We start from the raw sequence: 72,089 nt of genomic DNA, 5'->3' as shown, positions 1-72,089 counted from the left end.
GGTCTCATGACATCATCACCCTTCACAGATTGCTGGCTGTGACATAGGCAGATGAGATAATTAAACTGTTCATAATACATATTTCCTTCTATAAAATAAAAAATTTAAAAAAAATAAAAGGCACACATTTTTACAAACTGACATTTGTCATTTATAAACAACAAACAACTCTAATAAATAACAGCTTACAACCAGCACTGTAACAGCATTTATAAAAATAGAAAATGTATCAAATATACATATGAAATAGAAATAACAATATAACAAACTTCATCAACAAATGTATAAACCTTATCAAGCATCAAAGTCCAGAATTGCATTTTGTTGTATTTGACTTTTCCATACTGATATTCTAGCTTGTGAATGGTCCTGGAGTGTTGTATTGTGTAGCAGAGGGGTGACTTCAGTTGGCTCAGCATCTCCTGCAGCAATGACATACATGCATGATTGATGGGGTACAACTATTAACTCATTGTAAATACAATAACAATAGTAATGCAGTAACAGTGTGCCGAAAACAAATATAGAGTGATGGTAAAAATAAAAAAAAGTAGATGGGACAACGTTACATTCCAAAAATTGAATAAAGTTAGATAATCTGGTGTGCTGTCCACATATGGCCTTGAATATGCTGCTATGCAAATAATATGCGTAAATCATCTGTTGGATTATTGTCACTTAATCCCTGAGTTCAGTTTGCGGTGATTATCAGGGAGTGAAATGTTAATGAGTTGTATAAATATAGACAGCATTATTGGGATCTATGAAGATTATAGTAAATGTGAGTTGCACTGAATTATACTATATTTGGCTTTTGGATGCACGGTGATTACGTAGTCACACTGAAAAGATAAAAGAGATTCATCCTTACAGGTTGTTGGAAATATTCTCCTGAGAAGATGCACATCTGTCCTCCAAGCCTTGGCATCTGCTGTGAGGCAGCTGCAAAGGTGCCTAAAGGTGGCAGGGTGCCACAAGCTGTGACCAAGGTGTCAGCACATCAAGCAGACTCCTTGGGTGACACGGACCGGAACTAATGCATATCTCTTGTGACACCCCGAGGAGTGTGCTGTCTGCAAGGTCACGACGAACACTACTGAGTCATGGTGAAGCTGCACTTGGTAATGCTGATGGCTACATACTTGTATGCATACAAGGTTACATTGGAGTATATCACATGTTTACAGTTTCACAATTCAACATGTCCAAAAAAGGAGTAGGAAGAAGGCGAGCTTATTTAATTCTACAGCAATTCCACTCAGCAATTACTAATACATTTGTTCACTTCTTGTATTCAACAAGTACCATTTGCCTATTTTTTGTAACAGATATGAAAATGATAGAGATGTGTAACAGCAAGGTTTCCAGTTTGTAGAATAGACATTAATAACTATCTAAATAAATACATAAAAATAAGTAAGGAGTTATGGTTGATGGAAACATTATTCGGTATCATAAAGAATGAGGAATAAATAGTAAGTATAGTAAATTTGACTTAAGTATTACATATTGAATATATTTGGCACAAACATGTATAATAAACAGATGACAATGTAATAGATGTAACAGATGACAGAATCATGTCTTCAGTGAAGGTAAAACTAACCTTAAATGTTTATTCATCCCTTTCATTCATCATTTATATGTCCTGAAAACAATGGATATTGCAGCCACCACACTTGGCAGAAGTTACCTCCTGCTCTCTATGTGAGGTGGTTGGCATACAAGTCCGTCCCTTCAGACGCCGTTTAACTGAGGGCAGAGCTGTTTGTTTCAGACATTGGCACTTTGCAGGGTTTTCAAGTGGGCACCCCACTTAACCGGTGTTTCGTCAACTAGCCCACGACACCTCAGTAGGGATTGCTGTCGGGACTTTGCTGGCCGTCCACTTCCGTCCTGTCTTGACGTGATGTTTGCCTGCCGCACATCATGATCATCACTGTCTCGCAACATCATGGCTAATCAGACTTTGGCTGTCTTAAACGCCTCCTCGACTGACGTGATTGGTAACTGCAACTTGTTCCCGGAGCTGTGGAGGCCGATAGAGAAAAAGCCACCACCTGAGGAAGTTGTTGATTTTCCTTTCCAAAGTTTCTACTGTTGTCAAAGGAACCTCATACACAAGCAGTGGCCACAGGAGCCTTGGAAGGATGCCATGTTGGTAGCCCCAAGCCTTATACTTGCCGGGCAGGCCACTCCTCTCCAGAGCTTTCAGCCATTTGTCTGCTTGGTTGAGCATATCCGTAATGCTTGCTTTGTCGTTCAGGTCAGCGGTGTACCACTTTCCTTAGCTCTTTTCCGGCTTCTCTGTGATGATGTGGGATGATGTCTTCCCCAATCTTGAACCAAAACGGTTTTGAATGTGGCCCCACTTTAGGACCGGGCTTCTGGATTTTGATGGCTTGAACTCCATTCTAGCCACCTTAGGGAGCTCTACCAGATTTTCCAAAATCCAGCTGCCTGGACTGACCTAGCTGTTAAGTCATTCAAAAAAAGGCCCTAACTGGGACCTGTTGGATGACACTTGAGATTACAGCTCCCTGTCTTGGCTACTCCACCGACTTGACCAGGAGGTTCATTGCAGCGGCAAACAGAATCACAGAGATTGTAGACCCAGTCACAATTCCGCCTCCACCAGTTTGGAGTGAAGTTGCCAGATGTGAAGAGTGTCTTGAAGTGCCCAAGTAGTTCTGGAGAAGCAGCTGTACCTTCTGGGGGACGTGGTTGGCTTTGAGTGTGTAGTTTGACCAACTTGTGTGGTACTGTGCTGTAAGCATTCATTATGTCAAGCCACCGGACTGCTATATCTCCCTGGTTCTGCTTTGTATCCTTGATGACCTTCGAGATGACGCTGTTGTGCTCGATGCAACAAGGGACTCTTGGTACTCCGCCTTTTTGGACAGAAGTGTCAATGTACTTGTTGTTTATCAAAAACTGGGTCAGCCTCTTCACTAGGATTCCCTCCACATTCAATAGTGAGATTGTGTGGAAGTATTTCATGCTGTGTGAGTCCTCCTGCTTTGGGATGAAGCACCCCTCAGCAATCAAGAAACTGTCTGGCAGATGGTCCTTCGTTCACACTGCCTCCAGCAACCTCTAAAGTCGTCTACTCAGCCTCTCACAGTTCTTGTAAACTCTGTATGGGATCCCGTTTGGCCCCAGTGTAGACCTTCACTTGGCCTTTCGCATTAAGTCATTGAGTTCCTGCCATTTGAGCTTTCCATCATTGAAGGAGATGTTTGGCTCCTTTAGACAGAGCAGCTTTCCTTCAAGATCGAGTTCTTCCTCTCGTCTTGGGTCACTGTGCACTTTCCGGAGGTGCTATTCTACCTCCTCTTTTGAGATTTTTGACAGGCACTCGAAGGGGTTCTTCGTAAATTTTACCCCCTCCTTCTGTCTCTTCACTGACATTCCGCTCGATGCAAGGCCTTTATGCGCTCCCTCAAGTTGTCATTAATCCAAGTTTCTGAGATTGAAATTACTTTGAAGGGTTCCTTGAATTTAGTCAAATATTGTCTGATGTTATAGTTGGTGTGCATGCTTCTGTTGTTTATGTGGATAATTGACAATTTATTGCCAATATTAAGGTTATTGTTGTATTGTTCCTCCGTGTAGTAACAGCAGTCATTTTTGAGATGAGAAAAGAAGTATGTGTCCAGATCTATGTCTTTTTCCAATTCCATGTGTTTGTGGTCTGTAAAGAAAAATGTATCCAATTGTAGATCTTTTTGTCCTGCAAGCTGTATTGTCGTACTTTGAGTGTCATTAAATGTCGATAAATGAGTTCCTAAATCCAGCGCTTCTTGTTGATCAGTCCCTTGTGGTATGTGGATGATGCTGCCAAATGATAATGAACGCGATCCTTCCCTCTGCAGCATTTTTGTTTTTAAGTTGTTTTCCTTTTCCATGTTGTTGTGTTGATGTGATCTTTAGTATTTTTCCAGATCCTTGATGTCCTTGACAACAAGCACTCTGGCCTCTGGTCCTCCATTTAACTTGATGAAGATTTTGCAGTTGGCACAAGTACCTTGGATCTTTCTCTGCTTCTTCAGATCAAGTGCTTTCTTGGCAATTGAAGTGTTGCGTTTTGTTAGATGCACATTCATGTAGACATTTGTTCCTCTAAGCTTTATACCCTGTTTCAGCAGTACAGTTTTGAATTTCCTGTTGGTGAACTTGACAATGATGACGGGTGTGGTGTTGTTTCTGCCATACAGTGGGATGCAAGCATTGATAGCTTGGATGTCTACATCCACTTCCTTTGAATGTACAAAAGTAGCAACTTGTTGCTCTGTTGTAGCGACATCCCCTTCATCTGGTTCATCCTTATTCCCGACTGCCCTGGCATATGACCTTGGTTTAATCCGAAGCGGCGTCACAATCACATCATTCATTCGTGTTCTTCAGATGCGCAATGATTTTCATTTTTTCTTCATTATCTTGTTTGACAGCAGCGCACAAGGCAGCATTGCTTTCCTGCAATACCTTGTTCTCCTCTCTCAGGCTTTTAACTTTCTCCCCCCGGTTTTGAACCTCCTCTTTTATGGATCCAATATATCGTTCCAGCCTTTGTAGTATTTGTACCGTATTCTTTTAATTGTTTTCCATGATTTTCAGTTGTAGCGATTCCATCGCTTTGTCTTGTAGCCCTGACATATACATCAACATTCCCTCATGGAGTGTTTCAGCATGCGAGGGCAGTCGGTGCTTCACGGTCGGTGTAAGTGTCGCTCCTTCTTTCCTCCTAGGTGACTCCATGTTTATAAGCGACTCTGGGGTAATTTTATGTCTAATATTATAATTATCAGAAAAGATGACCTGAACTTGAACCAGGTGCTGGAGGAGTCGGATCAGAATAAAGAAAATCAGTCCTCTGCACTTGTAGCAGCAGCGGCAGCAGCCAAGAACTCCAACCCAGGCAGCAGGCCAAGAGGGAAAGGGCCATTCATGAGAAACTATACAGTTCTATGAGCGTAAATGACAACATTTAAAGGAGTTGTCTGTCAAAGAAATGGAGAGAGACATGAAGCAGCAGCAATATGCCAGTGTTCTGTGTAATAATGTGCCTGCTAACTTCATGCCTTAGTAAATTAAAATGATTACAATAAAATAACAATTCCGCCAACATTTATTAAGCAAATAACCATCTCTTTTATTCATCATTTTCAAAATGATGATCATTTTCAGAACTCTTAACTTATTAATGGAACATGTGAAAATAATGGGATCATGGTGAGGTGAACACTAGAGCTGAGGGAGAGGCTGACACAGTGACACGCTTGCAAAGAGCCACAGTGAGCTTTGAGGACATGCAAATGAGCCATACACTGCTCGTCGGGCTAAATTAGGCCAACATCTGGACAGACAAGGGGAGTTCAATTGCCCACTCAGCTGTGGCTCATACCTTGAGGGTTTGGTTAAGGAGAAGTGGCATCATGGCACAGTTCACTGAGCTTTTAGGATTTAACGTGCCTTTTTGGTGAGGCTTTTGCCATACACAGTTAAACATAGAATGCTCTTTGTTCATTACACAAATGGTGAGCCACTTTAACTAATGGATTAGTCCGCTGCCATGGGCAAAAATTGCACACAGGGAGAATTTACCCACACAAAGCCAATTTAATGGTTTTTAAGCTCTTTGATTCAAGCGAACACATTTAAATATGATCACAATACCATCTCGCTTCATCATGTTTGGTAAAATCACCAGATAATGGAAGGTGCATAGTTAAAATATCACTCTGAGTAGGACCAAACAGCACACATTTTTCCACATCCATGCTGGTCTTTGTTTAGTCAAGTATAATGAGGTGTCAGGGCCCTGCACAGCTCTGTCGCTCTGTGGTGCAGTGCAGGACAGCAGCACAATGGCCAAAGACAGCCATTTCCTATTCAGCCTGGATCACAAAAAGAATCAGCATGAGATGGAGCAAGAGGGCACACACATCCTCTCACTCTCATCAATCACAAAGTCTACATAGAAAATGTACATTCACATGATGGAGAGGACGTGGATTTGAAATCAAAACATTCTCTTGAGGAGATTCCCTCCAAATATATCCACACACAGCATCTTTCTCTCATGTCAATACAATATCACTCCTGTCTGTGTGACCTCTGACCCCTTCCTCCTTCATTTCTCCTCCAAAACATGAGCAAATGTTTAATATTCCCATCACCTAGGCACAAGTTGTTCCTTCTGGATGTGCAACATGAAAGGCTTTGGAGACACATCCAAATGCATTAGTCAGGATATCATAGTGTGTGTTTCATGCCATACAAATGAAGCAGATTGGGAGAGTAATCATGGCTTTATTTTAATCATGATGCACCATTTGTGTGTGCTTTTGTCGCCTTTGTTTTACCTGATCCCTCTTGCTGGAGGCAACATTTCACTCAATCCCCAACATGCAATTATGGGTAATTACTTGTTGGAAAACTGTGATTTTATTATAAACCACCTGGGGGTGTAAAACGGTGGTAATTACATTGTTTACAGGGCATAATAATTAGATAGGTTGATTTTTAGTAGTTCTAAAGTATTTCAGAAAGTAAGTATTAAGTATGTATATTATGGGTTTTTCAAATCAACCTTATTTATTCAGGGAAGGCCATTTGAGAGTACGCACTCTTTTCCATCACAAAAATGCCTTCTCAAAAAAATCAGACCTGACAAAAGGCTCAGCGTTATACTGTATTTATCTCCCGCCGTATTCCTGCGCACTGTCGCCTGTGCATTCTTGTGTATGTGACGAAGACACTTGCATCTTCTTCCGCTGTGGAAGACATACGTAAACAAGGTGGCCGTGGCGCTCCGTTGTGGAAGTAGATGTGAGCGTCTTCGTCACATACAAATGAACGCACAGTTGACAGCACGCAGGAAGTGGTTTGTGAGGTCAGATTTTTTTTCAATGATGCAAATGTATTCATCTTTTCAACGCATATTGTTTTGAGAAGCCAGACTCTTTACTTAATTGTCCTCAGCAACAAAGCTGAACTACGTTCTTCATCACAGAATTCTGACCAGAACTGGACTTAGGAGACCAAGTGAGGGGTAAGTCGCTGTTATTGGACTACAATGCTGATGGGGATGTCATACAACTTCATGTCAAAAAATCCAAACTATCCCTTTAATTTTTTCACATGATAGTATATTGGACTAAATATGTTAGTTTGAAGTGATGGCTTGTAATACATTAAAATGAAATGTGGCAAGAAATACTCCATATATCCATCTAAAACAACACAGAAAATGCACAAACACAACATGCACCTGCACTGTGGAGCTGCACACAAAGGATTGAGGCGTGCTCTTGTTGTTCACAGTGTGACACTATCAGGACGTGGGTGAGGAGCAGCACTGGGCTAAATAATAGCTCACACATACACACACACACAAACACACACACATACAGTCCCCAGTGGACCACATCTAGTAGAATAACATGGACATGGTCCAACTCAAGTGGTCACATGCACTGTCACTTCATCTGGCATATGCATAAGCGGACCAATGCTTTGTGCTTCATGCTCCCCAAGCTGATTAAAATGCGTGATGAGGTCAGCTGTAGCAGACTGAGAGCAAATAGGGCACAATTCAACTTTTTTTTAAAAACATAAATGAACACTACGTTTTCCAGTCAGTTGTTGTATGTATGAGATTTGAATACACATACTGTTGCATGAACTTGATGGCTCAAAGCAGCACATCAGCAACCGTAAAAAAAAAAAGAGACCAGCTCAAAGTGCACATCTCCATCAGTGATCCATACTGTACACAGTACATGTATGCAACTGTTGTCCTTTAGGTCCCTGCAGCTATGACAGCAGTGTTCTCAGTAGAATAGAAGAAGATAGACAAAAGGGATGCTGCAGCAACCGCAGGCAGCACTCTGCTCATTTTTTTCTCTGCCACTCCTCTTTAGGGAGCCACGGCTACAGGCGGGAGTATTTGCCTTTAGTGGGTTGAGGGAGCACATACAGGACCCAAGGGCAGTGAGCAATAACTGGGAGTGTGGGGGTCTACTTGCCATCAGCTTTAGGATTCTTGAATTCATTCATTTATTTTCCACCACTTATCCTGTTTAGGGTCAGGGGAAAGAGCCTATCCCAGCTGACTACGGGTTAGAGGCAGGCCTGGACTGATCACCTCTCAATCACAGAGCACACAAAGACGAACAATCACTCACTCACATTCACACATGTGGGCAATTTAGAGTCTGTGGGTGAAAAACAAAGTTTTATTTTATGTTTAAATGTTATTTATTGATTTAATTAACAGTAATAATTAGTGGTGTCACGAGACACCCAACTCACGAGATGAGGCGATGCACAAGATCCAAAATGGCGAGACAAGATTTTAACATTAATTTTAAAAAAACTACAATGAAAAAATATGACGGGATAAGCAAACTTTTTAATTTAACCATGTAACAAAACAATACAGGTATGTTTTATTATTTATTTATAATTTTATTATTATTTAAAATTGAGGCTAATAATATTATTGTCAGCATTTTTTACACCAAAGAAACCACTAATGTTATGATCATATATAATAATAATAATAATAATATATATTTTTGTCTGAGTTTATTTAAACAAACATTTATTTGAAACAAACATTTACAAAAATGCTAAATAAAAAAAACACTAGTTGAAAATGAGAGAGCAGAAGCAAAGCTTATGAAAAGGCCCCCCTATAGAAGAATATTATTATTAACTACACTTAAATACAAATACCGATTACTTGAGGAATTAAATATAATGATGATACAAAGTTAAAGATACTTGAATTCACTGACATAAAAATGTGATTACATAGACGAAGACAAAAATAAAACTAAATTTAAATTACATTGGAATAGTTTGATAATTTGAAATATAAAAATCGACATGAGAGTTGTACCAACTCTATACAGCTTCAGTAAATAACATTATTTGGTGCAGGATGTTGTTTACATAAAAATGCAATTTCATAACACCTCTTTTTTTCACATTTCAAATACAGTAGACGCCCCTACAACGTAAATAATCCGTTCTGTTCCGAGAACGTTTACGTTATAGGGTTTTTACGTTATACGAAACATGCCACATGATCACACGCCCATGATTACGGTAATTTTACATAAAGTTAACGCAAAGAAAAGTAAAAAAAATTAAGAAGAGATTTCAATGCGTGCGGACTAGTTTAAGGGCGACTACGAAGAGGAATGGAGGTGGAAGGGAGAAGCCTGTCTCTCACACAAAGTCACATACGCGCTGTATAAGTCAGCCAATGAGATGAGAGCATAGGTGGTGCCCCGATAATCAGCCAATGAGAGCGTGAAGCGTCAGAAGGTGTCACCAAGTGTACTCTGTTAGTTATGGAAAATTTTCTGAACTTGCACTGACCTGACGCTTTACGTTATATGGAATTTCCTACGTAATACAATGCAAAAACTTCACATAAATTCTCTCCGTTCAGTGGAATTTACGTAAAAGGAGGTTTACGTTATGCGAGGTACTACTGTATATACGATTTCACAATAGCGATGCATGATTAAGTGGCAATTAATGAAGACGGGCATATTTTTCCGCGAGGGAATTTTTAATTTTGGATTTGAAAAGTAGTTGTGTCTTGATATCTTTAAGTTCCGATGTTAGTTTATTCCATAATTTGATTCCTTTAATTGAGATGCTGTGTGATTTCAGTGTTGTTGAAATGTATTTAATAGAATTTGCTTGCCTAGTTGAATAATAACATTGTTTAATGTGGAAGTTTTGCAGAATGTTCCGTGGTATTTGAATAGTGAAGATTTTGTACATTACCAAAGATGTTTTCAGGTCAACGATATCTAAAGCTTTCAAGTTATTTAATAAAGGGGTTGTGTGACCATATTTACCTGCATACAAGTATTCTGATTGCTTTCTTTTGACTTGTAATTATTTTACGTAGTTTAGTCTGATATGTTACCCCATATTTCTGAATACTAATTTAAATACGGCAGAAATTAGCAGTTCGATACAATTTTGAGAGTGTTTTGTTTAAGTCGGTTCCTTGTGTGACATATTATGTCTAAAGTTTTTGAAAGTTTAGAGTGCACAAGTGCAATATGTTGTTTCCAGTTGAGATTATCGTCAGTAAGTATTCCTAAAAATGTACTCACACCTACTTTATCTATCTTAGTGTCACAAATGCGCACACCTCCTATCTTATCATTGTTTGATTTCCGCTGTGATGTTATTTGTCATATATGTGTGTTTATGTGTTGCCAAGCTTCTGTCATGCAGGTTATTCTGGTTGTTTTTGTAATGAGTGGAAGTAGGCCAATGGAGAATATCCGTCCATCCATTTTCTATGCCGCTTCTCCTCATTAGGGTCGTGGAGGCATGCTGGAGCCTATCCCAGCTGATGAGGACTTCAGATGGAAATTAGCTCTGAGCTAAATCTGGTGCAGACATCTTTTTAATGAAACTGCACACAAAAACAACTAAACTAAAACCTCGGGCGCCAGGCGGGGTACACCCTGGACTGGTCGCCAGCCAATTGCAGGGCACATATCAGATCCAAAAATTGTTGTGATTGTTAATGCCAATTGTACTTGAGCAAATCAATGTTAAAGTCTCCACAAACGTTTCTAAGTGGACCTAATAGGTCTTCTAATAATTTTAATTAAATTGCTCTGTATTAGTTCCAGGTTTCCTATAAATGCATGAGATTTAAACTGGCTTTGATTGTTGACATTCGATCTCAACAGTTACACTTTCAAAAGGATTTTCATGACAAAAAGACAATTTTTCCAGAAGTCCAGCCGAAGTACTGTTTTTTATAAAAATAGAAACTCCACCAACTCCTGAAGTTTGCGGTTGACATGAAAGGGTTTCCAGTATAATCCAAAAAGAATTTGCTTACCAAGTTGTTGTCTGTTTGCCAAGTTTCAGAGATTGCTATGATGTGAATGGATCTGTCGAGGTAGTGTCAGTGTCAGGTATTGTTGTATATTATCACAGTTTGCTTGTAAACTTTGGGCATTAAAGTGGATTAGAGAAAAGCCGTTAATGGCTTTAAATTGCATGTCAAAAGGTTTGTCACAATTGTATTTGCTATGCATTGAAATTTAGTGGTAAAATATCAGGGCCAATACTGTATGTGTATCAAAGTTTTCTGTTTCTGTGCTTTCAATAACGAGTTACAGATCTTCGTATTTGTGTAATGTTGGTTTCAGGTATGATAGTGGGTTAAATTGTGTGCCTGTCAAATCATCAAATAGAATTCATTGAAATTAATATTCGAGCAACTGGGGAAAAGCCAATTCTTGGAGCATGAACACAGCAGCAGCTGTTCAACTCAGATGGAAAAACAGCCACACGTCACTCGTTGGCACCATCAGACGTGCACACTGTAGTATCGCACCTGTCAAAAACCTGAGAACTGAGAACTTCCATTCTGTCCACATATTTTGTATATGTGTGGGTTCAAACAAACGCCAAGTTGTATTTCATAATGTAGTCTCTATTCTCAACGTCAGACAAAACAAGCCGTGGTCTCATACAATTAGGCATCTGAATCTTGTTGAAAACCCCTAGTTTATCATTTCATTTCTTTTCTTGTTTGCCATTTATTTAGTTAATTATGTATACTTACATTTTCTAATTTGACTTTCACTCCCGTTCGATTGTCCCTTGGGCATTTCTGTGTGGAGTTTGCATGTTCTCCCCATGCGTGCGCGGGGGCGTGGGTTTTCTCCAGGTACTCTGGTTTCCTCCCACATTCTTAAAAAAAGTATGTTAGGTTAATTGGCGACTCTAAATTGTCCATTGGTATGAATGTGAGTGTGAATTGTTGTTTGTATGTGCCCTGCGATTGGCTGGCGACCAGTCCAGGGTGTAGCCCGCCTTTCGCCCGAAGTCAGCTGGGATAGGCTCCAGCATACCCCCGCGACCCTAATGAGGAGAAGCGGCAAAGAAAATGGATGGATGGATGGAACTTTGCTGCTATACGCCAGCCTGCAAAACAGCGGCACTACATAACGCGCTGTTAATGAATTGATTGGCTGCGTAAGTAAATGCCTTTTCCCATCCTTGGCTGGGCAGTGTTTGTCATTGGGTTTTATGTTGTTACAGCATGTTGTCGCCTGTCACTCGTGCAGTTTCATTGCAAAAATGGAACGAAATAAATCCATCAATGATGCCATAGTTATCAGTCTGACTAGCTTGTGGCTGCCCTGTTCTGTCAAGACAGGTTTTCTCCAATCGGAAATCTTGCAAGATCTTGTGACACCCCTAGTAAAAATTGCATGTGACACAGTATGTATTGTTACCCCGCTATAGCTTAGTGACTGCAGGAGTGTTAAGGCAAGAGATAGAATAGCTGCAAAGCAATGCATTGATGTTGAGCTTTGCAGACAAGGAGGCTGTAAAAGTGCGCACACACACACGCACGCACACACACACACACACACTCACAGACTCCAGAGGGATGTTCTTGCATGTACATACTCAAAGGGGGAAATGAAGCATGGGGCTGATGCAGATTATATAAGTACTCCATTGGGAGTAAGAGCCCTTTGTGGGCTAAAAACAAGCAACTCCTAGTGAAGATGTGAAGGCCAGCCAGATAAGCCTGAGACAGACATATAGCATAACATGTTGTTAATCTAATAATGTATGATTTACAATAGTTAGAAGGACTTTATGCAGCAGATTCCATCAGCTGCCTAGAGGCCGCTGAAGCCCCCCCTAAATAATTTGGTGGTTTTATTTTTTTATATATATGTTTTTTTAATATATACTTTAGTTTTTTACAAGAAAGTCAATTACTGGTCTTACTGCGCCCAACTTCAGCAACAATGGCACGCTGCGAGAGGCCTTGCTTATGCAGCTCGACAATCTGACCACTTTCAAAAAGAGAAAGCTTCTTAGCTTTAGCCATCAGGAGTGCATGACAGTGTGAATGCCTGACAGAAAATGAACATTTTGAGCAGATTTGAGCTTTTATAGCCTGTGGTCTTAAACATTTGATCATGAATTACAAGTGAGACGTGACACTCATTAGACCTCGGCCCTCCAGTTTTTGCTTACTGTATAGCCTTAGGATGCTGTACTTGGGGTGGAAGTCTTCATGCATTGTAAGGAGGTTTCTTATCTTGATATCAGTGGCTTGTATCTCTTACAGTGGCCAGAGTGTTATGCCAGCAGGGTATCTGATTACTGGCAGGGCATAGGTCTTAATTGTCTTGCTCTTATTCTTGTCATTCAGCTGACTCTTCAGGATCTACCTCACCCTCTATAGGTATTTGGCTATGGCTGCCCTCCGAGCTGCCTCCTCATGATTGTCATTTGCATGTGGAATCCCCTGGTAGTTGTAGCTGTCATGTACATCCGTTATGTGGCCCTCAGGTAGTTCAACCCCTTCTGTAGTCATCTTGTCAAGATCTGTGTTGTCGTTGTTTCATTGTAGTGCATGCTGCCCTGCAGAGGCGGAGCTGGTGGCACACACACCTGCAGCCAATTACTTCTTCACCCTCTTAAGCTGGAAGGCAGCTATCCGGCTATCCGATTGTTCCTTCGTTCCTCATCTGCAACCTATGCCAACCTCCCTCCTATATACCTTGTGCTTTTGCTCTCGCGTCTCTTTTCCTACGTAGTAGTGATTATTGTTTTCCTGCTTCGCTATTCCAGCAGCGATCCTGTTCCATGTACTACAGCTATTGTTAATATTAATACTAATAATAATGTGGCGTAGCCCTGTCTTTTTGTTCTTTTTGTACCATCTATGTTTGCCTTTTTCCTCCACGGAGGTCACTTTTGTTATTAAACCTTTTTTTATCTCAGTCGTTGTGTTTCCTCTCTGCATCTTGGGGTCCAATAGCTTCACCACACCAATGTGTGACACATTTTCCCTCATCTAAAAATCATTCACGCACATTTATCTAGTCCGAATGACATTCCAGGTGAATCAGGGAATCGATGTCACGCTCATTCTGTCTTGGGAGCATCTTGCACATCAGGTAACTGTGCTCTCTCCTGTTCTGTTTACCCTGTACATGTCAAACTTTCAGTACAAATCTGAGCTCTACCATGTACAGAAGTTCGCGGACGACACGACCACCGTGGGATGTATCAGGAGTGGACAGGAGGATGAGTACAGAAAAATAATCCAGGACTTTGTCAGCTTGTGTGACGCAAACCACCTGCACCTCATCATCACCAAGACCAGGGAAATGGTGGTGGACTTTAGGAGAAACAGGACACACCTAGAACCTGTTCTCGTGAAGGTGACCGTGTGGAAGTGGTTCACACCTCTAAATACCTGAGTGCAGTATTCCCTCTAAGTTGCACGCGTGCACAATCTCGCACTGCTCTCACGTTCTCAGCGCAGAGCAAATCAATGCAGCGTACAAAATGCAATCCAACCTGAACTGTAAATGAAATGAACACATGATTTATTCTGTACCATTTTGCAAAGCCACTCAGTGAGTGACAGGGAACAACAAGCGGTGACAACATACAGGTATAACACAATGATGAACACTGTCCAGCCGAAGATAAAATCATGTTTGCATGTATTTACGTACGCAGCCAATCAACAGCCCGTTATGTAGTAAGTAAAGCATGATGCTGTTTTGCAGGATAGATTCAAGATTCAAGAGTTTTTATTGTCATATGCACAGTAAAACAGGTAGTTCTGCTATGGAATGAAATTCTTATTCTGTTCATTCTCCCAAAAAAAGAAAGAAAAACACAAGAAATAGCATATAGAGATAGCGTATAGTTACCGGTGCAGCGGAGTTAAGAGGGCTAAATGCTGCTTGCTTGCGGGCAGTGGAACATCCACACACCAAGCTGAGTTTTTAAAAAAGCGGTTCATTTAAGGTGGACTGGCTGTTGGAGTATGTGCAAACAGAAGAACAAGATGTGAAACCAGGTGAGATTTTTTCTTTTTCAAATGAGAAAGGTCTGATCTGAAAAACATGCTGCTAAGCCAAAGTAGCAAGCGAGTGAAAAGTGTGGACTGTTTGGTATAATTGTTGATCGCTTGGTATATCTGTGCATGTTTTAATGACGAGCTTCTATTTTGATGGTTGGACGTACCGGATACAGTACGCCAAGTACTGTTACGCCAAGTTTGTGAGGCTGAAGAGACCGTAAGGTCGGTTAAGAGTTTGTTTTTTGGTTTTTTTGGACAAAAGTAAACATATAAAACGAATATGGCATCAATTTCAAGTACATTTCCAGGATGAAATAGTGTCATAACAGGCTGCTTTAAAACACAAAGCTGCTTTCCTGTGTCCTAACCCTCCAATACTTTCAAAACTTCCCAGTTTTCTTCTTTCCCTACGTTCTGATTCTTCCTCTCATACTTGACACTCAGGGAACCTCAGTAAACCCCAAAATCATTTACCCAGAATTGGTAGGTACATTTGCGCGTGTACCAACTCTACGGTTAAAACATAGTCATCACTATGAGTCTTGGATTTGTTTACTCGTCAGAATCAAAGTTAAACGCCACCGCTATGTCCCTGCCTTTTTTCTTTAGCAGTCGATCCTTAATGACTCCTGTGTTCTCTACCCCCTGCTGGTTCGCTAGTTCTTTTTTCTTTTTCCCTGCCCGGCGACCTACAGTACCCACGCAACAATCAAGACATTTTGTTTCTCTTTCTTTTGCTGCTGGCCCACTCTAGTGGCACACTACTGATACTCAAAATGTGTTGACTCTCTTTTGCCCAAATGGGATGATCAAGATCTTTCATTCTGTTATATCTGTCTTTCATCACCATTTGTCCCAGATGAGACGATCAAGATTTTCATTCTGTTACAGTATGTGTGTCTTTCATCACAACTTGCACAATCAAGCTTGACCTCTATCTTGTATTGCATGGAAAAACTGAAACTCATGACAAGTTTCCTAATCAAAATTTTTGCTTTTCTTTTTTTTCCCCCAAAGCCAGTTGGTGTTGGATCGTAAAAACCTGTGTCTAGCCCACAACCATTTAGACCACAATCACTTAACCCCCAAATAACTGGTTAAAACATAAAAACTGAGAGAGAAATTTTAACTTTCATCGGGTGCTGGACATTGTTTCTGTTTGTAGATCGCAGCAGAGTCGCATCCCTATCCTGCAGCACGTTGGGGCTCTTGTCTCCAGCAATTTTGGTCAAGGTAAGGGTGGAAACTGGTTACAGAGCGTCCCCCCCCAACGTCCTTGCGGGATAGCCATGGACCCACAAGCGATCCTGTTCATAACGCCAAACTGTGGTGGAAAATTTCCGCACTGGTGGAGAGAAGAAATATACGACAAATTTGTCTTTTATCATATTTATTCTGCAGAAGGGGAAGACAGTTGAAACACACCCTTGAGAGTCTGCCGCAAGTGCCCCTCCCCAAAAGGACAGAACAGACGCATAGTTATACAAATGTTATTAGGACTTTATCAGGTGCAAGGATGTATTCTGAGTTAATCAGAACCAATTGACACCATTGAAGAAACTTGTTTTTGGAGACTGGAGGTCTCAAGCCACGAGCAAATAGTCATAACACAGCATAGTTTGTTCTTCTAGCAAATCAGTCTGACAATGTATATTAGCAGAAATAAAGGCCTAACGGTAAAATATAAGATTTCCATTCAATTTATTTGTTTTATTTTTAAGTGGTTAAGTTTATTATGACATTTCTGCAGACAGCCCTCTTGGAGATGAATAAAGTATCTATCCGTGTAGAGGTCTATGCAGAACAGCAGCAGGTACAGAGCATCTCCTGGGAATATGCCATATTTGATGCTCACCTGTGCAATTGTCTTGGAGTTGTAGCTAAGGCTGTGAGTATGGCACGTAGTGTATTTCAATGTAACTTGTATGCATGTTCAAAAGAAATTAAACCGTTACCATTACCATTAACCATAGCTCTGTTAGAAATCTAACTCCTGGTTGGCATTATTTTTGCCTCTCGCATTCTCTTCCAAGGAGGTTGTCACTGCTCCTTCTGGCTACTCGTGCTGGTTAAGGATACTTAGCAATGCTTTGTTGACATAATCCAGTAGGGATTCTGATGGTACTTCTTTCTGTAGCCTTGGCAAGGAGGAGGTATTTGGGTTCCCCCAGGACTTTATAATTTTCTCTCTCAGATCAATTGCCCTTGTATTGAATTCTGGTGTTTGGTGCCCAATCCCAATGTTTGGTGGTGAAACCACCACTGTATTGATCTGTTGTCCCAGTTCCCCTTTTTTGTACCTTTGTGCATTGTATCTCATCAAACTCCAACTGTGATAGCAACTTCTTATTGCGGATATTTGAAGATTGAATGGGTAGTTGTTTCTTATTCAATGTGAATGTGGGGTTTCGACCCATCCATTTCTCCCTTTGTAGATTGGCTCATCCCAGCCTTGTGTCGGTGTATAATTTTGTTCCGGGTGTCCTTAGAAAGCTCTCTGGTTTTGGCCATGGTGGAGGTTGGAGTCTGACGGTTTGGAGGTGTGCACAGGTGTCTTTTATACAGATATCGAGTTCAAACAGGTGCCATTAATACAGGTAATGAGAGGAGGAGGGAAGAGCTTCTTAAAGAAGAAGTAATTGGTCTGTGAGAGACAGAATTCTTTCTTGTTTGTAGGTGCCAAATACTTATTTTATGCAAGAATGTACAAATAAATTCTTTAAAAATCATACCATATGATTTCCTGGATTTTTTTTTCACATTCTGTCTCTCACAGTTGAAGTGTACCAATGATGAAAATTACAGACCTGCCAAATAATATATACACACACACATACAATAATCCCTTGTTTATTGTGGTCAACTGGACCTCGATAAGTGAATTTAGTAGTTATAGAATATTAAACTTGTTTGCAATATTCTAAATATTTTTTTTTAACATGATTAGAGCCATCTAGACATGAAATAACAGCCATACAGTCACCGTTACATTTGTGTTACCCAATATAGATATAAGCTGAGAAAATAAGCCATTTAAGACCGTTACCTTGCAGGGGGAGAAGAATCGATGGCAGACAGGAAGTGACGTTGGAGGTTCAGAGTTGAGTTTTAGCTTGTTGTGAGCTATGGTTGCGACATTAAAGTGATAGTTTGGATTTTTTGACATGAAGTTGTATGACATCCCCATCAGCATTGTAGTCCAATAACCACGACTTACCTCCCACCTAGTCTCCTAAGTCCAGTTCTGGTCAGATTTCCTTGATGAAGAACGTACTTCCCCGTAGTTGCTGGGGACAATTCAGTAAAGACTTTGGCTTCTCAAAACAAAACGCGTTCAAAAGACAATACATTTGCATCACAAAAATGCCTTCTCAAAAAAAATCAGACCTCAAAAAAAGTTATATATTTGTCTCCTGCCGGGTATTCCTGCGCACTGTCGCCTGTGCGTTCATGTCTATGTGACGAAGACGCTCGCATCTACTTCCATGACGGAGCACCGCGGCCATCTTGTTTACATACGTGTTCCACAGCCTTTGTTGGTGGTCTCATCGAACAATTACTGACACCATGTGACCAATATAGAATACCACATTCACAAGTTGTTGTCTTACACTTGTTGGCTTACACTGTATTTGCATTTTAGTGCATTTACCCATTTTTATGCTTGAAAATGAATAAATTTTGTTCGAACCATGATGTTGTGAGGGATGACTGTATAGCCAGGGGGCTAAGCCCCACCTATCCTTAAAACCTAGTGATGCCCCTGACTACGGACATGTAGCTGTATACAAACAGCTGTGAGTGAGTGACAGCCATGAATGCCAATGATTTTATTCGGGCAAACAAAAATTTAGGACAATTTTTATGCAGTTTAATATAAAGTTGTGAAAAACATAGAATTTTTTTGGGACAGTCTGTTCTATTAAACCACCATTGGTAACATATACTAGCCGGCGGTGGGGTTCTTATATTTTTGGGTTTCAAACATTTTTTTTTTTAGAATGACTTGCATACAGTCCCTTAAAGAAAGAAATTCCCTGCCGAAAGATGCATTTATGATTTTTTTTAAAATTGCATTGCCTAGGCATCAAAGTCAGAAATATACAGGTATGTGTCACCATGGAACCACATTGTTAAACTTTATAGCCATATGTCAAGAGCCAATGTATCTATCTATATATATTAGGGCTGTCATTCGATTAAAATATTTAATCGAGATTAAGCGCATATTGTCCATAGTTAACGCCTAATTAATTGCAATTAATCGCAGATAGAAAGACGTTTTTATGGAGTGCGGAAGCAGGAAGTGGGTCCGAATTAGGCCGAAAACTTAAAACACACGCAAACAACGCTAAAAACCTGCAGTATATCAGTATGTGGAATCAAATTATGTAACAGATTGAGTAAAGACCTCAAACAATGCACTAAAATTAGCGATTTCAAGAAACGGTACAAGCAGTTGATGCTTGTACAAGTATAAGGAAGAAGAATTCTGAAGCACTGTGTACGTAGAATGCTTTGTCTCACCACTCTTGCACTTACTACAGTACTTATTCGTCATTTACTACCACGACTTGACGTCTTACATTGTCTGTACTCACTCATCATCCAACTATGTTACTGTCAACTGCTGATTTCGTTTATCAATTATTACCATATGTAGGCGCCTAAATACTCAGGATATATGGTGACTTAGGTTTATTCGGTTAAAAAGGGGCTATTTACACTATTTACAAGTGAAATGTTGATAGTTCATATATACAGTAAGTTAAAAGTTAATTCATTGCACTTTGTGTGTGGATAGTTTGTGTACTATTTCATATAGCATTCTAATATTGAAGAAGTGTTTTGACTTTCCTATATAATGTATGTACATCTTTAATTGCTTTGACCCGGAAGTATCTACAGTGTATAGGGTGATGTAACCTGGAAGTGGATGATTAGGAAGTGTGGAGCGCAGCCACACAGTTTTTTGACCTCTCTCTCACGCTCGCTGTCATTCTCTTTTTTGTCTTTACATACTCTCGTTTTGTATTTTGTCATGATACAATATTGTTTGTTTTGAAAGTAAAGTGAACCAAACGAAGAGGAACCTATACCATATAGTCACTATTACTTATTAGAATGTCATGTACATTATTTATATTGATTTATATTGATTTATGCATGTCACTTTCCTGATGCTTTGCGTTCACATTAACAAGTCGCATTTGTTTGGTAATGTGAACGACCACATAAAGAAAATCGGATTTAAACAAAAAATCCGAATTGGGCATCATACCCTGCAGTGTGAACGTAGCCTAAAACACTTGTTCGTTGGTACACTTGTATGCCAAGGTACCATTGTATAAATGACAATAAAAAATACCTGCAGTGCTCCAGTATGCCATTATCCAGCTGAGTCCAGCAAGTTGCATTTGAGACTTGACGTACTTTGTGACAACTAAACTCAGAAGCGGCAGTAGATAAAAATAACTTTGGCCTTGTCGAAAGAGTCATCTGCCAGGGCTTTGAAGCTAAACTTACCATTCAAAATAACCTTTTCTTTGTCCATTTCTCCTCAATATTTGTTCCCGCGTGTGGCTGAACATCAACTGACACACTGCTACGTTTTCTCAAACTACGGTGTGGGCCGAGGGTCAAACAGGACATGTGCACCCTAATCGCGTGTCAAAAAAAAAATTGTCGCTTTAAAGGGACTGTCCGTTAATTTGTTATTAATGTTATTAACTCATTTTTAATGCATTAACCCTGATAGCTCTAATATATATACAGTGTCTAACTCCTGTATCTATCTCACTATTGTTTCTATCTGTCTATCTAATATAGTAAATACTGTATGTTTGTATGAGATGATATTGTTTACTATATGGTCAGGAAGACCTGCCCTTGCTTATACACTGCCTTCTCTTCTGTATCCCTGTGTGCTCTCACTCTCTTATACAGTATACCAGTAATTATGCAACTCTGGATGGCCATCAAAAGCAAAGCCAAAATCTTTGCCTGGATATGCATGAGCCCCTTTGGAGACGTGCAGAGAATATATCAAAGATAAATGGCATTCTTAATGTATTTTTTGGTTGAGATCCTAGAGTGAATTTTACCCAGAGCCTCTTGTAATGTATTTTTTAAACCATACGTACAGCTTTTTTTTCAGTGCCCTTGTTTCCCTGACAAAGGCTGGAAAATCGAAATATTTTAGACCAGTGGTCACCAACCTTTTTGATCCCAACTTCCTATACGCAGTCAGTATCTGGGAAGTCAAACAATAAATTATGTCTGTCTCATGCCAATGTAACCCAGGGTTTCAGGATGCCAGCTGATGTGGAAGTTCTATGTAAATAAAGGACGGATGCTACAGCTATGGCTATGGCAAGTTTATTCATGTGCACAGCACGTCTCCTGTTAGCAACAGTCAAGGGGCCTTCTGAACTCACAGAACACACTGCCGGCCTTTAAAATAAGAGCGGTTTCAGCTATATCCTGTTTACCTGTGTTCCCAAAATAAGGTTTTTCATGAAAAATAGCTTACACCAACATTGAGGCAACAAAGAAAGTACCTTGCCCTATCGCGGTTCACCTTTTGTGGATTTGCTGTTTTGCACATTTTTTTTAGTCCTTTTTTTTTATTACAGTGTATGAACGCTGTTACACGCCAAGCCTGGCCCTTTAAGAAGAATTGCATTGTGGGAAGTTGAGTGTCTCTCTCTCTCTCTCTCTCGCTCACTCTTTCTCTCTTCAAGCCCTCATCTGTCTGCACCGCCCAATGTTTTCTGCGTCCTGATTGGCTGTAGACCATTGTCAATCAATGTCCTTTGTGCCACCCCACCGTATCTCCTGTGTCATGGCTAGCTTGCTTGCTTGCGAGCTTGTAAATGAATGTTCAGCTCGAAGGTATGGAATCGCAGGTGTGACAAAATGAAAAGGGAATACATGTGGAAATACAAAAACAATCAATGATAAAAAAATATATACAAATGTCATCATATACTTTTTCCATTTTGTCATTGGTTTTTCTGTATTATCTTTGTTTTTTTCCAAAAAGTATCTTGTAAGTACCTGTACACATGTTTCAAAGCTGTCATGTGCTTTTCCCTGGGATCGGACATGTACTGTGATAGTCCACTCACAATCCCACTGATATCAGGCCTTTTACAGGTCATTACGTAGGTGAGGCTGCCCAACATTCCTCTGCACTTTGTTTGATCAGTTTTGTTTGTTTGATCAGGAAAAGAATGTTTTGTTTATGTCAACAACTACAGTAAGTTATCGGGACAGCGAAGGAGCTGGCTATCATCTGCTGATATCACAAGCTTCGTCAAGGAATTTAGGAGAAAGATATCTTTGGAGGAACTGTCGCCAATGGTCTGAGCAAACGAGTATAAAAATGACGATTGGACGATCGGGGGAAACTCTCTTTCATTTCAGCCAGGAGATGGGTACAGGTGAATGAAACGGGGTCCAGGTACCTGTAGACCGCGGAAACTATCCTGTCTGACTTATTTTTCAATTATGTCTGATTTATCTTTCAATTATTATGTCTGACTTATTCTTCAATACATTTGGAAAAAATCAAATTTGTTGTGAGAGTCTTTCTTCCTTCTCGTAACTGGAGATTAAAAAAACACACAAGGGGGAGGCGAAATTAGCTTAATTCATTTTCCAAAGTGGTCCTTTGACCTTTAGGAGGTTGTGGAGAATTTAATCTCCAACAATCTGGATTGGTTCATTTTGACAGTACCCACTTTTTGCGTGAAATGAATCCCGATAAAATGAGAGCGATGTCCGAGGTCCATTTTAAACTCACTTTTACTTTTCTCTTTGACCTCTCTTAAACACATCTCGTTACTTGCAGCCACAACTACATATATCATCGACTCACACTAACAAAATCACCTTTTCTTTGTCAGATAATTTAGTGTAGATCCAATAGTCAGCTTGGCTCTGTCCAAACTCATTCTCAATCAAAAAATCATGGAGCATCATGTTCCAATTCCTACCAGACTGAAGTCCATAGATAGATTTAGTTAACTTACACACAAGTTGTACACCACTCTTTGTTTTAACCTGGACACCTTCGGGTTGGTCCATGTATGTCTCACAGTCAGTAGGTGCATGCAAGTAAGCTGCCTTAAAGTCCATCTGGTTTAGTGTAAAGTCATGCTGTGCAGCTCGTTGCATCAGCACACGTAGTGAGCTTAAATTAGCTGGCGGTGACAACGTCTCAGAATAGTGAAGTCCTTCTACCTGAATGTATCCCTTTGCCACATACCTAGCTTTTTATGTCTCATTTCCTTTATTGTCCTCTTTCAGAGCAAATACCCAACTTCCCCCCACTGTCTGTCTACCCTCTGGTAATGGTACAAGTGAGAAGGTGTTTTTCTCTTTAAATTAAGCCAAGTTATCTTTCATAGCCTTTCTCCACTTTTCTGATATTGGTGATGCCATAGCCTCATTAAAGGTCTGCCCAACAGTAGCTCTGTAACAGTAGTCACGAGTGAAGTCACTGCTCTGTACTGCACATTCATAATCCTGCAAGTATCTACTGTAGGTTTCTTTCTGATTCTTCCTGAAGTACGTGGAGTCGTGCGTCAGTGGTGGGATCTGTGTCACTGTCCGGGTCTTTCTGCTCTGCTTGTTCAGCTTGCGACTGACTAGTTTCTCTTGGTATAGTTACACACTCTACGAAGTGGTTCTCTGGTAGGTCCTCTAGCTGGCCCTCATCAGTCTGTGTCTCACTCTCTGTGACATTCTTTGTAATGAAGTTACGTGATTTGTGTTAACATTTTTGGCTACCTGGAACAGATGAATTGGATTTACATGATTTCTTATGACAAAAATTCATTAGCTTAGCCTTTCATTGGTCATTCATATACATTTAGAATTTGGTTTGTCAACGACACCACCCTTTCTCCCACATAAAATGCTGTAGTTTAATCCCTTTCTAAAACATTCAGTCATTTAGCTTAAAACAACAAGGCACAGCCACCTTGCTTTCAGGTGGGTCCATGACCATCATTACATCTGAATGGGATGCTAATGAAGGTGATACCACTCCAATGACCATCGTTGCAGGCAGAGGCCTCACTCCATTCCATCCTAGCAACCATCATTTGACACCACTAAAGAGGCAACCATTCCTGTCTGGACCTGCCTCCTCCTTTAGAGGATAAATACTGTAGATGTATCTTGCACACAGCTCTCAGATTAGAGCTGTCTGTCTGGTGTGTGTCCCACCTAGTCTTTGACCATGAACTGATGAAGCCTGCTTGGATAAGAGGCAAAACTTCTTCTAAGACAACCTTGCGATCGTTTCAATGCCCTGAGAATACAATGACCTGGTTGAATGAGAATATTCACAGACTGATTCGGTTAGAGTCAGACATTCCCCTAAAATCACGTAACACTAAGGTTCCACTGTGTTTACTGTGGTGACAATAGGGTGAATTTCAACAATGGAAGCTGACAACGGCACCTTGGGAGTTTCACCCAAGGAAATAACTACCTACGAAGAGGGCACACTTGGTTCAATGCGCCAATGAGGCAGAGAACATGGTTTCAAAAAGGTGCAAAATTATTTTATTACAGATTGTTTTAAAAGACCATTAAAAGTTACCACATCCGAGATTAAAATTGTTATGAAATTAAAATCTAATTCAAACTCAAAACACTACAAACCCACATCAAAAGCAAGCGGAAGTAAAATCAATAACAAAAATTATATATGTAATGTATAATGTACAGACTAAATAACATTCAAAACAATCACTATAAGGAACAATAGTAATGAATACAATTAATAACTAAAGTAAACCAAAAGTACACTCACACACACACAGTCCTCATATGGCAACTTAATTGGCCACTGATGACCAAATGATTTAAAATACCAGCCAGCAATATAAGTGTTGAAGCCAGACGCTGTCAACAAAGAGGGTAACGTAGTTGTAATATCAAGATCCAAAGGCAAGCAGCAGCCGGTTGCTACCGTGTAGGTGGTGCCGTGAGCGTGGACGCCAGTGGAGGGGGAGGGGAGCGCCTGAGCCGCACACAGCCACAAGTCTGCGTCTGAGACGTTTCTGTGTAGCAAAAGGGGGAAATCAGGCACCATACACCAGCTGTGAAATTGCAGGCATAACAATGACAAGTGGCTTGGCCACAATTGGGACCACATACTTGTTGATGGCAGCACTGGGAGTAGCAATGTTTCAAAATTTTGAAACATGTAAAATTAAGTCTGTGAATTCTATCTGATGAAGCATGACTTGAACTTTAATTTGATACCTCATTTAGTTCTCTACCCTAAATATGAAATAAGTTAGAGCAGATTTTATACGGGAAAATAGTGCCTTTGGTCCCCATTGCTTTGGCACTGAGGCAAGACAAAAGCTGTGATCGACCTACGGACTTTGGCAAGTACAACCGTACTACGAAATATATCATAACTTAGGCTGTGAAAATCTGTTTTAAAAGTCAACAAAGTATCCTTTTACATTTTTTTGATAATCAAAAGTCCAGGGAAGATTTTTCATGTATATACCTCACACTACAGTGCAACAGCACGCTGTGTATTCATTTTCACCCCACACTAACCACAAGAAATACCTAGCTATCATTGATGACAGAAATGTAGAAAGTCCACCATCCACTCCATATTTGAGAAAATCAATGTTTTTTAGCATGATTTTCTTGTAACGATATTGAAATTATCTACATTTTATTTGCTTTTATATTTACAATCAAGGCATCCATATTGAAAATAGGACAATGCAAATGCGCCATTAAGTAATTCCGGATATATAAAAAAAAAAAAGATTTTAATGAAATTTCATCTGCAGATATAATTTTTTGCTGTTTTTTAAATTTTATTTTGTTCTGCAGTGATGCAATGACAAATGAGCCATGGGTGTCTGAGCTGCACTTTGGGCACACCCTTACTTCTGTGGCTCTTGGTCGGGGTTGGGCTTGTGGCGTCAGCTTCATTTGGCTTGTTGGCTCAGTGTAGCGGGCGAGTATTGCAGATTGGGGAGAGAGGGGCTGGTCAAAGCGCTAAAACAGTCAGTCCTTAATGAGCGGTGTTGTTGCAGCTCGAAGATTTTTTTGGAGATGCACGTCTATGGAATTATTTTTGTGCCTTAACTTTGAGGTTGCAAAGGCAGATTTTGAGCCCTACTAATGTGCAATAATTACTGTTGTGTGCACAGGCACATCGCTGCATGTGCTCTGTTACTCCCTCCCTTTCTCGCCCGAGCTTTTTGCTAGCGCCGGGGGGCGGAGTACAAGTGTACCTCTGACCAGGTTTTGGTGACTGGGCTCGTTGCTGGGGCTTGCGGGTTTCTGCCTGTTCAGTTCTGTGTTCAGTGGACAAAATGTGTGACTGTTGGTCAATCTCCAGGAGATGAGGGCACTGATGTGATAATAAATTTTTTTCAAATGTTTTCACGATTGACTCCCAAAGATCGACTAGTAGCTCACGATCGACGGGTTGGCGATCCCTGCTATATACCTTTTAACTTGTCCTGAAGCTCCATTCATGAGTTTGAAAGGCTTAAAGTTGGACATAAAATTCAAAGCATTTGTGTGAGTCGATGTGGTCCAACACTCAGAATAAATCCGATAAAAAATTGAAGAGGAAGAAGTAATCTACCTAACAAACATGTATACGAATGAAAATACACCCGATGTCCAATGATAAAATAGCATTTTTAAGGATATCCCCACAGACTCTCCAAATCGAAAGCGTATGCACAATGTCAGATTTCTGCGGCGCTACAATACAGGTTTTGTAACATTGCTACTGGGAGGACACGGAACAGCCTGAAGCTAACAACCTGCTTCATAAAGGCACACCCCAGAGACTCTACAGTACAACAGTAGGGCCACAATATAGCTACATTTTTCTAATTAACTGTCATACACAGACAACACTGCTGCATACCATTTAGTGTATTTCTGACTCATGAATGACAAAGTCCATCCTGCTACATTATGTTTATGTTTAACATTTAGATTTAGCATTTAGATTTAAATTAAACATTAGAATTTATTTATTTTTAGGTATTTTAAATGAGTCTTAAATAAAAAATAATTAGTCAAATGTGAGAAAAGCAAGCTAAATGTGAACATTTTTTGCTAAATATTCAAAATATATCAGGAAAAAAAAAGTGACTGAATTTTTACATTCAGCACCCCATACATAATTGTGGTGTGTTCATTACTGTAGGATGGGGTGGAGATCCCAGTGTACGTATTCCCTTGGCCAGAGATAGCTGTGTGTGCAGGGTCTAAAAGTGACAGATGTGTTCCTTTCACTCCGCCACATTTTTTCATTTAATTTTTGCATTTAGTGTTTTATTTCATGTCCTTCATGTGTACTGTGTACAGTTTGAGTGATTTAGGAGTTAATTTAGGTATACAGTGAGATCTTACTTAAACCAAAACTTGACATATATATGAACGGAACTCTTATATACTTTGTTATTAAAGTATTCAAATTACAATTATATTCAAAAGAAAAGGGCATTGTTTTGGGAAAAAATGTGTAAGTTTTCCTTTTTTAAACCGGTTTGTAAACCACTTAAGCAACAGCACAGTTTCAAAAGTACTAATTTGACACTGGTATTGGATAATACACAAACTATATATAACCCTATCCAGGAGTATGCTGACATTGTCACAACACTTGCTGTAATTATCAGACATGATTAATTGTTATGTTTACTGTTATGATTCAACCTCTAAAATGCTGAATGAGCTTTTTGCTGCTGTTTGTGCAGCTGTTTCATTTGCTAATTGCAGGAACAACTGTTCGGCCCACTCAATATTAGCATGTATACGCACACACACACACACACACACACACACACACACACACACACACACACACAGTTCATCAGTCAGTCAATCTATTGATGACCTACTTGGCTGAGCCAACCAAGCAAATCATTAGTTGAGGAATGTACACTACACTCAACAAAAATATAAGCACAACACTTTTGTTGTTGCTCCCATCTTTCAGGAGCTCAGCTTGAAGATCTAAAACTTTCTGTATGTACACAAAGGGCCTCATCCATCCCTTCATCCATCAATTTTCTTCTGCTTAACCGAGGTCGAGTCGCGGCAGCAGACTAAGCAGGGAAGCCCAGACTTCCACCTCCCTGGCTACTTTGTCCAGCTCCTCCCGGCGGATTCCAGTGCGTTCCTAGGCCAGTTGAGAGACATAGTCTCTCCAATGTGTCCTGGGTCTTCCCCAAGGGCTCCTACTGGTTGGACGGTTGGACTGGTTGGACACCTCCCCAGGGAGGCGTCCTGACCAGATGCCAGAGCCACCTCATCTGGCTCCTCTCAATGTGGAGGAGCAGTGGTTCTCCTCCGGGTTTCTCCTGGATGACAGTGCTTCTGACCTTATCTCTAAAAGAGATCCCAGCCACCCTACAGAGAAAACTAATTTAGTCCGCAAAAGGATGAGTTCTCTCAAAAATCAGTCTAAATCTGTGTTAGTGTGCACTTCTCCTTTGACAAGATAATCCATCCACCTCATAGGTGTAGCCTATCAAGGACGTCAGTGAAAATGCACGATTAATGATGAAGAACACAGACTGGCACTTGGGGTTAAAGACTTATGTTCTTCTTTTTGAGCTTTGGCACTTCTACAGTTTAGGAACATATGGTCTTTGAAGAGCTACAAAAAATAGACAATGATTGGCACAGTTTCCCAAGGGAGGAGATCATGCTGTCCTTCAAAATGTCACAGTGTCACTGTCACATGTTGGAATTCATGTTTCCCTCAATGAACCGCAGCTCCCCAGTGTCGGCAGCACTCATGCAGCCCCTGATCATGCCGCTGCCATTGCACACTTGACAAGACACAATTACCTTGCTTCTCACTTGTGTTTCCAGCTATTTAGACGGTAATGGCTGGGTGTTGAGGATAGTAAATCCATACAAACTGTACAACGACTACTCTAAAGCATGTCTTTTGTGAGGTACAGTACATGCACGCTGTAGACCGGCGATTTCAAATTTCCAGAAGGTGAACCGTTACCAGGTTGTGGGTGAGTGTGAACAGGGCTGCAAAACAAACTTTGCATTGTGATGTGTTCTACATTTTTGGTAAATAAATCCATTGTTTTACTTGTAAGGCACAATGAAGTTGGGAATTATTATGTGACATGATCAAAGCATCTAATATTCACATGCACAGACACGCACCTGGCATTAGTTAATCGCTAATAAAATGTAATGCAGATCTAGTGCTATCAGATGGGGATAAAATGCCTGCATAAGAAACACATACATGCTGATGTATTCTGCAAATAACGCGAGCGCACAAGCAGTCAAGGGTACACAGACAAAAGCCACAGAAGCACCCACACAGCCACCTTCACTTTGCTTTTCTTAAGCAAACAGCCCAAGGCAGAGGGAACGAGCATGTAGGCTGACACAAAGAGCATACAGGCACAGATGTATCCTCAGCCTCCCGTCTGTCCGTTTGCTTAACACACAAGCACAGATTTAATCCTTCTCCTTGCTGATGGATACAGAGATTAGTCAATTGTGTTATTAAAAATGGGGGAAAGATAAAAAAAAGAGTCTGCCTTCAAAGGAAAGCAACGTGGGTATGCTTGGAAGGAGCACATTAGAGTAACAGAAACACACCCTGCTCATGGAGTACACGATGTGTGGCTTCAGTAGCAGATGATGAGAAGATGCAGGCAGGAAGGCAATATGCCAGCCTTCTCCCCACACTCACAGACACACTAATTACGGAGCACAGTGGGGAGAGGGGGTGAGAGCACCCACCCACTCTGCTCAGCTCAGTTCTGCCACATAATGATTTTCTTATCATGTCTAGTACAGCAAAGGCTGCGCATCGCTTGACTACGCAACATCTGTGTGTGTTTCCTAGGAGCTCCTCCTTAGTAGCCGTCTAGTCACACCCACAACATAAAACCGACATGCTATTTTTGCTGCCGTGAGCGTGGAAAATGAAAGATTAGACTTAATCCATACGGTATTCACAAGGCATATTTACATGGGTGCATCTATATACTCTTAATAATGCCAGCATAACCATCTCCACACAGTTATGGTGCAGTATTTCTTCTCCCAGGTGAGCAAATGGACATGCAGGGCAGAGAAACACCGCGTTTCAGCAGAAAATGTTATAGGAAAAAATTAATGAACACAATAAAGTAGGCCATTGGTAATGCAGTGTGCCCTCTTGATTGACTGGTGACCAGGGTGTAGTCCAACTATCACTCTACGTCAGCCGGGATAGACTTCAGCTCCTACTGTGACCCCTAACAGGATAAGTGGCATACAACATTAGGTAAAATATCTGTTACTTTTCTTACATTCAATACAACAGCACACAACTACATACATTTGAGAAGTGTCAATGACAGCTACACATGTACGCATGTCACAAGAATTTTGTTTCAATTTGTACACAAAATAACACTATGCAGTGGAACATCAAGGTCGAACTAGTGAGGATAAGCGGCATAGAAAACAGATGGATGGATGGATCAAGGTCAAACACAATGCTTTCCCAGACACTGGTGACTTCTGACATGTTCATATTTTGAAAACTGCTCTCACGGAAAATAATGGAAATTGAATTATAATCTGTTCCATGATCTGTCACCATTATGAAAGTTTCATTAACTGTGCGGGCACAGGTACAATTTTAACATTCAAGCGCAAACATATTTTAACCATCGTGTATTAAAATCAATCAATTGCCTACACCAATTTAAGTTCCATTTTCAACTTTGTGGTCATCATCACGTTATAATTTCCTCTTTGCCATAACTGGTGCCATTCCAGGGTTTCCCCTAGGATTTTCTGAAGCTGTGGTGGTGGGCTGCATGGGACTGCCGCCGCTGTGTTGTGCCGCTGCTGCATCCGCAGTTGCTGGTTTTTTTTATTATGACAAATAGCAATTTTTATGACTTATTTATTTATTAACTTACTTAACGTTTTTCAACAACCAGCAGAACATGGAGCGAGAACATTGCAAAACTGTTCATTTAATGGCAAAGTTACTGAGAGCACCTAAATGAGAGTCTAAAAAGTTGAGTCTCTTTCTGTCACTTGACCTATTTAGTCGAAACAGTACTATGTGAGTATTAGTACAAAAGTACAACATACATACAACAAACCTAAATTTAATTTGATGCCTGTTTTAGAGTAAAACTAATCCATGGGAAATTAATTCAATATATTTTTTGTTCAAAATAACACAATTAACAAAATAATTTCAATAGTTTTGTGACAGAAATCTGTCGTGTATAAAGATTATAAATTGAGAGTCGAGGGGTTATGATAGCACAGGTGTATCCAACTTGCAGCACAATTACATCTACTTTGACAAAAAGAAAGGAGAGGTGAGCTATTTTGTGTGACTGCCAACATTTAAACTGTACTTGATTTACAAAGTACATCTCCACTCAGTGTGCTCACTTGTCATGAAATCATGTTTGCAGAGAACACTTGTAAAAATACTAAGAGTGCCAAAGTGCTTTGAGTGCATTAGAGGTGGAAAAGCGCTATGCAAGTGAAAGACCATTTGCCATTTAAGAGGTGAAGCAAATATTCTTTGGTGAACTACTCAGCATCAACTGGTGAGCTACTGCTGGCTTGCGAGCTACCTGTTGGAGACCCCTGTGATCGCATCACTGTCTTAAAGCTGGACACACTACGTGTTTGTTGAACAACTTAGTCACACATCAAGCCATAAGTATTATAGTGGTAACAAGAGAGCAAGATTGTTAAGTGACACTTTATAAAGTAAGTTAGCATGAATATCATAACCATTTCTCGCTCGCCAGTGATCTGGCTAGCTACAGCCAGAGAGGCAGTGCAAAATGGGTAAAAGACGCTAGAAAGTCGAATGAGATTGAAACGTGAGCAATCACACACACTGGCATAGATAGGCTTACAACGTGACAAACTGTCATCAATGATTACACATTTTACAAACTATTCCTATTTGCACGATAACAAAGTGAACGTCAACACGAGACGCGAGAGCCGCGACATGAGCAAGTGCCGACACGGCAGACGGGGGATTCCAGTACATGTTTATCAAAATAAAGCACAGCGAAACATTTTTATATATTTATTGTTTTCAAACTAATTGTGGTCAATGTGTGCGGAAATAATAATCTATATGTGTATCTACATAGCATTCATACAATATATTACTTTGTATTGAAGTTTAAAAACTAATAACTTTTAAGGTGTGGCGGCTTTTATTTTGTAGTGGAGGGCCGCCACCATCAATTACATGTAGCGGAAACCCTGCATTCTGCTCTAAAACTCACTTTTGGGGTTATTCTTATAAATTCATAATGCCGCCTCTTCACATGTATGCATTCTGATTGAAATATAGGTTACATGTATCCTCCCCACTGCATCTCTCTGTTGTCACAAGATAAAAGATCAGATGGATATAACTCGAATGCAGAGTTAGAGAAATGTGAGGCAAAAAATAGGGTATATTTGCTTTATTTGGTGCAAAAGGAAAGTGGGTAACATATCCTTTATCTAGGTTTTCTTAGTATATGTACAAAATATAATAAAGACACATCAAAACTTAATCAATATGTTGACCTTGTCTGTGCATTGATAAATAAATAACACAGAGAACAATGTACAGACTACAAACAGGGAGCCTGAGCAAAATGCTAATTACGAACTACTTTCAAATTCAGGTCAATTATGACATTAGGACAGCCATGCCCAAACCTTTTCCACAGAGGACCGCATACAGAAAAAATACATTTTGTGCAATGAAGATGCGAAAACCAATCCAGTGTAGGTCAATACAGTATATGCTAAGCTATATGAACGAAACATAATCATCTTAGATTTTGTGTTATAGATGCAAATTAGTGGAATAACTAATAATATACATCATTAATAACATTATTTTACAAATATGCCGAGGGCCAATTAAAAAACAAGCTGCAGGATGAAAATTGCTCCCTGGCCGCACTTTGGACACCCTGCATTAAGGTAAACTTTCAGTGTAGCATGTCTATTAAGTGTCCTATGACAAGACAAATAAAGGCCACCTTCAAAAATACACCATATTTTCCCTGAGGAAAAAACGAGTGGGAACAGTTATTTCAATTTAAGGTCATAACTGTTCACAAATAAATATGTACAGTTACATTTTGAACCCATTTCAAATATATTGTTAGCCAAAACAGCAGCACCAATCAAAACAAATTTGTTTACAAAGATTGTTTAAAAGTGTGGCGTCTTACAGATTGCAGTTCATCTTACATTCATTATGTGGAGACAAGGTAGCACTGACAGTGTACTATTGTCTGCGTCCATTTTTATGTTCCGGGGAGCAACATGCCTTCTCATTTGTTCCGCCCAATCTGTTATCGCCATTTCTTTGCCGTGTCCAATAATAGTCCTTTGTATTTTGTCCACTACCTTAACTCCAGTTTCACCTGACACATATTGTAATGCATTAACCCTGTTGGCCCGTGCCCTTACTTCATACTTGGTCCTTTTTGCAGTGCAATTAATACACAATAAAAAGGAAAGACGGTATTATATGAATTGCTTGTGAGCAACAATACTGTACATTCCACATGTAAACAGCCCTGCCCTGATCACCATGGAAACTAGATGGATGCTCGTTGTCTTTGGACCGTGCAGGTATGAAGGTTTGGGAGCAGCTGCAAAACTGTGGACCTGTGATAATGATCCAGTTACACAGCAAGCAGTTGCCACAAAACTAGTGACGTGTTGAAATGGCTCTTAAAGACGGCTATTTGCACCACTTGAACCATGTGTCACTATGTATTCTTTACTTGCGTATCTTGCTTGCTGCTGTAATAAGTGAATTTCCCTGCTGTGGGATTAATAAAGTACTATACATACATTTGAAGTGAACAATGAAAGTTGTTCTCTCATTTTGTTTTTTTTTCCTGTTAAAACCGCATGTGATAGGTCATAATGTGTGGTGCCGTATATGTCGACACTAAGAAAGAGGACGAGGATTTACACGCAAGCTGGAAAATGGGAGGTAATTAGGCAGCAGGAAGCTAATGCTGAGGCACTTTGTGTTTCGAAATGCCAATCTTCACTAAAGACTAGCAATTTATATTTTATTGTGTAATGTTTTATTGATGTTGTGTTGTTTCATTCTAAAGAGTTGGAAATATACAAATAGTCTTTTAAGTGGTTAATTGGTTCAAAATACGACCGCAATAAATGAATTTCCGTGACATAGGATTCAATGTTAATAAACTTAATACTTTCGTAGTTAGAGCATAGAAAACCTGTTTGACTAAATATGTTTTTTAACATTATTAGAGCCCTGTAGATGTAACACGCCTATAGTCAGCTTTACACTGCTATTATTTAATGTTTACATCACATTGTGCAATTCTTATGCTGCAGACACGACCGCTAGCTTGCAAGCTAGTGAGTTAACCAGTTAGCCTCAAATTTATTTCTTCTAAACTTCAAGCCAAAAATTTACCACTTCCACAAGGAATGTGAGGGGAACTTTTTTTTTTCCACTCTATGATGTCATACCATGGCTGACTTCATGCAGTGTTATGGTAATGTAATGTAATGTCTCATCAATGCTTTATGTCATTACTGCCACCTACTGACCAGAATACATGTCACTTGTATTTCAATATGTTTTGACTAATAATAGACCATAGTCTCCCAGAAAACTGTGTTCATTTATTCATTAATTCCAGAAAAACTGTGATATAGTGAGGGAGCGATAATCTAACCGTCATATTGCGAGGGACGACTGTACACACATTCAGATTGGACATCAATTTAAGCAATAAAAACATTTCAGGATCCATTTGGGAACACTTTCTAGGCAATCAAGCAAAAGAACCGGCTTCATCAAAAGAGCTGAAATTTCCATTACTACACAAAACGGTGTAAGTTATCAGAGAGCATCATCTTCTGGACAAATAAGTAAATATTGGTTAAAAAAAAAAAATAAAACTTAAGCTGAGGTGATTTATACATAACGTTTATGACACGGGAAGCGTGACTTAATATGTAACAACCTGACTTCAAAAACAGAACAGGCCAGACATACAGTGGCTTGAAAAAGTATTCATACCCCTTGAACTTTCCCACATTTTGTCACGTTCCGACCACAAACATAAATATATTTTATTGGCATTTTAGATGAAAGATCAACACAAAGCGACACACAATTGTGAAGTAGAAGGAAAATTGTACATGACTTTCAATTTTTTTTTAAATAAAAAACTGAAAAATGTGGCGTGCAAAAGTATTCAGCCCCCTTTTCTCTGAGTGCAATCAGTTGCCTTCAGAGGTTGCCTGATGATTGCTGAATGATGAGCTGTTGACCTAATGATCAAATGGAGTCCACCTGTGTGTAATCTAACCTTAGTATAAATACAGCTGTTCTGTGACAGCCTCAGAGGTTTGCTAAGAGGACACTGGTCAGTGAACAGCATCATGAAGTCCAAGGAACACACTAAACAGGTCAGGGATAAAGTTGTGGTGAAGTTTAAAGCAGGGTTAGGTTATAAAAAGATTTCCCAAGCTTTGAACATCTCACGGAGCACTGTTCAATCCATCATCAAGAAATGGAAAGGGTATGGCACAGCTGCAAACCTACCAAGACATGACCGTCCACCGAAACTTACATGCCGAAGAAGGAGAGCACTGATCAGAGACGCAGCCAAGACGCCCACGGTAACTCTGGAGGAGCTGCAGAGATCCACAGCTCAGGTGGGGGAGTCTGTCCACAGGACAACAATTAGTCGTGCACTGCACAAATCTGGCCTTTATGGAAGAGTGGCAAGAAGAAAGCCATTGTTGAAAGAAAGCCAGAAGAAGAAGATAAGCCATGTGGGGGACACAGCAAACGTGTGGAAGAAGGTGCTCTGGTCAGATGAGACCAAAGTGGAACTTTTTGGCCTAAATGCAAAACGTTATGTGTGGCGGAAACCTAACACTGCACATCACTCTCAACACACCATCCCCACTGTCAAACATGGTGGTGGCAGCATCATGTTGTGGGGCTGCTTTTCTTCAGCAGGGACAGGGAAGCCGATGTTGATGGGAAGATGGATGGAGCCAAATACAGGACAATCTTGGAAGAAAACCTGCTGGAATCTGCAAAAGACTTGAGAATGGGGCGGAGGTTCAACTTCCAGCAGGACAACGACCCTAAACATAAAGCCAGAGCTACAATGGAATGGTTTAAAACAAAACATATTCCTGTGTTAGAATGGCCCAGCCAAAGTCCAGACCTAAATCCAATCGCGAATCTGTGGCAAGATCTGAAAACTGCTGTTCACAAACGCTCTCCATCTAATCCTGCTGAGCTTGAGCTGTTCTGCAAAGAAGAATGGGCAAAAATTCCAGTCTCTAGATGTGCAAAGCTGGTAGAGAAATACCCCAAAAGACTCGCAGCTGTAATTTCAGCGAGAGGTGGTTCCACCAAGTATTGCCACAGGCGGGCTGAATACTTTCGCACACCACATTTTTCAGTTTTTTGTTTTTAAATTTGAAAGTCATGTACAATTTTCCTTCTACTTCACAATTGTGTGTCGCTTTGTGTTGATCTTTCATCTAAAATGCCAATAAAATATATTTATGTTTGTGGTCGGAACGTGACAAAATGTGGGAAAGTTCAAAGGGTATGGGTACTTTTTCAAGCCACTGTATGACCAAAAGTTCATCAAACCACATTATTTGATAAGAGCGATGTGTGCTCAAACTGGTTGTGGATTCAATCCTCAGTCACCCCTTTAAGACGGAGCTCCTCTTGAACCCTGTACAAGTAATCTGGATCTGGGTATCCAAAACTGGAAGGAAGACAGGATAGACATAGTTTTAAAATATGCCCACTTTTTCTGTAAATAAATATATTGATCTGAACAGTATCCTTGGATTATTTCGTAGACATTCACAAGTAATGTTATTGGAATAGTATTAACTGACATAACCTCCAGTTCGCTGATCTCTGCAATGTAGAATACACTTCTGACCAAAATATTAAAACCAGTTGAAAAATTGCTAGAATTTGCATTTTGCACATTTGGATCTTAATGAGGTTTTAAGTAGAGCTACAATATGCAAAAACAAGAAAAGGGAGTGAGACAAAAAGCACTTTGAAAAAGTAATTTATTGAAAACAACAATTAAACTGAAATAGGTTGTTTATCAGCTGATCAAAAGTTTAAGACCATCACTCAAAAAATATCAAAACACTCTCCAAACCAGAACAAAAAATGTTCTCAGTCGGACTCAGTAATGAGTAGCTCCACCTTTCTTGTTAATCACTTAAAAATTGCTTTGGGCATGCTTGATGCGAGTGTTTCCAGGAGGCTAGTGGGAACATTGCTCTAAGTGGTGAAGATGGCTTCACGAAGGGAATCAACTGTCTGGAACTGATGGCCATTTTTATAAACTTCCCTTGCCATCCATCCCCAAATGTTCTCTATGGCATTTAAATGAGGGGAACATGCAGGATGGTCCAAAAGAGTGATGTTATTCTCCCTGAAGAAGTCCTTCGTCAAGTGAGCATTGTGAACTGCAGCGTTGTCCTGTTGAAAAACCCAGCTGTTACCACACAGACGAGGGCCCTCAGTCATGAGGGATGCCCACTGCAACATCTGCACGTAAGCAGCCACCGTTTGACGACCCCGCACCGCCTGAAGCTCCAGTGTTCCACTGGATGAAAAAGCACCCCAGATCATGATGGACCCCCCTCCACTGTGCCGGGTAGAAAACATCTCAGGTGGGATCTCCTTGTCACACCAGTAACGTTGGAAGCCATCTGGACCGTCAAGGTTACATTTTTTCTCATCAGAAAATAAAACTTTCTTCCACCTTTCAATGTCCCATGTTTGATGCTCCCTGGCAAAGTCTAAACGGGTAGTTTTGTGGCGTTGAAGGAGACGAGGTCTTTGAATTCCTTTTTTGTTTTTTTAAACCCTTTTCCCGCAGATGCCGTCTGATGGTTATTGCACTGCAGTCGGCACCAGTAAGGGCCTTAATTTGGGAGGAAGACCGCCCTGTGTCTTGATGGACAGCCAATCGGATCCTACAGCTCAGCGCAGGAGTGATTTTTTTGGGTCTGCCACTTGACTTTTTTGTTCCATAATGCTCAGGATCTTTCAAAAAATTCAGAATGACTGATTTACTGCACCCAACCTCAGCAACAATGGCACGCTGCGAGAGGCCTTGCTTATGCAGCTTGACAATCCAACCACGTTCAAAAAGAGAAAGCTTCTTAGCTTTAGCCATCAGGAGGGCATGACAGTGGGAATGCCTGACAGAAAATGAACATTTTGAGCAGATTTAGCCTTTTATAGCCCGTGGTCTTAAACTTTTGATCAGCTGATAAACAGCCTATTTCAGTTTAATTGTTGTTTTTAATAAATTACTTTTTCAAAAGGCTTTTTGTCTCACTCCCCCTTCTCGTTTTTGCATATTGTAGCTCTACTTAAAACCTCATTAAGATCCAAATGTGCAAAATACAAATTGTAGCCATTTTTCAACTGGCCTTAAGATTTTGATCAGGAGTGCACATACCACTGTGGACCACCCCATGTGCTGGTCTTGTGATGAATGTCATTCCAGGTGATGACATTGTTGAGTCCTGTGGTGATTGACTGTCCGACGGTGAAGATGAGCTTCCTGTCGAAGGCTTTCCTCAGGAGCTTGAGGACTTTTTCTCCCTCGTCGCAGGCTGGCAGGAAGGCCATACGACATGTGCCGCTGTATCTCACGCCAGGGTTTGGGTGTTCAGGCTGTGGTTAGAAGAACTTTTAAAAGATCACATGAAGACTGGAACAGTTGTGGGTTATCTGTTAGGGATGAGCCGGATACTCGTTTTAAACGAGTATCCGTTACGGATAATGTATTTTTGCCGAGTGCGAGCATTAAACGAGTACATCTCGTCATTATCCGTAATCATTAGGGGTGTAACGGTACAGTAAAATGTCATTTCGGTTTGGTTCAGTTTCTTGAAGTGCTCAGTTCGGTTAATTTTCGGTAGAAAAAAGGTAGAACAGAATTTTTCTTAAAATAAATAAAAGCGACCCATTTGGGTGATATTTCAAATAAAATTAGACTGAGTTTTTAAAATAGAAAAATAATAATAAAATAAATTGCTGTATTTAATGACTTGTTTAAACATTGTGGTGAAAAGTAATGGACAGTTACAGTTAAATAACTCTGTTGCACGTGAAGTCCAACCATAAAGTGAGGACGTGATGGTATTTCGTACGGAGGTTCAAGAACTTTAATCATATACAGTCATGGAAAATATGATTAGACCACCCTTGTTTCTTCAGTTTATTGATCGATTTTAATGCCTGGTACAACTAAAGGTACATTTGCTTGGACAAATATAATGATGATAGCAAATATAGCTCAAGAGTTGAATTTAAGAGCTGATATCTCGCGGCGTCCATGGTTTTCTTGATAATAACCTAAAAGTTCTTACATGAATAGCTATAGCATTGTACTGCCAAAGAATGTAACTCTTATGAGCTGTTTTTGTTGTCATTTGTTATATTTGTCCAAACAAGGGTACCTTTAGTTGTATCAGGCATTAAAATGAACAAGAAACTGAAGAAATAAGGGTGGTCTAATAATTTTTTCCATGACTGTACCTAAAGCCAGCGCTCTCAACAACTGAATATGAACGTAATCTCGTGGCTATAAAAACTCCAATACCATGTGTTACTGCTTCGGCCCAGTCAAAGTTGCTTGCTAGAGGTTGTTTATATGCTGACGTTATCGGTGTTTGCACTAAGATGGTTTTCTTTCTTGTACATGTAACATTCACTGCCGGATGATGCCGCTTTAAGTGCGCCAACATGATAGACGTGTTTCCTGCAGCATACCCGATATCCGTGTCACAATGTCGACGCACAACCTTGGATTTATCCACTTGCCTTTGTCCATCAGACCCATCTGAAACCAAGGTAGCTCTGCACCTTGTTTATTTGTTAGAGGCTAAATGACTGAGTCTTTTAGGATGGGATGAAAGGACAGCATACGACCTAAACAACCATCCTAACGATTGTCATCCTAACGGTATTGCCATCAGCCCCAAAAATCCCATATCGGTTGTGCTCTAGTTTTGAATTAATTTATGGGAGTGTGTATGTAACATGTGTGTATGCCATAACATAGACCACAGTACACCACGGACCACCTGTAACATGTGGTACCACTAAGTAGATGTATTGACCATCAGAATGCCTGACAACAAAGTGTCCCAGTAGATGTCTTAGACAACACACACTTAACTCAACCCAACTCTGCCACTACATGAGGAAACGCAATGTTTTACTCCTATATATTTTAATGCTTGCATGCATTACACCACACACAGTGACCAGTTCATGCACGCAGCCGGAGAGACGTCACAGTAGACAATTTAGAGTCGCCAGTTAACCTAACATGCATGTTTTTGGAATGTGGGAGGAAGCCGGAGTACCCGGAGAAACCCACGCACGCACGGGGAGAACTTGCAAACTCCACACAGATTCGAACCTAGATTGAATCCGATTTCGTGACTCTGTGGCCAACATGCTAACCACTAGACGCCCGGTTGTGAAATCATTAAAATAATTTAATCCAACTTCACAAAAGCTTTAATTATATAGTAATACTTTATAACATACAGTACCAGTCAACATTTTGGACAAAGAATCTCATTCACTATCATAACAAAGCATATCCAAACTTTTGAATGGCCTAAACTAAAGTTGTCAACCAGAACTGTGCCTTATCATTAACATGTGACTAAACGCTGCCCTCTGCTGGACACAAACGTGAAGCGAAACATAGCATAATTTTTCGCAGCTTTAAAAAGTTTGAATGGAATGCCAGCCTCACCCCTTGAGTTCCAGCCGGGAATGTGTAAGTAATTATAATAGAACCATAATCTTCATAGCCTGGTAGGCCTTTCCAGCTGCGAGACACCGCCATGGTGCCTTCTGGTTGCGTTCCCGTGTACACCCCGTAGTAGGTGTTGCATATCGGACACGCCGGCTTCAAGTTGAAGACCAAGTCGATACAGTCCGAGCAGAATGAGTGAAGACAACTTAATGTCTTCTTCTGCGTAATTCTGTCCAAACAAACAGCGCAACTGTCCTCACAGTTATGGTCTTCGGTGTGTTTCTTTGGCGTCTTTTCCATACTTTTTCCGGGATGTGACACAACACAAGTGGTCACGTGAACCCGACACTGAATGCTGATTGGTCGAGTATATAGTTTACGGAAATGCATGTGCACAAGATTTTCCTGAAGTAATTTTATTTCGGTATGGTGTTAAATGTTGCACTTGTTTTTTTCTGGTATATTCAGTCTTTAATAACACTATTTTGTATCTGTATTGTACATTTTCTTTTGAACACGTAAATTGCTTATAAACGGTTTAAAGGGGCTTGCCAATAGATGTAAAGTGTGACATTGCCGCTTCCTCAAATAGCCTTTTATTGACGACATAGTCGTGATACATAGTCATAATTCACACGTATTTTGCAAGAACACATGTTTGTCATTAATGTAGCATTGCGAATGGACATTGTTCATTTCTATTTGGGGCACAGCAGACATTAAACATCCAACACAATCTCAAACATAAATTTTTATTCAAGTATTAAAATGTAAAGCACATTATTCTGGATATCAACAAAGTACCAATTGACAGTTAGAAAAGCAAAACTGCAACATTTATCTATTTGTCCCATGCTTAACCTCCCAAACGATTCACCTTCTGGCGTCTCCTCATTCACATAATGCATAGAAATGTTTGCACAGTAGTTGAGTAAACTACGATCCTGTGTCTAAAAAATATCTCAGTTGGTCCCTTAAAAAAAATAAGGGCATGAAAACAAAAGGGGATTAAATGTATATGTGATGACAAATTAACTTTAACTAGCCGGGCAGATTACTGCACTTGGCAAATCACTTTCAAACATAAAACTTAACTCAGGGAATATTTTGACTCAAAAGTTTATGAAAGAAATGCTATTTATAATACATGTTGGTATGAACAGTGTCTTTTTCCTTAAAGCCAGTAGGTATAGCTACAAACATAATGCTGTTTACCAAAAAAACATTGAAGTACACCCAAATGTACTTTGCTTACCATCATCCATAATTAACATGCTTCTTTTACCAAAAGTGAGTATCAGAAAAGGCACAACAAAATCCACACCCTAAAAATTCAAATCATAATTCACTGTTCCCAAGTTTTTGTTAATTTTTTCTACTGTGTAGATAGATCATCTAGTCAGATAAACGTATTTCCAACAGTAGTCTCATTTTTAATGAGAGCTTCAACAGGCAAATCTCCCAGTTTGACAGGGACAGAGGCATAGATTTATTTTTTTAAAGAGCTTTTGTGCCTTTGATTTGGTTTAGTGGCTTTATTTAAGCCCATAATATTTGACATCGTCATAAATCTGGTAATTATATGAGCACATTACTAACAACTAAGGTCATGGGCTTGATGCCTGGGAGACATCTTGAAGATACATGTGTGACTGATGGCCACCAAGGGGGGCGAAAAAGTACGCGAAAAAATTATGGCAATGATATATCAACTTTTGCGACCATCTGCGAAAACCAAAACCCCTTCTTCCTGATTGTTTTAAAAACAATCAGGAAAAAGAACAGGTGCTTTAGAAAAAAAATGCTCCCTTACAGAAAAAAAGTGCCTGTGAGTGCTGTACATTGCAAGAATTTGAGGGAAAAAATGAAGAAAAAAAGTTTTTTAGCAGTGCTTCTGTCATCTGAGAAATAAGAAAATCAAATTTAGACTTGAGCCAACCAACTAAGATAAAATCATTACACATGTGATTAGAAGAAATGAGGAAATCCCCAGAGCAGAAGCAAACATTCAAAACATAATTTGTCTTCATAAGAATAAACGTGATATCCAAAATAATAATGAAGTACCATGAATTCAAGCATGTGCAACAGATGCAAGTGCAGTTGCCAAGAAACAGGTGGAGGATTGTGTCATTTGAGAATGCACTGCACTCACTTTCGCCTTCCATCCACATGTGGCGTGGAGTTAAACTGAACCCTTGAGGAGAAATTAGTGGGAATGGATTGATGAGGACTCTACTGCAGCACCTGTCTGCTGAGGGCCCAAAAATCTTCAAGGGGTGGGTGCGGAACATTTACGGAGCAACCTGGAGCCAAGCTATGTCCACCACCATGACATCTGCAAAAGCCCAGAAGGTTTTTTCATTTCACTGCTGTCAGTCCGCTGTGATGCCTTTCTCTCTGAGCTCCTCTGTCACTCGCACCAGATAAGTGGGGTCTGGGTAGCCAAAACTGTAAAAAGTAGGGTAGAAACAAACACCCATCACTTCTGCAGTTTAAATTCAGTAAACAGCATTCCCTTGTCAGGAACTTCTATTGCATCTGTCCAAAAGACAGAACATACCAGCGGGGCCCGCCCCAAATTGAGGTCTTGTGGTGAATGTCATTCCAGGTGATGACATTTTGCAAGCCCGTAGTCATCGAGGTACCAATCGTGAAGGTAAGGCGCTGCTCAAAGGCCCGGCGCAGAAGGCCCAGAACGCGGTTCCCCTCGGGGCTATCAGGGAGGTAGGCCACACGGTCTGTTCCTGGGTACCGCACACCCGGGTTTGGATGCTCAAGCTGTTGGCATCAAACATTCACAACACTTAGAACTGCTACTGCAACATAGAGCCTCGTATTATAAGTAGGGATAGGTATAATAATCCATAATTTCATTATTTATAAGAATCCTGTCGACAGTGTGGAATTGCTGATTACAGTCTTCTTTCGCTGCATTGTGGTTCAAACATGGTTCCCTTGCTATAAAGCGTTTTTTTTTTTTAATGAATAAATGATTGCTGTTTCTTTTATTGGATTAGGGACCGTGCTGTGTAATAAAAAAGTACATTCAGCAATACTATGGTTGCATTATTTTTAATGCTTTGAAGAGCTATTTTCACATTCAATTCCACAAATTCATGTTTGTAACAAAAGCCTATTATTAAAAACAAACAAACAAAACAAAAAAACATCGGTACTGGATTGGATCGGAAAGACTAAAAAAAAAATCCCATCTGATTGGAAGCCAAAAAATGTGGATGGGGACATCCCTAGTTGTAGACATTGTTGAACTTGAGAGACTAACCATTACTTACCATTATTTGCCACAAACAAAGAGAATGGGAGATAGTAAAGGATTTTTTTTAACCTACGGCATTTTGTTGACAAAGTTTTCCTCCATATGATTTTTATTTGGATACTTCTGTTTTCGAATGATATTGTAGCGACAGGAGCATTGTGTATGGCTCCAAGCTGTGATTCATGAATTGGGCTGTAGGAGGGCACATTGTGGCATTTACCTGCTAGTTAAGAGCCAGTCCATGAAGAAGAACTGCTGATTGATGTGTGGGGTGTGTCTTAATGTTGTGGAGATGCCAGTAAAAGGCTGATATGTGCAAAGTCATCCTCATCGACATAAGTTATTTTAAACTCGTATCTGATAGAGCTGCTGCGGTAATTTTGTTGCATGTCTTCCTATAATGACAAGAATGTCCATACACAAATGTTTCTTCCGGTAGCTACAAATCTAAATTTAAAAAAATTAATGTGTGTAGAATCCAGGTTGATACAACCATGCTTTTATTTTGAAGCTATTTTGCACTGAACAGGAAATATTTTGAAGCTATTTTGCACTGAACAGGAAGTCACTGTGTGTATGTTTTAAAGCTGTGCAACTAAACAGTAGTTGTGGTGTGGTTTAGCCATAATGAGGAAGTTGACAAGTCCACACCATTTTTCAGATATGTTCTGTGACAATATATTTATATATATTTATATACAGTATATATTTTTATCTATATATTTACCACTCTAGCTCTCACTTCAGCACTCTCTTGTCGCTGCGGTCATCATCCACGCATGTTAACACTGTGAAACAGATGATGGAAAGGTGCCCAACAGTTTTGACAGGCGACAACGCGCAGTACAAAGGGGGACAAAATAACGCTGAGCGATTGTGAGGTCTGACTTTTTCAGTTTTGTGATGCAAATGTATTACTCTTCTGATCGCATATGCTTTTGAGAAGCAAAACGCTTTACTTTTGTGACCCCACCAACAAGTCAGAACTACTTTCTTCAGCACTAAAAACTGACCAGAACTCTGGGGAAAAATCATCATTGATGCACTACACTGTCATACAACTTCATGTCCAAAAATTCCAACTATCCCTTTAAGTGGGTTCCACTGTATTTTCTACATTTAGTAGTCGTGATTTACAGTGTTTTTTGGGAATAAGTTTGTTACTTTGTGACTGTCAGACTTCCTACAGAAAGTACTATAGTCCACATAAAAATAAAATCATCATTGAGGTGCACTCACCGCCTGTAAGCCAGGAGGGAAGCTGTAGATGATGCAGATACACCCGTAGCCTTCGTGACCCGGAAGCTGCAGGTCCGGATCTCGCTCGACAATCATGGTGCCATTGGCAGGCTGGTTACCAATCAACTGGCCGTAAACAAGCCGACACACAGGACAGGCCCTCTTTACCTTGAAGGCTTGATCCAGGCAAGAGCGGCAGAAGGAGTGGCCACATTTCTCCAGGGTTGTCTTCTCCACAATGTCCCCCATGCAGATAGAGCAAGACGTGTGATCCTCAGCCTCACTGTGGGAAGCCATCCCACAGTCTTTCCTGTGGGCCACCTCATGGAACATGGAGCAGGCCTCCTCATCGGCAGCCTTCCTGAGCTTTTGCTGCTGCTGCTGCTGTCTCTGGGAGCGGCGAGGCTGAGGCGGCAGTGGCTGATGTTGAAGCAGGTTCCCCTCTCCCTTTGGCTCCAGGACCCCCACACAGGGCAGTAGGGCCCTCTTCCTCTTGGAGCCACCCTCCTGCTTGCTCATCTCTTTTCGGGCGCAGCGGCACAGGTCGATGAAGGCTTTCCGTGTCTCGCTTGAGACAGGTACGTCTGCCACCCCAGAGAGCCTGGAGCCTCCCACGGGCTGCAACCTCACAGCACAGCAGCCCCCTCTCTCTCCACGCCGTATTATGCCAGCGCTCATGCCCTGCTTGTGCTGGAAGTCGAGGAGCCATGGCCTCCCAGCAGCAGCAAGGTAATCCCACACGGCCTGTGACACCAGCACCTCGTCGCTCCCCTGGCCGGCACGCACACTCATCTCATCAGATGAAACTGCATAAACACAATTAGAAGTCTCATACAGAAAACATTCATCAAGCTCTTGAGGGCTAATTTTTCCATGACTGGCTTGCACACATCACGTTGCATTTTGACCAAAGCCAATCTGTCATCAGGGCTTTCTACCTATCACAACATGTCACATTTGTACAGCTAGCTGTGCGTGGCGCCACGTCAAAACACTGACACACAACACTTGGCGTGCGCCGATCAGCTGATCACAAATTGAGGCTGTAAACAAAGGGAACTGGATACCATCACAACACACACAACCACCAATTACATTTTATTTTCTTATGTTATTACCTTGTGAGCCCATAAATCCCCTCAATGGCAATGAAGGCTTCCTGCGAGAGAGAAAAAGACAGGACGCGATGAAGGTGTGGAGCCAATGTTATCGCTGCTACTCGGCGGTCAGCCATTCTCCGCAAAAGCGAAGGGGGATTCAGCGATTTCGCAACATCGTTTTTTGCCGTTGGTTTGTTTCCGGATTGACTGCCAACAGATCTTTCTCTTCCTCCCCGCCTTTCCGTCTCCCTTTTTTGAGGCCAAAGCGAGTAGCTAGTCACAGCCTTGCTAAGAGCTTGGTGGCAAGCTAACAGCAGCAACAGCAGCCCTCACAGGAGGAGGGAGAGGAAGAGGAGGAGGCCTGGCTGTGCAGTTTATGTGCGGATAATTCGTCTTGTCTTGTCAGGACATGGCGTCGAAAGCGACTCGTGTCACTTTAGGTTTCGAAGAATTGCCTCTCAACGACAGAGAACGTCAAATAAAGTATGAACTCCAGTTTGTGTTAGTGAGCCAGAGTTTTTTCTCTTTTGGTTGCGATCACACCATTGAGTACCTCCCTGGGCAGATCTAATCTTGTGTTTTATGCTAGCGCAAACACGTTGTGTTATTTGTGAAGATACCAACCGAAAGTGCAACAAGGCTGTCCAGGAAGTTCGTCACAGCGTTGACTGATTGGCTGAAATGTTTTTTTCCTGTGACTCATACTTCGTGTTCATAAATCGTGATCTACAGCGTACGGTCGTCGTTGGAGGACATAACCCTTCGTTTGTTATATCACGACATCAATTATGAAATAAATGTAAACGATGACTGGTTATGTTCTATTGTGGAAAAAAAAATGTGGGGCGCCAATGTTTACAGAGGCTACATACCAGGAAACTTGATTTCTCCTTAAATGCAGTGTTATAAATCAGAAAGACAACAAACATAATCTAAGATTAATTACACAGATTTACAAAAAACAATTGAGCATTTGCATGCAGAACGGAACGCCTTTTCGTGGTCACGTCACACATTGGCCCAGCCACTTGTTGCTAATAGGGCAGACTCATGATTGCCTCACAGGGGAAAAAGGCAGGAACATTTGACACATTTTTTTATGTTTTTGTGTAAAGGCACCCTAAAACCTACTCACAGGCAATGGTTCACACACATTTTACACCAAGTATCACCTGAAACTTTGTGCCTTGCAAATATCACGGTTTTTGCTTGCCATCTTGATTTGTATTTCAGCAAAGGTGAATTCAATTTCAGGCATCTTTGGTAATAGTTCAAAATCATAAGAATTATGACACGTTTACGTATCCAGTTTTGTAATTCTTCAAGAAAAGTCCAAACCAAAATTTAAACTCAAACATCAAAGGGAAAATTTACAGATTTTTAAAGTCTGAGATGAAAACTCTACAAAATATGCTTTAGAAAATTGTTTTTTCGGAGACTTGCAGAGACCCCAACCAACACTTTGAAACCTCCTGGTCAAGCTACAAACCATTATTTTGAAGGTACCACTCCAATGGCAAGCCTTTATAAAGATATAGTGTTGTCTGGACGTACAGAGTGAATGAAAATAAAATATTAAAATAAAATTCAATAGTAATTTTCTGTCATTGAAATAGGTTCTATATGCATAAATGTATTTCAGTGTATTGCCTGTAAAAGATGCCTTCCATTCCTTCTAGGCATAATGTTTTATTACTTACTTTCTGTCTGTCACATTCTTTCCTCATCCAACACATTAAAAGCAGACCTCACTGTGTGACTCAATCCACAATCCATTTTACTTCCTCGCCTCGTAACTGCCAAGCCTAATTCTGGCAACGCTGCCTAAACACACTTATGGTCTCTTGTCCAAGTCCACCTGCTTAAAGCCACCTCCAAAGTATCATCTCCTGGAAGTGTGTGTGACAGTTTATGCTGCTCGAGTGCTTTGGTCCATGAAGAAAAGCGCTAGATAAAAGCCAAAGATGCAGTGGGTGCATCTAACAGCCTGTGTTCCTATAGGGTATTGACTCATACAGCTCAGATTCACTTTGATAGTCTAGCCAAGAGCCATTTGGTGGTTTCAAATTGGGTTAGTCGTTGAAAACTTGTACTTATTGTGCACAGACCCTGTTGAAACCCCTCCTTCTATTCATTCTATTTTATTGTGTTTCTACCAAAAAACACTTTGCACATGCGCTTTACTGTAATTATTCTCAGAGATATTCAGAAAAAAGTTGCTCCACAATCAGGTCATTCCTTGAGTCATTCCCCTTTAAGAAAATACTTTTAGGCCCACAATTTAGTCACTTAAGATTAAATTTCTAAAGGTTCATACTTACCTTAGTGTTCGTTTGGATGTATAGTATAGCTTTTCCTAATTGTGTTTCCTTGTGCTTATAGCACACCAAGAATCCCACGCTGCAGATCACCGCATATATGAGCAGCATAGGGGCTGACGTCAGAGCAGTGTGATTGGAAATGAAGCGCTATGAAAGCAGGTGCGGGCAGGGTAAAGTTAACATCAGAGCAACAGGATTGGAAGTTAAGTTAGTGCTATGATGATTTTGTCTATGACCTCACCTTTGATATTTCAAGCACCAAATCTATCACACATACTAGATGGGATATATTTTGTTATCACTGATAAGTTTTACCCAGACATAACCATGGTGCCTGTCAATGAGCGGAAGATTAATAATAATAGTATTGGTCTGAATGCTAGCCTCTCATCATCTGATCACAGCGGTAGGTGGTCAGGGGCAGCAAGGCCTTCTCTGCTGGCATAAACACGGAAGCACTGACCTACATTTACAATTTAAATTCTAGTATTTGTTCCAAGAAATTATATTAATTTATTCCCAACAGTATTATTTTTATTTTGTTGCATGTCTCATGGCTGCACTGCTTCCTATATTTTTTTGTCCAATCAGATATCATCTTTGATGTGTTGCCATGTAAATGAAACCTGCCCAGAGCCTTCAAAATGAGCCTGATGTCACTTAAACTATTAGCAATGGGGCTGTTTCTTTAACCAAGTTTCAGGTTGGCCTCACAGGGTCAGCTAGCAGGCATACCTGAACGTCAGCATTTTTCCATCCTCTGGTTGGTTGACCAGAGCAAAACAAAGCCAAGTTTGAGCAGAAGAAAGTGGTTGTAATAAACTAATAAATAACAGAAGAAGAAGAGTCTGTAGCGCTTTGCGCACAATAATGCCCACAATGGCAGACAAAGGAGAAGGAGAAATTGGCTTGGTGTTGGACATTCTTTCAAGGTGGAATTTTCCTGAAAAGCTAAGGAGAGGTGGACCAACTCAGAAGCAAGCTATTTGTATCAGCTCGGGAAAGGATTTGTTCGCCACTTCCACTGAAAGTCTTCCAGACAAGTGCTTAAAAGTGAATGTGATGTATTTTGTTGGATTTTTTTGTTTTGATTGTTTTTTTTGCATGTTATTTGATACATATTGATTCTGAACTGCTCCAATTGTAGTGTAAAAGTTTGGAATTTGAAGTTGGTTAGCTATGATGTATTTAAAGATAAAGGGTGAACTGGGTTTCTTGCTTTAGTAACAACGGTATCCGTCCCCAATTCTGTAATACCATGCATTGTTATATTGCTTTATAGATGGTTTGTACAATTCCGATGTGAAAGTGGTGGTATTAAGAGGTCCATTAGGTCGACTAAGTCCCCACTTAAGGTCCAGGTACCAAATGCACCACTCACCATAACATAGCGTGAGGCACATTAGACACAGCACGAGCACAGACAAAGAGAAACTAGAGGGAGACAGACACAAAAGAGAAACTTAACAAAATTAGCAAAACTTTCATGATAAATGATAACACAAAGGGAGAGTGTAGAGCAATCAAGTTTAAATTTCACATGGACCTGTACAAATAACACTGCACAAGGACATGAGAACTGTACATCCAGTCGTGAAGATGGAAGAAAAAAACTGGCACGCCGTTCCATGTTGAGTCTAAGACATATTGTCTGAAAGTCTATTTGTGTAACTTTGATATCTATTGGAAGTACAACATTTGTAGCCTTTTCTGTGATGTCCAAGTGTCTTTGAACGCAGCAGCAACTTGTTCCTGGGAGGTACGTGATGCACTTGAATGCAACCTTCTTACAAAAGGAACTAGCTGAGCACTGGTAGCAGTTTGCTAGTATGAGCTTGCTTCCCATGTGGGGTATGAAGTGTCCACCCTTGGTGTGCGTTGTATGACTCAACAAGGTGAGTTTGATGATTCTTTTCTGCATTAGGAGTGTTTGTTGTTGCATGATTGACGCTGTGTAGGAAGCTAAATGAAAGCTAGTTTGTTGGATGTGGTGTGATTGGGGTACACTTCTGAGCCATGTGCTTGTGGTTGTTTGCTAGCTGGCTCACTGACTAGCATGTTCGTCATCATCTCTTAGCATGACTTGATATGTGTACTGTGCCTGCCCTTATATGTGTCATGTGAGTGCTATTTGGCTGCTTTATTTGGCATTGTTGTAATTTCATGTGTTCCTATTGTTTAGACCACACACATACAAGCCTTTGGACACACAGCTACTTGGACAAATCCACTCCTTTGGACAAACCCAATTTCAATGGACTAACACACATTTCTAAAGAGCCCATCCACCTACATAATAAAGATGATTAAATGATTCTCGGACCGGAATCTTTCCATGGTGTCCCAACTCTTAAAGAACCACTACCCCTTTCCCACATTGGTCCTTCGAGACAGAGTCCCTCTATTGAACACTATGGAGTCATCACAAGGTTGATTCACAGCAGCCCTCTGTCAGACCCAAGGGAGATCGTCGTCTTCCACAGCATTTGGCCCAATATGACGTCACTCTCCTTCCCTCTCAGCTGCCTCGCGCCCAAGCCTCCTCACTTCCTGTAGGACAATACGGTGAACCAAGGCCAACCAGAGCGAGGAGTGCGTCGAGTTACCAGTCATCTGCTTCTTCATGTCGGTCCTCTCGACTTTCACATGGGCGCCAATTGCTTCAAGATATACCCGATGTTCATGTAGCTGCGCTGAAGGAGCAAATAAAGGGTTTGGAGCTTGCTGACCTGCAGCAGGAAATAGAGGAGGAAAGGAAAGTGGATATGGAGGCTGTAAGATTAGATGCAGAAGGACAGAGGCTACAAGAGGAAGCTCACCTAGCCAAAGAGTATGGTAAGGGAGATGGGACGGCGCAAACACCTCACGAAATTGGAACGAGAAGTGTACATTTCCAAGATTAAGTCCTTCCTGTCAGAATCTAAGGATGATGCAAGGTCAACATTGTCATCTCGGCCCACTTTCAACACTCCACCACTCTCATCGACGGCTACTCCAGGTGCCCCTCTTCAACCATCCATCCTCATCCAGCATCCAGCACTGCACCAGCATCCACTCCCAGTTCACGTGCAACCTCCTGTTGTCGCTCCTATGACACAGACATTAGTAACAATTACCAATCCTGTCACGAGTGTCCAGACTAGTGCTCCTATTACACTGGCATCCACTGCAGCTCCTGTGTCTGCACCCCCACCTGTAATGGTCTCCTCTGCCAGTCAGTATGCACCAGTCCCCTTTAATCAAGCTTCGACAACCACCTATGCAGCTACAGTGCCACAGACCATGACCATTGCTGCCACAACTAGCTTCCCGTCCCAGCATACAGGGGTCTCAGTTATAGGCTCAAAAAGCACTATGCCACAACCATCGGTTAGAGCTGCTCCACCACCTTCAATTGTGCAGTATGCTCAACCCCCTTTACCAGCTGCAACTCAAGTGCCATCCTTGTTCTACCCTGGCATAGAGACATCCTTTGGCATCCCCAAACCAGTACTTCCACTGTTCGAAACTGGTCGGGAAAGTGAATTCGCTCTCCTTAAGATGGCCTTGGAAAACTTGTTGAACAGTCATCCTCACCTCATTGAGCAGTATAAATATCAAGTTCTTCTAAGTCAGCTCAAACTCCCTAGCGCTCTACAGTTAGCTAAGTCATACATGTATGACATCAGACCTTACACAGCAGCACTAGGGGCTCTGCAAGACAAATATGGCCAACCTAGGCAACTGGTGCAAAGTGAATTGGGTGCAATCCTGAACTCATCAACCATCAAAGCGGGTGATGCAGAAGCGTTCGATACCTTTGCCCTTTCAGTTCAGTCCCTAGCTGGTATGCTGCGGACTTTAGAGGGAGTCCTTGGATGTGAGCTCAAATGTGGTTCGCACGTCGACCACCTTTTAAGTAAGATGCCTCCTGCTCACAGGGACGGATTTGTGGAATATTGTCTTTGTCGTGGCATCTTGCAACCAGGTACTGACCAAACCCACACTCCGCCAGACCTCTCAGCCTGGCTCCGGATGAAGGCTCAAGCTAGGCACTTAACTAGCCGAGCTACTCAACTCTACAACTCCTGGTCTACTCCTGCTAAACGGGAACTACGGCCCAAAGAAAAGACAGCGTCAGTCCTGCTTTGCTCAGGGGAGACGGCAAAAAGCCAGGTCACCACTCAGCCAAAGCCACCAGCTTTCAAAGCCAGCCCTTATTGTCCATTCTGCAATAATAGAGAGCATTATCTCAACTCCTGTGTGGACTTTAAGAAGTTGACTACCGGTGAGATGAAGAAGTATATCCAAGTAGGCGACAGATGTTGGAAATGCGGTCGCGGCCACAAAGCTACAGCCTGTACGCTTGTAAATGGCCTTGCAAAATGTGCAAAGAGACTCACCTCACTGTTCTGCATGACCCGATCAAAGAATTATCTCAGCAGATCCTAATGGTGAGCAACCAGAAAACCACAGTCTACATTGAGCAGCCTCGAAGCACCCAAAGAGTTCTGTTAAAGGTCAGTGCTTTTACATCATGGAGACCGTGCCTTAGAGACATTTGCAGTGCTTGATGACGGCTCTGAGAGAACGATTATCCTTCCGCAAGCAGTAGAGCAGCTACAACTTATGAAGCACCCTGAAATGCTTCACTTGAGAACTGTTCAGCAAGAGGTGAAGGAGCTCCCTGGGTTTTCAGTCGGCCTTCACGTTTCCCCCCTTTCCAAGCCAAGCAAGAAGTACTGGATTGGAAACGCCTTCACAGCTGAAAGCCTGAGCTTATCTGAGCACACATACCCAGTAGCTGCACTCCAAAACCGCTATCAGCACCTGAAGGGACTTTCGTTGCCACAGATCCATCGAGCCCAACCGTTGCTACTCATCGGATCTGATATGCCGCAGCTCCTTGTTCCGACACAACCAGTGCGAGCAGGCCCATCTGGTAGTCCCATAGCCATCTGTACAAGACTAGGCTGGTCCCTACAAGGCCCTTCTGTGATGCCTGTCTCTTCCCTTCAGCCTTCCTGTCTGCACATTGCCACTGAATCCCCATATACTGAACTTCTCAAGAATGTGGAACGTCTTTGGCAGATTGATACTCTCCCATCTATGAGTGAGAAGACTGCATCTCGTTCCAAGCAAGATCAACATGCGCTCACCCTTTTACAGATGGACTCGGAACATGTATCTGTCGAATGAATCCGGCGCTATGCTACTCCTCTGCTACGTCGCCAACCAGCCACTATGCTATGTGCACCTCCAGATGCTGTAATGCCAAATTTACGCAGCATTGAACGCAGGTTGGCCCAAGACCCTCAGCGTGCAGCTTCTTACTGCAAAGAAATTAACAAGCTTCTACAAACAGGATATGTTGAAGAGATTTCGCCAGAGGATGCAGCAAAGACCACTGAGTCGTGGTACGTACCTCATCACATGGTGCACCACAATGGAAAGGACACAGTAGTTTTCAACTGTTCTTTCACTTACAATGGCCAGTCTCTGAATGATCAACTCCTGCCTGGACCAACGTTGGGCCCCACCATGATTGGGGTCCTGCTGCGGTTCAGACGCCATGCTATAGCCATAAGCGGAGATATAAAGGCGATGTTCCACCAAATTCGCTTACTTCCCCGCGACAAACCACTCCTTCGATTTCTGTGGCGGAGCATGGAGACGACATCTAGTCCACAGATCTTTGAGTGGCAAGTCTTACCCTTTGGTACAACCTGCAGCCCCTGTTGTGCAGTGTACGCCCTACAACAGCATGTCGGGGAGCATTAGCCACCAGACTCCCTGCTCATGCAAGTGATTGAGCACTTGTTCTATATGGACAATTGCCTCCATAGTCTGGAGAATGTTGAAGATGCCAAGCCTTTGATAGATAATCTGCGTGCACTTTTGAGCAAGGGAGGCTTTGATATCCGGCAGTGGGCAAGTAATCCGCCAGAAGTTATTGCTCACCTCCCTCCTGAAGCACAGTCAGCTAGTAGTGAGCTGTGGTTAACCCAAGCCAGCGATAACATCAGTGAACTCACTCTTGGATTATGCTGGGATTGCTTGAATGATACACTTAGTTTCAAGCATTATGCTACTCCCTCTTCAGTTGCCAGCCTCCGAAATGTCTACAGTGTTCTGGCCAAGCTCTACGATCCTTTAGGATTCATCCTGCCATTTACCATGAGATGTAAGGTGCTTATCCAAGACATGTGGAAGTCTAACATTGGCTGGGATGACCAGATCCAGTCCGTGGAACTACTTGACAAATGGCGGAGTTGGGTAGAGGAAATTCCTGCTCGACAACACATTACATTGCCACGTTCCTATGCAGACTCTATCGCTGACACTGCCACTTCAACCAGGCACACTCACATTTTCTGCGATGCCTCTGAATGTGCCTATGGGTCAGTGGTGTACATGCAGATGGCAGATGACAATCAGCACCTCCATGTGGCCTTTGTGTTTGCCAGATCCCGGGTGGCACCCCGAAAGCAGCTATCTATTTCGCGCCTTGAACTCAGCGCTGCACTTACAGGTGCACAGCTTGCCAAATTGATTGGGATTGAGCTTGATATACCTCCCGAGCACATCACTCTCTGGTCAGACTCCACGACCGTGCTACACTGGATTAAATAAGAACCCTGCCGTTTCAAAGTGTTTGTGGGGACCCGCATCACAGAAACCCTGCTCAGTGGCGCTATGTCGATTCTTTGAACAATCCAGCAGACGATATCACTCGGGGACTCACCCTGCAGGAGATAATCCAAGGACATCGCTGGAACAAAGGCCCACATTTTCTTTGCCTGCCCAAGACGCAGTGGCCCACTATACCTTCATTGGAGCTGGAACCAGATGCTCCAGAGCTGAGGAAACCTGCCTTTGTTGGAACCGTTTCCACTACTTCACTCATTCAGCTTCCTGACCCCAGGAAGTGCTCCACTTGCTACAACGAGTCCAAGAAGAGTGTTTTCCTGAGGAGTTAAGGGCTCACAGAGCTGGACATTCTCTGCCCTCAAATAGCCGCCTTGCATCACTTTCGTCAGAATATGAAGTCACAGGGCTGCTCAGAGTTGGCGGAAGGTTGCGACATGCAGAAGGCATAGATCTGGATATGATTCACCCTATCATCTTGGACCCAAGGCATCACGTGACAAAGCTTGTAATCAAGGAGACAGATGAGATATTGCTACACCCTTGGCCGGAAAGAGTTCTCACTGAAATCAGGCGAGGCAGAGAGGCAGTGCGGAAGCATCAGAATACATGTCTGGAGTGCCGACGATGGAAAGGCAAACCTGACTTTCCCAAGATGGCTGATTACCCACCTGCCCGACTACGAATACACAAACCACCTTTCTATTCAACCGGCATTGATTGCTTTGGACCCTTCCAAGTGAAAATTGGACGCCGCAGGGAGAAAAGATGGGGAATTATCTACAAATGTATGACAACTCGTTCAGTGCACTTGGAATTACTAGAGAGCCTTGATACAGACGCTGTTCTGTTGTCCCTATGAAGATTCATTTTGCGATGAGGCAAACCCTTTCAACTTCTCATGGACAATTGGACCAACTTTGTTGGAGGGGAACGTGTATTACGTGAAGCATTCGTTTCAATGACAACTCACTTGAGAGAGCAACTAGCGGCGCACCAGATTTCATTTCGATTCAATCCTCCAAGCGCGCTGTACTTTGGGGGCACATGGGAGAGGGAAGTGAAATCCATTAAAACGGCCCTCAGAGTCGTTCTATTGTATTGTATGTACTTTATTTATCCCACAGCGGGGAAATTTACTAAAAGACCAGACTGTTCCTGAACCCGTCCTATTGACGATGCTGGTGGAGATTGAAGGCATAATGAATGCTAAACCCCTAGGTTACCTGTCTTCAGACGCCTCAGATCCAGACCCAGCCACGCCTAACCTCCTCCTCATGGGTCGTCACGATTCATCTCTACTTCAAGCCATCTATGACCCGAGTGATTTAGGAAGAAGACGCTGGAGGCACAGCCAAACCCTTGCAGATCGCTTTTGGTCATCTTTCATCCGGCATTACCTGCCAGGGCTGCAAGAGCGTAGCAAGTAAAGGAACAAGGGCAAGACTCTCTTAGTTGGTCAAGTCGTCCTGATAATGGATCCTCAACTCCCCCGATCATCGTGGCCTGTGGGAAGGATTATTCAAACCCATCCCGGAGCCGATGGGCGCATCCGCACGGCCAGTGTTCAAGTGGGAAATCGCACCTATTGTCCAGTGCCTCACCTCATTCTGCTCCCACCTCTTGAAGAAACGGCTGATGATGACACCAGCACATACGTAGACTTTCTCATTGCTTTCAACTGCCTTACGGACAATTGGGGGCGGCTGTGTCTGAAAGTCTATTTGTGTAACTTTGATGTCTGCTATAAGTACAACATTTGTAGCCTTTTCTGTGATTTCCAAGTATCCATGAACGCAGCAGCAACTTGTTCCTGGGAGGTACGTGATGCACTTGAATGCAATCTTCTTACAAAAGGAACTAGCTGAGCGCTGGTAGCAGCTTGCTTCCTATGTGGGGTATGAAGTGTCCATCCTTGTTGTGCGTTGTATGACTCAACAAGGTGAATTTGATGATTCTTTTCTGCATTAGGAGTGTTTGTTGTTGCATGATTGACGCTGTGTAGGAAGCTAAATGAAAGCTAGTTTGTTGGATGTGGTGTGATTGGGGTACACTTCTGAGCCATGTGCTTGTGGTTGTTTGCTAGCTGGCTCACTGACTAGCATGTTCGTCATCATCTCTTAGCATGACTTGATATGTGTACTGTGCCTGCCCTTATATGTGTCATGTGAGTGCTATTTGGCTGCTTTATTTGGCATTGTTGTAATTTCATGTGTTCCTATTGTTTAGACCACACACATACAAGCCTTTGGACACACAGCTACTTGGACAAATCCACTCCTTTGGACAAACCCAATTTCAATGGACTAACACACATTTCTAAAGAGCCCATCCACCTACGTAATAAAGATGATTAAATGATTCTCTGACCGGAATCTTTCCATGGTGTCCCAACTCTTAAAGAACCACTACCCCTTTCCCACACATAGTCAGCTATACAGTATATATGGCTGACTATATGTCTTATACTCAAATGTGAATATATCGAGTTGATATACTTGATTTGTTCAGTTTTGTTGTGTCAAACTGTCCAATGACATTAAAGCCTATTCTATATAATGTATGTTTTGAACATTAGTAATTCATTTTAAACATAAATTTACATTACTTTTGGTAATTAATGTAAGCAATAACAATCTGAGTACTTGAAGCATTTATTGACATTGTTTAATTGAATAATGATAAGGTACATAATTATGTATTTGATAAACTAATACTTTCATTATTTCTGGTAGATGAATAACAAAGACCTAAAGTTAGTATGCATTTTGCAGTGTCTCACATGTTCCGTTTTTTTAAGGAAATTTTCCCAGTTAATAGCCTAAATTTGCACATACAATTATGCTGCAATTATTGAAATATTGTTTATAGTGAACTTTCACTATTTCTATCATCAAATAGTAAAACAATACAGTACAATGTAATATACACAATACTGCCTCTAGGTGAAGCTCGCGCCCTATCCCACTGTGTGCACTTTTCTAGAATGATCTTCTAATCTGTTGCTTGTGAGGCCCGCGAGGACACGGAAATCACGCGATGTTTGGACAGCGGGCTCCGTGTCGTCATCCAGTTAACGGTTTATGTCACAGTAATCTTTTTGTCGGGCTCAACTACTAGTTCGCTCAGTTGTCCATATCGTCTTCCGACGGGGGAGTTATAGTACACACAAAGTCAAGATGTAAGTGTTGCTTTTACTCTGTAGGGGCCCGTACTTACGATACTTAAAGTTGAGTCTGCATTGCGGGTTAGCTAGCTAATGGAGCTAACACCTGATTTAGCCGCATCCGCGGATTCATAGTAAACGCACAAAATAGCCCCTCTATGAGTGAACAACCTTTTCTCAAGTATAACGTGTATCACCGCATTCCCCCACTGGGACCAACTGTCTCTAAATTTGTGTTTTGGTAGATTTTAAGGTAACGTCGCTTATCGTTAACTCCTTAGCTAAGGGTCATGCTAGCTCGGGAAAAGCATGGTGTCACAATTAGCTAGTAGCTAACATACGCTAACTTTTACTGAAGACATCGTCTTCTGAGTGAATGCCTAACCACCCAGCAATTAAACAAATAATAAATGTTATATTGACAGAAAGAGCTTTTCCTGGTGGGTTACAGTGCTACGTTCATAGATAAGCGTGACATTTATGAAGTTATGGATATAGTGAAATGCTTGTTGGCCAGAGTTGTTTCAAGAATAACCAAGCCAACAAAGTTTTTAATATTAGCTATGTGCATCATACACGACTATTACATTAGGTACACCTGCATAAGCTCAAGCAGGGGTTTTCAAAGTGTGGCACAGTTAAGGCTGAAATGTAGTACGTCGCTGGCGTTAGAAATAGCGGCTGGCTACTCCCTCTCCAAACCCTCTAACCACAGTTGCCAACTTTCAGTAAGAAAAGTAGCTATTGGCTGTCCTAGCAGTCGCCAGACGACGTCATCTAGTGACTCGTATAATTTGCATATGGTGTAAAATGCTGTAGGAAAAAATCATAACCACGTAGGAGAGACAAAAAAGTGAGGAAAATGCCTTAATTACGTGTACAATGACAAACTTGATTCTTGGTTTGTTAATTCAAAATGGTAATTTCATCGCCACCCCCGTGGCTCGTGCATGCGTGATTCATTTGCACTTTCGATGCATAGAGCTCCACATCATGGCTTGTGACTGACTGACTGTGGGTGGGGTGCACCTGTCAACAGCACCCTGCCGTGCTCAGTGAGAACACAAAATGCAGAACAATACGTGTTTTAACCATACCAGAAAACCTCCCAACGACGCTAGGTTTGTCGCAGGCCGCTTTCGAGAAAATATGTTGTCAAGGGGGTTGGAATGTCGCCAGATCAGACAAAATTGCCAAGTTGGCAACACTGACTCTAGCGGCACTTGACGTGCACTTCCAAAAAATTCTAACCTCGTGTCAACAGCGATAATGGACCACAGAACTGTGACTTTTTTTTAGTACATTATTTCCGTTTTTTTCCTCCTGTGAAAGCACCAAATAGTCAGCCACAACAAAAACAATGGCACAAATTGAGGGGAGTACAATAAAAGTTAGTGTTGTTTCAGAAAGATTATTTACAGCTGCAGCAACGGTCTGGATGTTTCTTCAGTCGCCATGGTCACTGAAGCCAAATAGCTAGTAAACTAGATTTTGGTTGCTACACAAGAAAACACCAACCCAAACTTTTTAACAGATAATTGCAAGTCACATGCTCAGCTCCAGCTGAAGAGCTGTAACATCAAGATGCTGTCAGAAGTGCTGGCGAACAATGCTGTAGCATACTTCCTTCAGCCTTAAGCTTCCTCTTAGATAATGTACTTTACATTACTCATCATCACTGTAGGAAGTAAAAAAAATCCAATACAGTTATACTGTAAACATAACTAATGTTGGCTTAGCGGGTTTGAAAAATATTTTTATTTCCTTTTTTTTAAAATTTTTACTTAATTTTTCTCAAGAGTCTGTGCCTCCCCTGAAGAATTTCGGCCCACTTCACACTTTGAAAATAGATCAAATACAAGAGATCTATTTTATCTAAAATAAATCTATTTGATTTATTTTTTTAAAAACAGCCGTTTCAAAGATAACGCTCATGGACGGACAGTGAGTGTATTAATGTCCTCACAAACATAACATAGTGAAGTACATTAATGAAATAGGTCTGTTTTGTATCATAAAAAAGTGGTCAGTTCATTTGTCTTCTCTTGCTCTCTCTGTGTATGTGTGCACGCATCATTTAGGCAGCCTGCAGCAGCCAAGTGGTATGACAGACGGGACTTTGTCTTTATAGAGTTCTGTGTGGAAGACAGTAAAGATGTACACGTACATTTTGACAAGTTCAAACTTGATTTCAGGTGAGTAAATTCAAAATTGGTGAACCTGAAATTCAGTAGTTATTGTGTTGAGGACATGAAGTTTTGGTGTGTAAGTGCTCCTGATTTACTTTAATTTCTTTCACATACAGCTGTGTCAGTGGAACAAATAACCTCAAACATCAGAATACAGTGGACCTTTATGGGGAGATTGACCCCCAAGTGAGTTGTCATATGTACAGTTGCTGTTGTGTGTGTGTGTGTGTTTTTAATAATTCCAAGATTGTCTTTCTTTTTCTCATGTAGGAATCCAAACACAGGCGCACAGACAGGTCTGTGTTGTGTTGTTTACGAAAAGCAGAGACTGGGAAAGCGTGGCCTCGACTTACCAAAGACAAGACAAGGGTAACATTTGGCAACTTGGACTTCTTTTCCATAAGTAGCCGAACCTCTGAGGTGAAACACAACCCAGGGGACCTCTGATTTGTTTGAATTGTGTAACAGGTTTTCCCAAAGGAAATAATGAAAATAGAAATTGTAATGGTCACCATCATAAAACCTTGACTGTTGAAGAAATCTTTTAAGTAACATTTTAACGCTCTTTTAACGCTTTTTTTTTTTTTTTTTTTTTTTTTTTTTGCCGTATCGCCCATCCCTACTGTAAGAATAATACTCCAGTGTTCTGAGCTAAGGCCCAACACTAGGATGAGCATGTGTATTTTCGTAATTTGTCGCCTGTCCTGCAGTGGTTTAAGTCACCCATGTGGCAGCCAACTCAGCATGCTAGGAACCCCTGCTGACCACCTACTAAACATTTGGCACTAGTACGTCGTAGTACCTTGGTTTGCCTGTAAGAAACATTTCAGAAGCATGTAGAACTGTACTAAGCAGGTACCGAGCAGTGAAAAGTGTGCAAAAAAGTAAAAAAAAAAAACAAAACAACGAACTTCTCCTAGGTTTAATCCTTGATGCTTTCTGAATTGAGCTTTAGTGAGGTACTCTGAGGTATTGTGCAGTATGCTGACGTCTCACGTGACATCATGCATCACAGTGGTTCTAACTAAAGTTTTGTGCGTCATTCGGCTGTAAAGCCTTGATCATACATGCACGTCAGGTAATTGCTTTTATTGACATTAATATTAGCAAACCACCCCTTGAATCAACCATAAAATGGACGGAATTTTAATGACCTAGTTTGACATCTTGCTAAAAACAATAAGAAAACATTTGTGATTAACTTAAACTGTCTCTTTATCTTGGATAGTGCAACTGTATCAGTGTGGATTTCAATAACTGGAAAGACTGGGAAGATGACTCAGATGAGGACTTAAACAGTTTTGACAAGTTCTCAGAGGTAAGTCTATTACAGAGCACACACCACATTGAATATGAAACAAGACAACGATATAAATGTCTTTTAAAAAAAAAAACGTAATCTCGTGTTGCGGACTGTGAAGGCTGTAATTAATCAGCTTTTACTATATTATTTTCTGTATGTATATGACCCATTCAGGAGTACAGCTCACCTTCACAAACTTCTTCTCCGCAATAAAAGTTACTATTGTGTGTGTGTCTCCAACCTGTAGCTACCAGTAGATCAGGAGTTGATTTTGAGTGGCTCACCAGAGGGTCAAAGATTCAACTGTGTATTTTTATAACTGTTCAGTTCAGTCCTTATGCATCTATTTAATGTGAAATTACCACAAAATAGTAGGACAAATGATTGCACAGTTTGAGTGGAGATCTGCTTTGTAAATAAATTACAATTTAAATGTTGCCGGTCATATAAACGAAACACAAACAGCTCTCGGCTCTTTTCTTTTTTTTGTCAAAGTAGCTCTAATAGAGATGAAAATTGGGCACTCCTGCACTAGAAAGACATGCATACTCAAATGCAAGATGCAGATGAACAATTTTTCTGTTGATGGTTTAATAAAGAATGTGAGATGTGGATACTAACATTTTGTTAATGTTCTGGCAAAACACACTTATTCAGTTTGTTTGAAATAAGCTATGAAAATATATGTTACAAAAATGAGTAGGTCTTGGTCATTTTTATTTTGTAAAAGTAGTAGCTCTGACAGAAGAAAACAGAAATGTAAAAATTTTAGCAAATTTATTAAACTGACATCACATGGTCATAAGTAGTCAGACCCTTTGCAACAACATTCATATTTAACTTACATGCAGCCAATTTCTTCTGTACTCCTTGAGATGGTTCTGCCCCTTTATTGGAGTCCAGCTGTGTTTAATTAAACTGATTGGACTTGATTAGGAAAGGCACACACCTGTCTATATAAGACCTCACAGTGCATGTCAGAGCATATGAGAATCATGAGGTCGAAGGAACTGCCCAAGGAGCTCAGAGACAGAATTGTGGCAAGGCACAGATCTGGCCAAGGTTACATAAAAAAAATTCCTAAGACCACAGTGGCCTCCATAATCCTCAAATGGAAGAAGTTTAGGACGACCACAGCTCTGCCTAGACCTGGCTGTCCAGCCAAACTGAGCAATTGTGGGAGAAGAGCCTTGGTGAGAGAGGTAAAGAAAAACCCAAAGATCACTGTGGCTGTGGCCAGGGATGCAGTAGGGAGATGGGAGAAAGTTCCACAAAGTCAACTATCACTGTCGGGGCTTTATGGCGGAGTGGCCCGACGGAAGCCTCTCCTCAGTGCAAGACACATGAAAAAACACATGAAGGACTCCCAGACTATGAGAAATAAGATTCTCTGGTCTGATGAGACCAAAATTGAACTTTTTGGTGTTAATTTAAAGCGGTATGTGTGGAGAAAAACAGGCACTGCTCATCACCTGCCCAATACAATCCCTACAGTGAAACACGGTGGTGGGAGCATCATGTTGTTGGGGTGTTTTTCAGCTGCAGGGACATGACTGGTTGCAATTGAAGCAAAGATGAATGTGGCCAAGTACAGAGATATCCTGGAGGAAAACCTCTTCCAGAGTGCACAGGACCTCATACTGGGCCAAAGGTTCACCTTTCAACAGGACAATGACACAAAGCACACAGCTAAAATAACAAAGGAGCCCTTACCTAAACCCAATTGAGCATCTCTGAAGAGACCTGAAAATGGCTGTCCATCAATGTTCACCATCCAACCTGACAGAACTGGAGATCTGCAAGGAAGAATGGCAGAGGATCCCCAAATCCAGGTGTGAAAATCTTGTTGCATCGTTCCCAAGAACACTCATGGCTGTACGAGCTCAAAAGGGTGCTTCTACTCAATACTGAGCACAGGGTCTGAATACTTATGACCATGTGATATTTCACTTTTTCTTTTTTAATACATTTGCAAACATTTCTGTCAAGATGGGGTGCTGAGTGTACATTAATGAGAAATAAAATGAACTTTTTTGATTTTGGCAAATGGCTGCAATGACACAGAGTGAAAAATTTCAAGGGGTCTGAATACTTTTCCTACCCACTGTACAATACAATATAATGGTAGGGCAATCACCTGCACATTATTTTTGATCAATTGACTTGTTCATGTGTTCAGATGATGAACAACATGGGGGGAGATGATCTACCTGACCTAGATTGTGCTGATGATGAGGTAAGCTTTTTAAACACACACAATACAGTGATTTAGATCATCTCTAGATGGTCCTCTGTTACCATTAGCACATCTATGTTATGGTTGATGAATATAATGTTCCAGCAGTTATTCCATCATTGAATTTGAAATCCTAATTTAGAAAGTAATTAATTGTATTTGTCTCCTACAGCATGAGTCCCCAGACAGCGACGATGAAAGTAAGTGTTGTTTTTAAATGTGTTTATCATTTTGGTATGTGCACTTCTGTGAACTTTAGGCCATAATTAGCTAAACGGTGCAATGTGTTAGCATGAAAACTTAACATATTTGGATGTTTGTGTTAAAAAAACTATCTGGTATAAATTTTACATCTTTGCAAAACCCTTACAGTTTTAAGTTTTTGTATTGAAAACGCATTCTTTCTTTTGGAAAAATTGTTAATTAAAAAATGTCAGAGGCATACATATTAGGAATTACTGTACATTTTACTAGGGCTGTCAAAAATAGCGCATTGATGACGTCACCAATTTGTTTAATTACGTAATTACAAAAAAATTGTAATTAATGCATACACATCATGGCAAACCACACCTCTCTGTTATGACGACAGACTGAGGCAAGGTGTGGCGTCCCCACAGCGTTGGACGTTCTTTTATAACTTTATTCTGACCTCAACAGCAGTGCAATTCCAACACCATATACTGTATGTAACTCCAACTCACAAACACGTCTCCAGTCCGTTCAGCCTGTCACTACTGCAAGATGCATTCATTGCCACTCCGAACATCACAACTGCCTTTTATTATGCTTGTATGTGTGGGCTCAGAAATACAAAGAATAACAAAAAATGGATATTCTTATCACTTATAATGCGGAAGTACAATTTGCCTTATTGCTTGGAAATCCCAGAAAATACACTCAACAATTCAATACATTTTCAAAACATAAATTTAAATTTAAAGGAAATAAATGACGTGTTATCTTTGAACGCAACCCCTCCTTTGTACATAATAAGTTTATGTAAGTATAACCACGTAATTTTCAACAATCAGCAGAACATAAACTGAAAACATTGCAAAAATGTTAATTTAATGGCAAAGTTGCTGAGAGCACTTCATGTAAGAGTCTAAAATTTTGAGCGTCCTTTTGTTACCTGACCTATTTAGTCCAATAGTACTATGTGACTAGTGCAGAAGTACAACATTTTGTACTATTTGACACAAACCTACATTTAATTTGATGCCTGTTTATAGGCTGCCTGTTTATAGTAATACGAATACATGGGAAATGAATTGTTCAATAATATATTTTTTGGTTCAAATTAACAAAATAAAATAACAATTTAAATACTTTTGTTATAGAAATCTGTTCTGTATAAAACCACTCAGTGTGCTCACTTGTCATTAAATACAGGCGTCATGTTTGAATGGAACAATAAATAAAAAGAAAAATACTAAGGGTGAGGTTTTTGCCTATTTCAATTTAATTGTTGTTTTCAATAAATTACTTTTTCAAAATGCTTTTTGTCTCACTCCCCCTTCTTGTTTTTACATATTGTAGCTCTACTTAAAACCTCATTAAGATCCAAATTTGCAAAATGCAAATTCTAGAAATTTTGCAACTGGTCTTAAGATTTTGATCCTGTGTGTGTGTGTGTGTATGTATGTATGTGTATATATACTGCTAAAAAAAAATTAGAGGAACACTTCGAAAACACATCAGATCTAAACTGGGGGAAAAATGATCTTGAATATCTTTCCTGATAATAAGTGGGTGATGTATTAGTAACAAAATGATGCTACATCATTTGATAGAAATGAAAATGATCACCCTATAGAGGGGGGAAATCAAAGACACCCCAAAAATGAAAGTGAAAAAATGATGCAGCAGACTGGTCCATTTTGCTCAAATGTCATTGTAGCAACTCAAAATGATTCTCGGTAGTTTGTGTGGCCCCCACGTGCTTGTACGCATGCCTGACAACGTCGGGGCATGCTCCTAATGAGACTACGGATGGTGTCCGTAGTGTCCTGGGAGATCTCCTCCCAGATCTGGACCAGGGCATCACTACGGTACCTGGACGCATGGAGGAGATTCCAGGAGACAGATAGTTACTCCAGGAGAGCTGGACAGGGCTGTAGAAGGTCCTTCAACCCTCAGCAGGATCGATATCGGCTCCTTTGTGCAGGGAGGAACAGGATGAGTACTGCCAGAGCACTAGAAAATGACGTCCAGCAGGCCACTGGTGTGAATGTTTCTGACCAAACAATCAGAAACAGGCTCCATGAGGGTGGCCTGAGGGCCCGACGTCCTGCAGTGGGTCCTGTGCTCACTGCCCAGCACCGTAGAGCTCGATTGGCATTTGCCATAGACCACCAGAATTGGCAACTACACCACTGGTGCCCTGTGCTCTTCACTGATGAGAGCAAGTTCAACCTGAGCACATGCGACAGACGTGAAAAGGGTCTGGAGATGTCGTGGAGTACGTTATGCTGCCTGCATGACCGGTTTGGTGGTGGGTCAGTGATGGTCTGGGGAGGCATATCCCTGGAAGGACGCACAGACCTCTACAGGTTAGATAACGGCACCCTGACTGCTATTAGATATCGGGATGAAATCCTTGGACCCATTGTCAGAACCTACGCTGGTGCAGTGGGACTTGAGTTCCTCCTGGTCCATGACAATGCCCGACCTCATGTGGCTAGTGTATGCAGGTAGTTCCTGGAGGATGAAGGAATTGATACCATTGACTGGCCCCCGCGTTCACCTGACCTAAACCCAATAGAACACCTCTGGGACATTATGTTTAGGTCCATCCGGCGCCGCCAGGTTGCTCCTCAGACTGTCCAGGAGCTCATTGATGCCCTGGTCCAGATCTGGGAGGAGATTCCCCAGGACACCATCCGTAGTCTCATTAGGAGCATGCCCCGACGTTGTCAGGCATGCGTACAAGCACGTGGGGGCCACACAAACTACTGAGAATCATTTTGAGTTGCTACAATGACATTTTAGCAAAATGGACCAGTGTGCTGCATCATTTTTTCACTTTCATTTTTGGGGTGTCTTTGATTTCCCCCCTCTATAGGGTGATCATTTTCATTTCTATCAAATTATGTTGCATCATTTTTTTACTAATACATCACCCAATTATTATCAGGAAAGATATTCAAGATCATTTTCCCCCAGTTTAGATCTGATGTGTTTTCAAAGTGTTCCTTTAATTTTTTTTGAGCTGTGTGTGTGTGTGTGTGTATGTATGTATGTATACAGTATGTATGTATGTATGTATATATGTGTGTGTGTGTGTGTCTGTGTGTGTGTGTATATATATATATATATATATATATGTCATTTCTTGTTGTGAAGTGATATACATTTTATATCTAGTAAAATAATTGTGCTTACAGTTAAAACAGTTCACTGCCTCTGGGATATACTAGTCGCATTGTGCCTAACTTGACATTTAATTTGAATTTGTAATTATTTTTTATTTACCAATGTGTGAACAGCCTTTACATGTTCGATGTAAAATAGAGGCCCCTACTAACTCGCCCATTTTGTGTGTCTTCACTAGAAATGCCTGACCTCGAGTAGATCCACTTGAGTGGTATAAAATTCAAAAGAAAAAAAAAATCATTGAATAAAGTCAGCTGCAAGTTGGGTGACGACACCGGTCACCTTTTGGAGAAGAATGCTCATTTGTGTGCACAGTTTCCAAAGCTTTGGAATGGATGAAGGTGTTGGAGACATGCGCAGAGCCCCCCATAGTGTTTTTCTTTTTCTCTTCCTCTGCATGGACAGCTGTGTTCCAATCCAAATGTTCTTCATTCACTTATGTAACTGTAAAACTAATGTGCTGATGTCTTACTCCACCTCTTCTGTTTTTCTTTCTCTTTTTGTTGTGTGTATCATGATTTCTAACAAATCAAAACGTCTGGGTTTTTTTTGCTTTTGAGAAGGACATTTCTCTTTTAATATTTGTAATGTAAATTGCACTTGTTTTGTTGGATAATTTAAAAAGTTGAATTTTTTTTTTTTATTGTACATGAACATGTACGAATATTTAACACTAATGGCATTTAAACTTATTTCAGCCAAATGAAATGAAGAATGACGACATGTTGAGAATGGTACAGTATTGGCTCACAGTTTAACTTTGTTTCTATAACCCAGTGTATAAAATGTTGCACATTGTAGCAAATACAAAGAAAAAACACTTCTTCCATATGCATTCTAAGGTAAGAACATCAATTCTATACCAAGCCTTGTGCAGGTGATCAATGTGTCTTTATCCAAAAAAAAAAAAAAAAACACTCAAACCACACTTTGGAGACTGGTGTGGTTGATCAAAAATGTGTTTAGCATCATTTGTACTTTACTGTTGGCAAAATTTGTAATAAACTTTGTTCACTCTATTCAACAGCCGTTTCAGTGAGTTCTCCATCATCAGCAACTCATTTTAAAAGTGTTTATTATATGTACGGGCCGCATGGTGGTCTAGTGGTTAGCAAGTTGGCCACACAGTCACAGTCAGATCGGGAAGACTTGGGTTTGAATCTCCGTTGGGCATTTCTGTGTGGAGTTTGTATGTTCTCCCCGTGTGTGCGTGGGTTTTCTCCAGGTACTCCGGTTTCCTCCCACATCCCAAAAACATGCATGTTAGGTTAATTGAAGACTTAAATTGTCCATAGGTATGAATGTGAGTGTGAATTGTTTGTCTATATGTGCCCTGGTGACCAGTGTACCCCGCTTCTCGCCCAAAGTCAGCTGGGATAGGCTCCAGCATACCCCCGTGACCCGATTGAGGAGAAGTGGTTATATGTACAATTTCTCTCCAAAGTGCACCCTTACAGTACTATCTTCTATCTTCTTCAACATCTTAAAGATATACTGTAATAAAAAAATCTTGCTGAAATGTCTGGGGTGCACTTGGGCATTTTGGGCCCATGTGGGCAGCTGTAGTCAACACATCTCTAGGACCTAACTGACCCATTAAAAGCTATTTTTATAATATTTGACTTGAAAATGAATTTAGTTAGATGTATGTTTTGAGCTCCAAATAAGACTAAAAATAATTTGGCATAGCTTAGGCTCAAACACAGGTCTTCAGCTTTACAGGTAGAAGAATACAGTACACCAATGGTTGTCAAACCTTTTACAGTCACGTACCCCTTCAGACATTTGACCTGAAGCCATGTACCCCCTACTCCTGCACACTTAAAAAACATACACCTTTTTATCGGAATTAACTTGAAATACTGAACATAATTAAGTGTTCAATTATTTTGTAGTAATTCCAGGTAAAAAAATGTGGGTTTTGCATGGTCACGTTTAAAAGTTTCACATGAGCACTAATAAATAGATAAGTAATCATCGTACATATCTTTTATTCCAGTCTGATGTTGGCAACCTTCGGTTTGAATGGCTTGAATTTGAGCTTCACCTTTTTGTCCACTCACGATGTCTATGGTTTAAGTCTGCATATTAATTTAATACCAAATTGAAGGGGACATCTTAACAATCATGATAATGCAGTACATGAAGTACAAGAGTACATACAACCAATGATAAAGTCTCATTTTCGGGGGAATCCCCATCACAGTGACAGGTTTTCACCACTGTGCCGTGCGGGGATTGGAACACCAATATAAATGAAATCTTCAAGATTAAGCACACTTAATGCCCAACATAACAATCATCAAACGTACTCATTTGTTCATATAATGCACACAGAGCAATGAACAACTTCATACTGTCTCATTTCTGCTGCGTTCCTAATTGTGTTAGGCGCTAATTGTTTTTCATTTTTATTCACGTACCCCATCACAATTGTACCCCACTTTGGGAACCTAGTCAGTATACCGTTCTACCACCATGGATTTGTTTAATGGAGGTTAAATTATTTGATTATAGTCTCACATTGATGACAGAGCATGAAAGAAGTTTGCCATATAATTTAATGTTCGAGCGCCCCGTCATTCTGTATTTCACTGACTTTTAATAGACTATTTTTGATTCTCATGGTAATAAAGGACAAAGTGCGTCCCCTTTCAACTCAAAACAAGATACTTTTGGTTTTAAATACGAGACCAATGTTTTCAAGAGACGGTTGGCAACCCTAGTAGTACTATTCAGTCTCTTTGGCCTTCCGTCCCTCTTCTTACTCCCTTTCCTTTTAGATAACCGGATTTTATTTTAGTAATAGGCAACATTTTAGTGGTCTGGCTGCTACGAAACACCATAACCGATCTGTGCGCTAAGGCAGGACCAAACCATTCCATGCACTCTCCTGATCAAAACTTTGACCAGTTGAAAAATTGCAAGAATTTACACTTCACATCTTCGAGAGGTTCTTCTAAGTACAGCTTCAAAATGCAAAAAGAAGAAATGGGAGCGGGACAAAAAAAATTGGAGTCACCAAACAACCATTAACAAGAACTAGACTGTTCATCAGCTGATCAAAACTTAAAAACCGTAGCTCAAAACCCCCCTGAAATAGTTCACTTAAATTTTAAATGACTCAGTAATGAGTAGCTGCACAGTTCTTGTTAATAACCTTAAAAATTGTTTTTGGGCATGCTTGATGCCAGTGTTTCCAGTAGGCTGGTGGGAATGTTGATCCATGTGGTGAAGATGCCTTCATGGAGGGCATCCACTGTCTGGAACTGATGTACTTTTTTGTTAACTTTCCTTGCCATCCATCTCCAAATGTTCCCAACTGGATTTAGATCAGGAGACCACGCAGGATTGTTCAAAAGAGTGATGTTCTTCTTCTGGAAGAAATCCTTTGTCCATTGTGAGCTGCAGTGTTGTCCTGTTGAAAAAGCACAAGGCCCTCATTACCACACAGACGAGGGCCTCCAGTCCTGAGGGATGCCCCCTGCAACATCTCCACATAGCCACATAGCCATTTGACACCCTTGCACAACCTGAAGCGCCATTGTTCCATGGAAGGAAAAAGCACCCCAGATCATGATGGCGCTCCCTCTACTGTGCCGGGTAGAAAATACCTTTCAATGTCCCATTTTTGGTGCTCTTGTGCAAATTCCAAAAGGGAAATTATGTGGCGTTGAGGGAGACGAGGCCTTTGAAGACCTTTTTTGTTCTTATAACCCTTCCCTTGCAGATGCTGTCTGATGATTAACGGACTGCACTCAGCACCAGTAACAACCTTCATTTGGGCCGCGGTTGGTTCTGTGTCTTGACGGACAGTCAATTCGATCTTCCAGCTCAGGGCTGATATTTTTTGGGGTCTACTACTTGACTTTTTTGTTCCATAACCCTCAGGTTCTTTTAAAAAGTTTCAAATGATTATCTTACTGCGTCCATCTTCAGCAGCAATGGTGCGCTGTGGGAGGCCTTGCTTATGCAGCTCAACAATCCGACCGCTTCCAAAGAGAGAAAGCTTTTTTGCCTTTGCCATCAAGCGATCATGACAGTGTGAACACCTGACAGGAAATGACAATGAATGCACATTTTTGCCAAGATTTTGGCTTATACATGCTGTTGTCTTAAACTTTTGATCAGTTTCAATTCAATGGTTGCAAAAAATTGCTCACTGAAAATTGTTTTGTCTCACTCCCGTTGAAATTCTACTTCGATCGTCATTGTTTTATGACTATATTTGGCAAAAAAAACTTCTACCCACATCACAAGATCCTATTTTCATTTTTACCTATTTTTTGGAATTGTCCTAACTTTACCCCCTACACCTTGAATCTTGACTTTATCTCACTTCTAGGAGACGCTTTATACTGCACAACAGAGGTGTCCAAACTTTTTCCACGGAGGACCACATACTGAAAATCAAGGAATGCAGAGGGCGCTTTGGTAT

At 41.0% G+C, this 72,089-nt stretch overlaps 3 protein-coding genes across 6 annotated transcripts; 1 reads left to right on the top strand and 2 right to left on the bottom strand.

The window, feature by feature from the left end:
• Positions 1 to 36,561: 36,561 nt before the first annotated feature.
• Positions 36,562 to 41,123, bottom strand: LOC129185124 (probable E3 ubiquitin-protein ligase DTX3). Its single transcript, XM_054781837.1, has 3 exons — positions 40,810 to 41,123; positions 38,491 to 38,708; positions 36,562 to 36,759 (listed from the first exon to the last, which is right to left on the bottom strand). Exons 1-3 carry the CDS (start codon positions 41,110 to 41,112, stop codon positions 36,684 to 36,686), a joined length of 597 nt encoding a protein of 198 aa, XP_054637812.1. The 5' UTR covers positions 41,113 to 41,123; the 3' UTR covers positions 36,562 to 36,683.
• Positions 41,124 to 41,392: 269 nt separating this feature from the next.
• dtx3 (deltex E3 ubiquitin ligase 3) lies at positions 41,393 to 48,819 on the bottom strand. 4 transcript variants are annotated; one of them, XM_054797748.1, is made up of 5 exons: positions 48,753 to 48,819; positions 46,450 to 46,490; positions 45,332 to 46,137; positions 43,376 to 43,593; positions 41,393 to 43,263 (listed from the first exon to the last, which is right to left on the bottom strand). In XM_054797748.1, exons 2-5 carry the CDS (start codon positions 46,460 to 46,462, stop codon positions 43,188 to 43,190), a joined length of 1,113 nt encoding a protein of 370 aa, XP_054653723.1. In that variant the 5' UTR covers positions 46,463 to 46,490; positions 48,753 to 48,819; the 3' UTR covers positions 41,393 to 43,187. The 4 variants fall into 4 exon arrangements, with proteins under 4 accessions (XP_054653723.1, XP_054653714.1, XP_054653733.1 ...); XM_054797739.1 differs by lacking the exon at positions 48,753 to 48,819 and adding an exon at positions 48,132 to 48,450; XM_054797758.1 differs by lacking the exon at positions 48,753 to 48,819 and adding an exon at positions 47,056 to 47,088.
• A 9,592-nt stretch (positions 48,820 to 58,411) lies between these two features.
• On the top strand, positions 58,412 to 68,765 carry ptges3a (prostaglandin E synthase 3a (cytosolic)). The gene is made up of 8 exons (XM_054793122.1): positions 58,412 to 58,560; positions 60,627 to 60,740; positions 60,851 to 60,920; positions 61,005 to 61,103; positions 61,963 to 62,052; positions 64,217 to 64,273; positions 64,446 to 64,473; positions 67,830 to 68,765. Coding segments are annotated over exons 1-8 (480 nt in total). The 5' UTR covers positions 58,412 to 58,558; the 3' UTR covers positions 67,850 to 68,765.
• Positions 68,766 to 72,089: the final 3,324 nt, after the last annotated feature.

The sequence above is a fragment of the Dunckerocampus dactyliophorus genome, chromosome 1 (genome assembly GCF_027744805.1).
Source record: "Dunckerocampus dactyliophorus isolate RoL2022-P2 chromosome 1, RoL_Ddac_1.1, whole genome shotgun sequence".
NCBI lineage: Eukaryota > Metazoa > Chordata > Actinopteri > Syngnathiformes > Syngnathidae > Dunckerocampus > Dunckerocampus dactyliophorus.
Note: the sequence above shows the minus strand (reverse complement) of the source record. Positions and strands in the feature narration are given on the sequence as shown.

Bases quoted from the DNA above. Each gene is read 5' to 3' on its own strand.
- LOC129185124 (XM_054781837.1), bottom strand. From the start codon at position 41,112: ATGGAAAAGACGCCAAAGAAACACACCGAAGACCATAACTGTGAGGAC. The intron at 38,709-40,809 runs GTGAGGCTGGCA...TTCTAACCACAG, and splicing joins TCCCGGCTGGAACTCAAGGG to CCTGAACACCCAAACCCTGG. The intron at 36,760-38,490 runs GTATGTGCACTC...TCTTCCTTCCAG, and splicing joins ACATGGGGTGGTCCACAGTG to TTTTGGATACCCAGATCCAG.
- dtx3 (XM_054797748.1), bottom strand. The intron at 43,594-45,331 runs GTGAGTGCACCT...TGATGCCAACAG, and splicing joins TCCCTCCTGGCTTACAGGCG to CTTGAGCATCCAAACCCGGG. The intron at 43,264-43,375 runs GTATGTTCTGTC...TACTTTTTACAG, and splicing joins ATTTGGGGCGGGCCCCGCTG to TTTTGGCTACCCAGACCCCA.
- ptges3a (XM_054793122.1), top strand. The intron at 61,104-61,962 runs GTAACATTTGGC...TATCTTGGATAG, and splicing joins TTACCAAAGACAAGACAAGG to TGCAACTGTATCAGTGTGGA. The intron at 64,474-67,829 runs GTAAGTGTTGTT...TGTCTTCACTAG, and splicing joins CCCAGACAGCGACGATGAAA to AAATGCCTGACCTCGAGTAG.